This window comes from Camelus dromedarius, chromosome 36 (genome assembly GCF_036321535.1).
Source record: "Camelus dromedarius isolate mCamDro1 chromosome 36, mCamDro1.pat, whole genome shotgun sequence".
NCBI lineage: Eukaryota > Metazoa > Chordata > Mammalia > Artiodactyla > Camelidae > Camelus > Camelus dromedarius.
Genome location: NC_087471.1, coordinates 8,680,592 through 8,741,539, shown reverse-complemented (window position 1 = coordinate 8,741,539; position 60,948 = coordinate 8,680,592). Strand labels below are relative to the sequence as shown.

Genomic DNA, 60,948 nt, shown 5'->3' with positions numbered 1-60,948 from the left:
TTCCCAGATAGCTACTTGTTATATTATTGCAAAATCTAGTTATTAAAAGGACACACTACTATATATAAAATAAACAAGGACCTACTATCTTGTAATAACCTATAATGGAAAAGAATATGTATAACTGAATCACTTTGCTGTATACATAGTAAATCAATTATACTTCTATAAAATAAGTAAAATTGAAAAAATGCTTAAAAAAGTAATGAGAAGTGACAATGTGTACATTATTGTATTTTTTTTTCATATATCAGAGACCAGCTATACTTTTGTGTGGTGAAAATAAATAGAAATTATATTTTGGAGGCAGATCTCTAATCAAAATAAAATCATAAAAAAATTTTAAAAAATACATTTGGGAGACCAGCAGGGGAAGCTCTCATGCCCTGTGAAGACTGCAGAGCCCAACAGGAAGCAGACCTCTTCCCGCCTGGCAAGACTCAGCCAATGAGAGACTGCCACATGATAAGCATGGACTCTGTTTGTGACAGCCCTCCCAGTTTCCTTTCCCCTGTATGGAAGAGTTCTAGTTTTTGCTGAGGACTTGAAAGAGGTTACCATAGCTGCAGATCTTGAATTGTAATTCTTTGCTGATCTTGAATAAATTCTCATTTTTGCTCTGGCAGTCTGTTTGTTTTAGGTCAACAGCTGCTATAAATATACATGTGCAGGTTCTTGTCTGGGTATAGTTTTCAATGACTTTTTTTTTTTTATAAAGAGCAGGTACCATTTTTATAACCACAAAAAATTTTTAAAAGTGAAAATCAGTACATTCAATTATTCAGGAGAATAGAGGAAGAATATTGAAAAGAATTTTAATTGATGCATTATAAAAGCATTGAGCAAAATAATGTTAATAAAATTTTTAAAATAAAATATTTAAAACAATTTGTAAACACAGCAGTCCAGAAAATAGTATTAAAATGTTTGTATAATTATACACATTTGAACACTTCCAGTCTTTTTGGGAAGTAGGCTTTAAAATTTTGGAACCATTAACTTACAGGCAAATAAAAGAATGCAGAGGAACAAATTCTACATAGAGTTACAACCTGGACAACTATTTCCCTAGAGTCTTATTGCCAGACAGTAGTTAAATGATTTTGTCAAAATAAAAATAGTCTCAATCATTCTTTGTTTTTCAAAGTAAGTATTCAAGAATTATACTAGAAAAATGTGTGCATACTTAGCTGTATTTACATAATGTCATCATATTCTGTGGCCCATTAGCCTAGATGTATTTATTTACTAACCTTGGTCCTGTTATTATACATTTAAAATGTAACCATACGAATCATCTAATCCAACTGGGTATCCATTTTGTTAGGTATCAATCACCAGTAATAAGTTCACTAAAGTAGCGTTTTCAAACACCAAAAATTAATGAAACGAAAATAGTGGTTACAAAGTTTAATTTTAATTAAATCTGATCACAGGTGTGCTTTTAATGATTTTTAAAAAGACTGAAATATTGAGCTACAGAATTCTGTTCTATATAAAAGGTTATAGAAATCTTTATCATCTTTCCCTGTTACAAATTAGAAACTTGAAATACTTTAAATATACTCAGACTGAGCTGCTATAGCCAAGTACCTATAAAGTGAGAATTTTGTATACAAATTCGGGAATTACCTTCAAAAAAAATGGAAATAGAAATTATTTGCCTGGCTTTTAATTTTCCTGTTTGTTTCTGATCAGGCATGAGATAATTCTGGCCCACAAATGCTTTATAGATGATTAAGTGGCCACATTTCTGCAGAAAACCACCTCACTCTGTCCATGTTTTTATGTAGGATCCAAGGAATTTTCCAGTTATAGCTGCAAAGTTTCATAATTAAGGATTCAGAGTGCTAGTGAGTATACATCATCCAAAGATTTTTTCCTTTCTTTGAATTCCCTAATAATTATCAGCAAATTTGAAAAACCCATGACTTTTCAGTTCATAATGAACAAAACTGAGGCAGGTTTCTATATATGTGTGTGGGTTTTAGAATTTTTACTTTGATATTTGTTAAATAAGTTTGTGTTGTATGATCACAAGCTGTCTGAACTCATCCACACAGTAACTGTTCTATAGTTGAAATTGGCTTTAACTATTAAAATTGTATACAAGGAAATTAGGGGTGTTGCAGTACTTGGTTGCAAATAACTTGCCATCTGGTGTTGGGTCAGAAAATGCTATTTCATTAATGCCGAGAAAACAGCCAAACATGAACCAATTCCTAAAAAAGAGGAAAAGACAATTTAACAATGAAACCAAGTTAAAGTTTTGATTAAACATGAGCACAATTATATTTTAAAGCAATCCAAATAAAAAAATTTAATCCCCTTAAATATTCTTGATTAAAGTCAACATTTTATAAGGTGGTAAAATGACTCAATGCCTTACATGTTAGAGATGGAAATCTGATGTCATTTCATAGATGAGAGAACTAAGGCCCAGAAAAAGTTCCATACCAACCACCCAGCTGACTCGAGGTGATCCACAGTAATAAGCAACAAATATGAGATAATGTTGCTAAGTAAGAGCTGCAGATAATTAAAACAAAAATAACCACCAATTTTAGCCAGTAACTATATTCTTCTCAACTACATCACACACTCAGAGCTTTAACAAGGGAAAAACGAATCTGCATTTTGACTACCACTCTCCTTGATCCAGCTCAACTAGGATTAAAAGCAGTAAAATGAAATAGCTGAAAGAATTCAACAAAATTGAGCAATATTCTGTGAAATAACTGGCCTATACTTTTCAAGTTCTTTGATGTCATAGAAAAGAAAGGCTAAGAAACTGTTCCAGGTTAAGGAAGATGAAGACTAAAGAGATATGATGGCTAAATGCAGTATAATGACTAAATGTAATACGTAATCCTGAACAGGAAAAAAAATTTCTATGAAGGACATTTCAGACCAATGACAGAACTAAAATATGGATTTCATATTAGATAAAATCATTGTGTCAATATTAATATCCCAAATTTGGTAACCGAGCTGTCTTTGTGTAAGAGAATATCCTTGTTCTTAAGATACAACACTGAAGTTCTAAGGAGTAAAGGGGCATTTCATATGTAACTTATTTTTAAATAATTCAAGAAGAATGAAACATTAAAACAATGAATCTGGGCAAAAGTATATGGGGGGGGTTCTTTTTACTATTCTCGCTGTTCTTTTTATAGGGTTGAAATTACTTCAAAGTGAAAAGTTAAAGAATTGGATTCAATTAGGAGATAAAAGCTTCTGGTATTCTGACTGTATAACTGAATACAAGATTTAATGCTAAATTTACTAGACTCCAAAGGAAAATGTTGGTTTGATTAAATCACTCGTAGTGTCTTTTATGAGTGACATCCACTATAGAAAAACATTAGATCTGGGGTTTCAGTCCTAACTGTCCTTTTACTAGCTCATCAGTATAAACTTGTACTAACAATCCTATCTGAGCCTCAGCTGCTTCTAATGTAGAATGAGGGTAACAGTCTACACTTGTGAGGATTTAAACTTATTGCCTGTAGAGACAAAAAAAGCCAGCCTGAGGTTCCTCATATACAGGACGCTGCCAGTCATGTTACCTGGATCTTCAACCCAGATGTGTGAGAAAAGGTATGTTCTCAAATGAATGTGTTCTATATTTCTCCTCTTAGGACAACTTAATTTTTTTTTATCATTGCTTATAGGTAATCTATTGCCTCAGAACTCAAAGTATTATCTACAGACCGGCAACATTCAGCATCACCTGAGAGCTTAACACAAATGCAGAGCCTCAGGCCCCACCCCAACCTCCTGAGTCACACCCGCATTTCAGCAGGACCCCCAGGCTTGCACTTCCAGGTCTGAGAAGCACAGGTTAAGTACTAACTAGTATTCTTTATACCAAAGGTATGCATCTTTTCATGTAAAATACAGAAGACGTATTTCATAATTAACTATAAATAAAAATCTTTATAGACACCAACTTTTCTCACTGCTCCTCTTTGTAAGGTACGTGTGGGTAACTAGGATTAGGGCCCAAGACTGGAGCCTCACAGCGAGCCTCTTGGTCTTCTTACTTAAAAAGTGTATAGAACCCAAAAGGCTAGAACAGTGCTACTCGAAGTGTGGTCGTTAGTTTGTAATCTGTTATCTTAAATTCAGAAGTTGAGAGAGTTAAGTGTGAAACTCATCTATCCAACCTAGATCAGGTGATTAACAAGCAAGAAAGAAGCAAACTCATTTGTCACGTTAGAAACTTTTAAGTATCAATATACAGTGTTAGTTCAAAGTGTGCACACAGAAGTTTTATAATGGACAATTCATATCCCATAAGATTCACCCTTTAAAAGTGCACAATTCAGTGGTTTTTAGTACAGTCACAACTGTGCAACCACCTCCAATATCTAATTCAAGAACACTTGGTCATCCCCTCAAAGAAACCCTTTGCCTATTAGTAGTCGCTCTCCATTCCCCCTCCCCTCAGTCCCTGGAAACCACTGGTCTGCTTTCTACAGATTTGCCCCTTCTGAGTGCTCTCTACAAATGGAAGCACGTAGCACGGGGATCTTTCGTGACTGGTTTGTGCTTTTCCTTACAGCTGATGACGCTGAACACAGTTTCCTGTGCTTATCAGCCACTTGTACTTCTGCTTTGGAAGAACATACAAGAAATACATTGAAATCCTTTGCCCATTTTTAAGTTGGGATGTCTTTTTATTGTTGTGTTGTTAAGAGTTCTTTTATATATGTTGGATATACTAGACTCCTATTAGATAAGTGATTTGCAAATATTTTCTCCCATTCTGTGGGTTAGGTTGCTAATTTACTTTTACATTTAGTTACACTTGTGAGTTATAGTCAGTCTTTATTAATCACCTAGTCACACACTGTCAGTAAACATGTATAGCTTCTATAATTTTTTTTAAACCTATATTTTGTTTGTATAGATAATATTTATTGAAATATAATTTTATATCTGTTGAATCTAATAAAAACTTGGGCTTGTATTTTCCATTTGTTTGCTTTTTCTGTTTCATTTTCCAGCAATTCATCTTTATTTTATTAATGTGTTGGTCTGGATCTAATTAGTATTTGACCACAGGTAGTTTGAAAAGCACTGGCTAGAATGTTTCAGACTTGGAATGCTGTGCCCCAAAGTGACTTTATCTAGGTTTGCTTTTTTTTCCCTTCAGTGCCAACGCTTGCCTTAGCCTGACTTTGGTAGTATTTATACAGAAGTGTCTTACCAACATCATTCCCTGGCTTATAAACCAGGAGAGGTTCTGGGAAAGCTGATCTGGGTCTAATCCATTTTATTTTATTTCTTACCTGAGAGTATCTACCAGTCGTCTTGCAATGCGCTTTCTTCTCTTCAGTCTGAAGACCCAGATTCTGCTTATCCCACAGACTGCGGGTTCTGGTACATTTGAACATTGCCAAGCCCTGTGACATTCTTTAGAGCTTGGGGATTCTGGACCAGTTGGTTCAGACAGGACACGGAAGGCCTGCAATGATATACACAGAAATCTAGAGCTAACAACACAGCTTTTTTTTTTTTTTTTAAACCATTCTTTAAATAAAATTTAAGTATCTAAAATTAATCTTTACCTTCACCAAAAATGTTAAAATTCTTTGATATTTCTTGAATTCTTGCCAATTTAGTCACAAAATGCTTAAAAAGTACTAGCAGTTTTGAGATACTCCTACATTCCAATGTATTATACCAATATCAAATTTTCTTCTTTTATCAAATAAAAAAATTATAAAAGTCAGACTTTTGATAAAGTATGCAAACTCCTCCCATGCTCACCATACTAAAATGTAATATGCTATCCTAAAAACTGATAACACTAAAGAAAGTTTTTGCATATAAACTATGAAATTTATTTGGTATTTAAGTTTTTATTTAACTTATTTTGAAATAATTATAGATTCAGAGGAAGTTAACAAACAGTACAGAGAAGTTTAAAAAAAGTCCCCCAATTTCCCCCAATGTTTACATCTTCCATACTACAGTTCAATACCAAAACCAAGAAATTAACATGGGTACCGTGTGTGTGTATAATTCCATGACAGTTCTTCATAGCTGAATACTCATTTAACTATCACCACAGTCAAAATACAAAGCTATTTCATCATCACCAAGCTCCTCCTCTTGCTTCTTCTTTATAATCACACCCATTTTACCCCCTGTACCATCCCTAAGTCCTGGCAACCACAACCTGTTCTCTGTCTCTATAATTCTGATTATTTTGAGGCTGTCATATAAATGGAATCATACAGCATGTGACCTTTTTTAAGAACAGCTCTCTTCCACTCAGCGCAATGCCCTTGACATCTGTCCAAGTTGTTGCACCATCAACAGTAATATTCCACTTTACAGATGTACTAGTTTGTTTAAGCACTCACCAACTGAAGGACACTTTGGTTGTTTCCAGGCTTTGGCTATTACAAACAAAGCTGCTTTAAACATTCTGGTATGGGTTTTTGTGTAGAAATTAAGTATTCATTTTGGGGATAAATACCCAGGAGTATGACTGCTGGGTCATATGGTCAAATGTATGATTAGTTTTTTAAGAAACTGCCACACTTTCCCCAGAGAGGCTGTAACCTTTTACATTCCCTCCAACAATGTATGAGAAGTCTAGTTTCCCTGCATCTTCCCCAGCAAACATTTGTCATTATTTTTTATTGCAGCTGTTCTGATAGGTGTATATTAAACTACCACTTGAAATGAGAATGAATAGTAGAGTAAACGTATAAGTTGGTTGGCTATACAGATCTTACTCAACTTACGATGGGGTTACGTCCTGATAAATGTAGGTTGTAAGCAGAAAATGCATTTAATACACCTAACCTACCAAACCTCACTGCTTAGCCTAGCCTACCTTAAATGTGCTCAGAACACTTACATTAGACGACAGTTGGCAAAATCATCTAAAACAAAGTCTGATTTATGATCAACTGTTAACTATCTCATGTCATTTATTGAATACGGTACTGAAAGTGAAAAGCAAAATGATCGAATGGGTACAGGATGGTTGTAAGTGTACCAGTTGTTTCCTCTTGTGATCACTTGGTTGATGGAGAGCTGCCACTCTGCCACTGCCCTGCATCACAAGAGGGTGCATATGGCTAGCCCCGGGGGGAAAAAAATCAAAATTTAAGTATGGTTTCTACTGAAAGCCTATGGCTTCCACAGCATCATAAAGTCAAAAAACTGTAACTCAAAACATCATAAGTCAGGGACAACCTGTATTTGCCTACTGTCACTACACAAACAGCCTACTAAGATCAGAGAAAGAAAAGGCCAAATTGATCACTGTTAAAACCCAAAATACAAACCAACTGCTTTTCTCTCCAATGTCTGATACACACAAGAAACTATGTATGTGTATGTATGTGAGATGAAAAGCAGAAAAAAAAAAAAAAAGGAAAATAAGAGAGAAATAAAGATGGTAGGTATGAGGGGGAAAAAAGGAATGCATTTATAAAAAGGTGTAAGATAAATTAATGCTAGCATCATTTCAAGATGTATTGAGACATGTAGGTATTTTTAAAAGAAAGGAGACATAAGTGTGGCATATTATAAAGTCAGATAAAAAGAACATATGTGAACTACAATTCTCTCTAGCTAAAGATTACCCTATAAGCTCCTTGAAAGGAAAAACTATACATCTCTATTCTAGAACAAGGGTTGGCAACCTTTTCCTGTATGGGGCCAAACTAAATATTTTAGGCTTTTTGGGCCATGTACTCTCTGTTGCACCTACTCAACCCTGCCACTGGAACACAAGAGCAACCACAGATAACATGGAAATGAATGAGCATGGCAGTGTTCCGATAAAGCCTTATTTACAAAAACAGGTGGTGAGCCACACTTGGCCCATGGTCTAGTTTGCTAACTCCTCTGCTAGAACACTGCTAATTAGTACCTAAAGTAGATTCTAATTAAGGGACCAAGTAAGGAATTTTTTGCCAAATATATTAACCTGCACTAAGCCACAAGCTCAATAACAGAGCTCAATAACTACACTATACTTTGTAGTCCAAGTATAGAACTGACTACGTGAGCATAAGACTGACTGACTTACCCTGCTTATATAAAGCAAAATACCACATATAATAGAAATAAATGATTTCAATTATCTCTATGGTCAAGCATATTTTAGAGGGAAAAAAGTCATTAATGGTAGCACTCTTAAGTGCCTGAGACTTCTCCCTACTGCTTTATTTTGCTTACAAATTATGCCAATAATTTAAAAGATATATACCATACCTGTTTGATGGGCTCTGCAATTAAACACCCGACTACTTTCTTTTCATCAGATATAAAGAGAAAAGTTTTGGTTTTGTTTGGGTATCTGGGAACAACTTGATGGAAGCCCAATTCATTATCAACAAGTTCTTGAACCTCTTCAACCTAATGATGTTAAAAACCAAAAGAGGTGAATTTGTTTTAAAAAGTACAATAGGAAATGCATTTATATACACAAAATTTATGATAACTATCATTTTAGTCTCTTTTATCTCTACTGCCTAAATTTACACACTCCCAAAATTATTTCACTATTGTGTCTGCCACTTTGGAAACAGGGTTTTAAGAAACTATTTTAAAGATCACTTTCAGCAGAAAGAAATTCAGACTCTTGGGAGGGATGAGGAGTAGGAAGATTTTGTTCCAGCTTTATTCACTGTTCACTGCGGCTTAACATCCAGCCCAAGAAACAAAGGCAATACCAGCATAAGATTCAGACTCTGGAGCCATTAATTTCTCAACATTAAAGAGTTTGGTTTATCTTCCACAAATGGAAGATGCAATAAAGATAAGCGAAAGTGCCTTATCTATTTAATTTCCACTTGACACTCCTTTATTTGTCCTGTAATTTTAAGTTTAATTTTGTATGAACAATAAATTTGTATGAACAAATGAAAGTTACCCTTACACCTGTGCCCAAGTGGATCATCTATAAGCAAGTGTTTTACAGTCCAACATAGGTTGATACCCTGGTGGAGAATGGGGGGAGTAGGAGGAAAACAAGGATTGAAAAGCTGATGTTCCACACCTTTCTGATAGCATAAGTCGGGTCACGTGGCAGGACCATCACAATTTTCCCATCCCAAAACTCTGCTACGACACGTTCTTTTTTCCAGCCCTGTCAAAGGGAAAAAGTTACAGTTTAATTTGAAGAAGGAAAAAAAAAATCAATAATGTGGTCTGGAAAGGACAAAAAGATGAACAATGAATGATATAAAAAAGATGAGATCTAAGAAGAGTAATGTGGTAAGGGAAATAAAAGATGCCTAAACAAAGTGCATGTCCTCAAGGGGCTGACACCGTATTGGGAGACTTGTAAATAATCTATTATAAAATAAGGCGAAGTTAAGTTAAGAGCCTTTCATAAAAATATACAGAAAAAAAAAAGAATTATTAGGAGTGTGAAGGTGGGGGAGGGGTAGGATAAGCAGAGTTTTAATAAATCAAGCTAAAAATAGAATGAAGGCATGAACTACTGCAATAAAAATAGGAGAAAAGTGGATGCATTGAGCAGCAGGTGCAATGATACAGATAAGGCCAACAATAGGATGTATCTGGAGTAGGGAGGTGCCTGAAGAGGTGGGACCTCTCCTCCCAGAAGCCTGGAGAAGGCACAGAAAAGCTGCCTTGTAATGCTCTCCACACAGAAGGACCCGAAGTGAGGAGAAGGGATACTCCTCGTGTCTTTGAGTTTTGTATCCTGACTGCTCGGCTCTGCTGAAAAAGCCAGAGGTAAGGATGCAGGGTGCTCACTCCCTAGAACAATACTTCTCTCATGTTAGGGTGAAGTTCGAAATGGTACTTTTATCAAAAGTTAACTTAAATACCATCAGTCTCAAATAGTAAGGACAATAAAATGGCAGATGATAAAATATTTTTTGATCTATCGCTCTTTCAATATTTAAGCAAAAGAAATGTATCTTTTAAAGAAGTTTTACTTTCAGAACAAACCATAATGAGTGTTTTGGCTGCTTACTGCGTATCGGATTCCCTCCAGAAACCTGTGGTGATGCTGAGCGTGCTGCAGCTCGTCTTCAGGGCTGCAGGCAGCGTAGACCATGCCGCAAGACTTACATGTGGTGGCTCCGAAATGCTTCTGACCTGCATCCTATAATTGGAGGAAAAAAAAAGTCCATCTAAACATGCCACAAATAACTCTATATTTAGTTCATGTAACCATTCATTCAAATTTGTCCTTGTTCTTCTTCTATGTTGGCACAAGTGAAATACTAAATGAAAGTCTGGTTACTGCATCCTCTTCTCTCTCACCACAAACAAAATGGAATGAGACATAAAGTTGCAGTAAATTGACGGAAGAAATGAAATTGCCTTTTTGAATGGACAACGGAGAAAAAAATCAAGATGCTTTAGCTAGACCCATAGTTTTAAGAAGGAATAAGATTAAATCATAAATATGATAGCTAAGATGAACAACGGAACTTCTTTAATAAGCTTTTATATGAGAGGCCTAAAAAAGCCTTATTTCAAAGAGGCAGGGCAAAAATTTCAGGTCTTATGTATTTGTTATAGGGTATTTCTTCCTTAAGTGGTTAGGAATATTAAAATTGTTTGCCCCAAGAGTTGATACAAAATAAAAATACATAATAAAAGTTTAGGAAAAGCAGATAAATTCATGGATATAGAGAATTCTGGGATATTTGATGTCAAGGCTTATTAATTCCCATTCTATCTCATAAGGCACTGCTTAATGTTACTGAAAATACCAAATTCTGAACTGTCTATATAGGCGTTGGCAAACTTTCTGCCAAGGGCCACATGGTAAACATTTTAGGCTTTGCAGGCCACACATGGTTTTTCACATTTTTTTTTTTTAAATCCCAACCCTTTAAAATGCAAAAGCCATTTTTAGCTCATAGGCTATGGTCCAAATTTGGCCCACAGCCACATTTTGCCAAACCCAGGTCTGATGCAATGTAGCTATTCTCAGTAAGTCTATTATTGCAAAAATAATTTTCCTTACCCAGGAACAAATCATTCATCAGCATTCTAGTAAATTACTAGCCTTGCCCAACACTATCAGTTCAAAAAAGTACCTGAGTAGCTTTAAATGCTGCCACCAGAGCAGAGCTAGCATTCACAAAATCAGAACATTTATAACCCCTGGTAATTATGCTAAGACAACACATCAGACTGCATGTTCTATGCGTGAGAACCACCTACAGGAGTAGCTTTGTTTTAACTTTACTCACAATGATGAGCTGGTCTTTTGTTTCTTTATTTGCATCTCTGGTGTTAGTATTTTTCTGTATATTGACTTGTTTCAAGAAGTTAGTAGATGTGACGGATCCCAAAGAAGACTCTTCTTCAACTAGAGATCTTGAAATAGAAGTTTGGAAAGTTATTATTTAATAATTTTAAAATGTTTGAGGAATTATAATGAAAATAAAACAGATACGTATATAACACTTGCAGAGCACTTGGCAATTTTTAGTGCTTTCTACTGATGGTAACCTGATAAAGCAATAGGGCTAGAAATAGTGAGAAACCCGAGGCCTACTCAGAAAGGATCTTACTCTAGTGAAGAATGGCGGCAAGATGAAACCCTTGTCTTCCAAGTCCAAGTCCAAGGGGTTTCATCTACAGTACCAGATGCACACAGGCAGGGTGTCTTTGTAAGCCGATGTTGCCCTTAAAAATCAATCTTTTCCTGCTTTATCAAATCTTAGGACAGTTATTTACCCATGAAGGCATAAAGAAACTCCTGGAACACCACAGCAAATAAGTAGACTCTAGTACTGAATCTCACAGACCCACAGAAGTCAGCCACCAGCATATTATGATCCAACAGCTTTTTACTGGGGCAGTGAGTGAGACTAGTACACTCACTTGTCCTCGTGCCTAAAGTAGCAGCCCACTATTCTCAAATTCTTAGGGAAAAAAATTTTTGGTTGGACAGATGTTGAGGCAACCTTTTCCCATTAGGAAAGGATGATGGCATTGAGATTGCAAACTGGAGCCCCTCAGGACAAATCCAGCTAGCAGGTATGTTTTGATGGATCCACACAGTGTTTAAAACTTTGGATTAGCTACCAATACTTTACAATCTAGAGATTTCACTTAAAAAAATGTGTATTTCCAATACTGCAAGAGACACTATAAGATCACTAGACCTGTATTTTGTCGAAGAATCTCCTAGTTGGAGCTACAGAGCACACGCTCTTTTATGGGACATGGTCTCCAGTTGGCTCCAGTCTCCACCCCGCCTGGCTGGCTCTGTAGGCACTGAGCCTGTAACCCTTGCCTTATAATGAAAAGACCTCTTCCCAAGGACCAAAGAAATAGAAATCTCTGCAAGGAAAAGAAACCAAGTGTCTAAATCAACAGGTTCAAACATAAACTGACACTGACAAATGAGAAAACACTGGGGAAAAAACTGTCTAATGCTTTATGCTAACCCAAGCTGTCTTGTTATCATCTCACCAGAAAATGGCTTTCAAACTGTCTTGACAAACCTATAGTAGAGAATATATTTCATATTATGACCAATATAGACATACACATATAACTGAAAAAAATAATCACTCAAAAATGCTGGATGTGATGCCCTTAAACTGATTTGACAACCTACTAATCCCTGTAATCTAAAAAACACCTGTCTAGGTCGGTGACCCTCCCCGGCTTATGCAACCCTTGCTAAGTAACTCAGCTCTTCCCATCCCTGCACACGTGACCAGTCTCTTCTATCCTAGCAATTTTAATACTTCGTTATACATATTTGTTTAAATGCCTGTCCTCCTCAAACCATAACTTCCTTGACAGCAGGCTCATGTGTTATTTATTTCCACATCTCTAAAACTCAGTGTTGTTCAATACCACATAGTACTCTATAAATGTTTGCCAAAGGAACGAATGAATGAAAATGAATGTGACACTATGAACCCAGAGAATCTGTAATCTACCTAAAATCAAAGTCATAGATTACACCATGAGAAATTGATGATATCTAACTTTTTGGGCCATACGTAACAAGCAAATTTCAAATGATTCAAACAATAATCTCCTAATATCTCCTTATGCTAGGTTAAATTAGTTTATACACTGTTACTAGCTAATTGTGGTAGGTTTCAATCCTCAATAAACAGTCATGAAAGAAGACAGACAAGAAAAGGGAAAGGTAAAAAACCTAGGAATATGGCCTTTGAAGGGGAAAAGCTGCCCACCCAACTCAGTCTCCAAGGCATTCAGGGTGAGGTGCCATATGAGTAGGAGAACTTAGCTAATAAGTTCCTTGCTCAATACCTTTAGTTATTTATCTTCAAACAGGAAGAGAGGAACCAAAGCTGCTTAGCAAGATGTTCAGACTGTAAGAAACTTCTTTTTCAGAGCTTTTCCATTTATGCTCACATGCACTCACCCCAACCTGAACTTTGACCAGGACAGCGGCAGCTTCACCGCTAGGATTTATAATAGCATTAAGCGGCTGCAAATTACTTATTTCTCTGGCCAGAGTTTCATCATCTAGAAAGTGGAGTAATTGTATCTACACCATGAGGTTGTAAATGCCCATTAGACATTAACTATTATCAATGTACCCATGGGAGGCAATAGAGCCTAACAGGCTTTGACTGAAAGGTGGGTTCTAGTCGTGGTTCTGCCACCTAACAGCAGTGCTACTGTGGCTGAGTGATAGTTTCCTCAGATGGAAATGGCAGTAATAGTATCAACCGTCTGGGTTGCTGTGAGGGTGAAATAATGGGTGTAAACTAATTATTATGGGCCAGGTACTGTATAAAAATGGAACAATTATTATTATTCAAGCCCATAAAGGCCTTTTCCTTCTCTCAACTCTTAAGTTCTAAGAAATTTCTGTGAGGGTCTGACTTCATCTCCTATTCTCAAATTCTCCTTCAAGGGGAGGAAAGAAATGCTCTCCAAACTAAATAGTATAAGAAAGAAAAAGGGACCCAGTAGACTCATGCTTAAATAAATCTTGAACATTAAAATAAGACCAACCCCTACCTTTTTGTATTGACTGAAGACACACTGAAGATGGGATAGACAACGGACTCAGGAGAAACTGGTAGGGAAAAAAATAATAATAATTTATATTGTAGAATAAACTTAAAGGTTTAAAGCATGAGATCTTAAAGATTAATAAGACCAAAATACTCACATTATTTGATTTCAATATATAACAGTAATCAAGACAGGATGGTGTTGGCAAAACGATAAACAAACAGATCAATGGAACAAAGTAGAGAGCCCAAAATATACCCATGCAAATATAGTCAACTAACTGACAAAGAGACATAAGTTAGTTCAGTGCAGAAAGGATAGTCATCAAATGGTGCTGGAACAATTGGACACCCATATGCAAAAAAAAGACATACAAAAATTAACTCAAAATGTATCACAGATCTAAATGTAAACTGAAAAACTAAAAACTCCTAGAAAAAAAATACACACGAACTTGGGTTTGGTAAGTTTTTACACACAACACCAAAGGCACAATGCATGGAAGAAAAGTTAATTAAGTTGGACTATTTTCAAATTTAAAAAGAAAGCAATCCAATTAAATATGGGCAAAAGAGCTGAATAGACCCTTCACCAAAGACATACGGATGGCAAATAAACACAAAGGACGCTCAGCATAATTTGTTATTAGGGAAACGCAGATTAAAAGCACAATGAGATATTACTACACACCTATTAGAATGGCCAAAATCAAAAACAATTGACAATAACAAATGCTGGAGAGAATGCGAAGTAACAGGGATTCCATTCATTGCAGGTGGGGATGCAAAATGGCACAGCAGCTATGGGGTATTTGGCAGTTTTGTATAAAGTTAAACATAGTTCGCCACACAACCCAGCAATCATGCTTCTAGGTATTCACCCAAGTGTTCTGAACTCTGATGTTCACATAAAAACATGTACACAAATGTTTATAGCAGCTTTTTTTCATAATTGCTAAAAACTAGAAGCAATCAAGATGTCCTTTAATGGGGAATGGATAAACAGACTATGTTTGGTACATCCATAATTCAGCAAAAAAAGGGAATGAGCTATTGATAAACGCAACAACACAAGTGAATCTTAAAATGTGTTTTACTAAGTGAAAGAAGTCAGACCCAAAAGGCTATATATTGCATGACGGCATTTGTGTGACATTTTCACTGGAAGAGGTAAGACCATGGGAGCAGAAAACAGATTAATGGTTGCAGGGGGATGAGGAAGGGTGGAATAGTTGACTACAAAGGGTACACATAAGAGAAATTTTAGGGTGAGAGAACTGTTCTGTAGGGTACTGGAGTGGTTGTTTCACGGCTCTATGCACTTGGCAAACCCCACAGAACTGTATAAAGAGTAAAATTTTGTGTATGCTAAAAAAAAAAATAACCCATGGTGTTGAGAGATCCCAAGACGGAATGCAGACTATGACAAATGAATCTAACTGTATTAAAACTGTATAAATAACTGCACTGAGGAGCTATGGGGAGAAAGATGACCTAAGTAACTTTACAAAATGGTGTTCTGACTAGAAATTAGAAGGCTAAAGACAAAAGGACTGTGCTTAATTATTACACTCTAATTGATAAATATGTTTATCACAAGAATATGAATTAACAATTCTGAAACTGTTTTGCAGGTATACTGGGACTGAACTTAAGTAGGCAGACAGTAATTGGCAGGAATCAAGTTTCTCCCTGAGAGAAGTTACAGATAAAAAAGGGAGTGAGGGATAAGCCCTGTGGTACTGGATTAGAGTCAGAGACATCATCCAGTTTGGGTTTATATTTAGCTGTGTACAGATAGAGAGACACAGAAACAATTACAGATATTTGCATATACATGGGTTGGGATATTTTCTAGCTCTGTCTGCTGAGAGGGCCTAGGAGCAGTGACATTCCAGGAGCAACAAGCACACAAGTCCAGATCTTGGTTTCTAAGTAATATTCCCTAATAGAAGGAACCAGGCGTTGCTTAGAGAAATGGCTGAGTCTAGGACTGGGTCAGGGAAAATGCAAGATGAGCCTAGAGCATCTTGTAGTTTCAGAAAGTAATGAGGAAGTTCTCAAAAATCAAAAAAACGGGATATGTCAAAGAGCACTGACCCGATAAGATCTCCCAATGGTCAAAGCTAAAACAATATGAACAACAGAATAAATCATGTAGTATTAGATTTTAACCCAAAATATAAAATAAATATTCATGAGTGCATATTGATGAGTATCCAGGAGTCCATTTATTTATTTAAAGATTGAATAAATAAATGAGAGAAGAGACAACTCTTCGTTAAGGAAGAATTCCAAATAATATACATAAATACTTGCCCTTCCAGGAGATGGAGCTTAATCCCCACCCCTCCCTGAAAGGGTGGGCGAGACTTAGTGACTTACTTCCAAAGAACAGAGTATGAAATAGGAAAAAGAGTAACTTATACAGTAAAGAAACTGGGCAAACCTGACTTTAATCCAGCCCTAGAGGTTAACATCATCTGTGAGTCATGTGGACATCAGCACCTGACATGATGTGCTCAGCTGTATTCTTCCCCCAACCCCATAACCCCAATCTAATGATGAGAAAAACATCCGAAGAACCCACGTTCAGGAACATTCTATAAGGTATCTATCTGGCCAGTACATCTCAAGAATGTCAAGGTCATGAAAAACATGGAAACAAGGAAAAGACTGAGAAAGCAGTCACAGACCAGAGGAGACTAAGGAAACATGGCAACTAAGTGCAGTGTGGTCCCCTGGACTGGATCCTAGAACAGAAAGAGGACAGTAATGGAAAAATTGGTCAACTCCAAATACAGTCTAGAGCTTAGTTAACAGCAATGCACCAATGATCAGTTTCTTAGTTTTGACAAAAGTACCACGGTAATAAGATGTGAACAGTGGGGGATACAGGGTAATACAAAAGCTCTCTGCAATATCTTTACAACTTTTCTGTAAATCTAAAATTACTGCAAAATAAAAAGCTTATTAATAAGAAAGACAAAAGTTCAATTGTCTTTCTTATTCAAGTTCAAAAAGTTGATTTTCTCAGAAAAACAGTACACTGAAAGTAGGCTATTTTATTTAGTAAATGAGATTATGCTTTTAGTTTTATCTTTTTCTGTATACTTCCTGTGAGCTACAGTTTCTCACTATAGTCTTTATGTCTACTCCTAAATAAATTTTAATTCATTTCCAAATGTACAGATACAGCCAACAAAGTAAAGTTACCAAGAATCGGGCTGGTAAGTAGAATCTTAATTAACTTCTTTCTATATTCATAGTTTAGTAAATACTGTTTAAATGAACAATGACACTGTAAGTTAATAATAGGATTTCAGAACTAAGAAGAATTGAAAAATTAAGACTAAGCCCTCACTTTAGAGATCTCTTCTCTAAATCACACAGTTAATGAGCAGCAAACTTAAGACAATACCCCAAGGTTGCTGCTGCCCAATTCAATGCCCTTTTACAGCTTAGTATATTCTGCTTACAAATGGCCTTTGATCACAAATATATAACATAAATTGTTTTCACTCCATTCTATTATTTGGGGTAAAAGGTAGGTAAAATGTGTATGATGAAAACACCCAGCTCTAGGGAGCCTAGACATCTCACAGACCAATTAGGCACCAGTATTTTGCCTTAAGTTCCAGCCTACCGACTCCTTGTCTCCTCCTCCTCAAAATGTCCTGCACTGCTTATCACAGAAAACAGTGTTACCAAGATAAACACAGACACAAAGTTACAGATACTGAATATTTTTTTAAAAATCCAAAATATTATTGAATATAATTTCATATTGACACACGTAATGAGGCATTATTACAAGCAAATAAACTCACTCTAAGAAGAAGTTTTTTCTTACCTGCCTTGTTCTCACTGAAAGAATCCTCTGAAGGAAAACTCTTACTTTCATCAGTTTTACATTCCTTTGAAGAAACAACTCTACCTGATGAATCCTGAAAATAATGAATAAGTAAAATTAGGAAACCTATACAATTCTTACTCGCTTTCTATTTAGTGAATGAATCCCAATAGATCTGCTTCTAAAACAAAACATGTAGTTTGTTATAAATTACATTTTATAACATAATTTTAAATTCTCAATTTACAATCTATTTTAAGGAAAATTTCTTCTATAGTTACTAAACGTACCTAATCTTCTAAAAGACAGGGTGTTCATATTTGTCTGTAATTTGTCAACCTGTCAAAAATCTATTATTTCCTGATAAGATGACAGATTGAAGATTATAGAACATTCCTTCTATAAAAATGAATTGAACAAAAAAAATTAGTAAAAACAGGAAAAATTTCCCCAGGAGCGACCAAACTGCAAAGGGACAACTTTTTGTCATAAGCTTTAAAAACAGCCAGCTAAGGGAAAAAAAAGAACATTCTAGAGTAGCTGAAGAGGCTTCTAACTCCCACTTTTTGGGCAGTTTAACAGGGAGGTAGGAAAAACAAAGTAGAACAAATCCTGACAAATTTCACTAACACTACTAATTTGGTGAGACTTAGAGAATATATAGCTTGAGGAAAAAGGAAAAAAAACTGATTAAGGTGGAATTCCTATTCAAGATCATAACATTTCAGAAGAGGTGGGACAACCAACCAGTTTGCCATTTTTCAGGGCCCCATAATGAGCTGCGGAAAGGTTATGCACCCTTGAATGAAAACAGATTTCACCCTTGGCTAGCAGAGATGAATAATAAGTAGTGGGTACTTAAAATCTTAAGAAGAGAACAGAACCAAGTTCCACAAATTTAAGATGCAAGAAAGCCCAGCTTCTCAGGCTGAAAACTAAACAGAACCCAATACCTAGTCCCTTAAATGAAACTCAGAAAAGAAAGTCAGAGAAGCGTTGCAGAGAAATCATCATGTCACTATAACACGACTGAATCCTCATCACCAAATAGATATGGAAAATACTAATCAGGAGGTGGATGGGTGGAAAGGCAGGGTCCCAGCCCGCACTTTGTTTTGTTGGATTGAGAATTTTAGCTCGAGTTGTGCCCCCAAGTTTTAAACATTGAGGTACATTTATAAACAGTGAAGTGCACAGATTTATAAAGTATAGTTTGATAGATTTTGATAAACTTCTATACCATGTAACCAAGACCCCTATCAAGATATAGGGGTGTGGGCTTTTTTTGTTTTTTTTTGTTTTTGTCAGAAACAATATGAAGAATTAGTAGAATTAGACTGTTACGACTTAGGCAGCAAAACATGTTCCATTTAACAATATACTTGGCAATATTTGATACACAGGAAGAAACATTTACAGTGGGAACTGCAAACCTCAGTAGCAAGTAAGTAAAATTAGCAGCAAAACTAGACTGATCTAGATATGTATTCAAACATTGACTTAGTGGAAGAAAATGAAGAGCCCATTCCTGTCAAATGGTAGTCTGACACCACGTTTCAGGATTACTGCTGTGCAGGAATATGGGCTTAGCTTTGCCAGAACTCAATTTTTCATGAAACGCCAGAGATCTTATATCTTTTAAAAATGCTGGCTCTAAATATTCTGTAGACCAAGCAAAGCATCCATGGGCTGGACCTGGTCCACTGGTCCCCAATTACAATCTCTGCCTTTGAGATCTGAACTTTACGTGACTCCTAGAGGTATGCACTGGGGTTGAATTTGAGAGGAAGCAATGAGAACAATCAGAGGAGGTAGGTGAGGAGGGAAATGACTACAGTGAGAGTTTGAATTGCTCAATATGTATGCCTGTGTAGTGGGCACTGCGTGAAAACCTGTCAGTTCGCCAGCTACGAGGGTTGTGATGAGCATACTTAAGTCACCACAGACATGGAAGACGCCAAACTGGGGAAAGCTTTTCTTAAAGCATGTTGCCCTCATTGTTTTCTGCACCTAGCTACCTCAGAAACAAAACGAAACAAAACAACAACCTTTTCCTCCTTACTGATAGGTCAACAATAGAAGGTATAGACCTGTATTGTTGATTATGGTAGCCACCAGCCACAAGCAGCTAATGAGAACTTGCAGCATGGCCAGTCCAAACTGATATATGCTGCAAGTGAAAATATAAACATGGATTTCAAGGACTTAGTATCAAAAATAGAACGTAAAATATCTCATTAATAACTTTTTATATTGATTACATTGAAATGGTAACATTTAAAGTATATTGGGTTAAACTTTTAAAATTGTTTTTAACTTTTTTTTCATGTGGCCAATAGAAAATTTTAAATTACACCTGGTTGGTATTGTTTCTACCAGACAGTACTAGTCTAGGCTAGCTGTGTTAAATATGAGCAAGATCAAGAAAGCACAGAGCATCCATGAAAACATACTACGTAAAACAGACCAAAACCCAACTGTGCATTCACAGTGGTCATCTCCAAATAGTGGGATTACAGAAGCTGAATATTTTTCATATTCTTTGTAGTCTCTTAATTTTCTAGAATAAGCTAGTACTTTAAATAATGAGCTGAAACAAAAACAACATGCTCATTCTCTGGAAATCTACTATCTGAATTTTGTTATTTCCAGTTTCTAAAAACGTTGACTACCAAATCAAAGTTAAGCTTCTCTGGACTTCAGTCATGCAGGAACTTAATAAAATGTAAACCTTAATGCCAAAAAAGGGAGGCAAGTCCCGTGTTTCTGCCCTGCCTCTAAATTCTTTATAGTGATATTATTTGGCTTCATAAAAGCAGTCCTCCAGAATTTAAACAAAATTTTGTTCAAAGTTTTATACATATATATCATGTACACTAAAGTTTTGTTATATAGCCAACTTAGTTTTAAAAGTGCTATATTTAGTTTTCTTTACCTTTATTAATTTCTGTTCATTTTTACTTCTTTCACTCAGCAGCTCAACATTCAGTTCCTTTTCTAGTAACAAGCACTTTGGCACTTGCCTTGTCTCAGAACTTCCTTCACTGACAGTCTCTACATCAGACTCTTCAATAACTTCTGATTTATTCTTCTGGGTGAGTCTCAATAATGGCTTATCTTCCAGGGACAATTTTCTCAGAGGCGTTTTTTTCCGACTAACAAAAAAAGCTGCTCCACCCTGAAGGGTAACTTGTGGTTTGACTTTTTGGCTTAGAACCCGAGGAGGATTTAGATTATTTTCAGCTGAGTAACAATTATTCTCTTTCTCCACATTTGGCTTATAGGCCACTCGATTTTGCTTGGAATTTTTAGAATTCTTTGATACAGGCTTGATGCATTTGTAACTTGGTTGATACTTAGCAGTTAAACTCTTCTGTGATTTTTTGTTCACTTTCTTGGAGCAGACTGGTTTTCTCTGCCTTTTTTCTGTCATACTAGGATAAGATTTATCTTCATTATTAGTTTTTGGACAAGTGGATCTACTCTCTTTTATCAGCTTTCTCTCCAATGGATTGAGGTACCACTTATCTTTGTTGTAAAAGGATACAGTAGACATAGCAGATTTAAATGGTGAACCTTGACCGGCAGGTGGCAATCTAATTTTAGTTGTTTTGAGTGAACTTGAAATGAAATGGCCTTGTTGAGAGTGATGAAACTTCTCTTCATTTTTATCGCTGCTTTGACAAGTGTGCTTTTGATTAGGTGATGGAAATACATTTTCAGTAAAGTCCAGAATTAATTTCTTTGATGGAATATCTGATGATAGGCTGTGAAAAGAAATACAGTCCATTGGTAAGTATTGTTATTTTGCTTTAATATTTGTGTCAAATTACTGCTAAGCAATAAACAACTCTCCATCTAAGGCATATTAAAAATACATCCTCTCCATCAAACATCCATCCATATACATTATTAGCTTAACAACAGGATTCTCAAATTCTGTCTTTACCTAACAAAGCATTTGAATATTTTTCAAAACTAAGAGCCCAATAATGTTTGTGAAAACAAACACTGTTTACAAAGAAGCTTTGAGGGGGGAGTGTATAGCTCAGTGGTAGAGCACGTGCTTAGCATGCAAGAGGTCCTAGGTTCAATCCCCAGTACCTCCATTAAAACAAACAAGCCTAATTATCTCCCCTGCTGAAAAAAAAAAAGAGGATGTGTCCTCCTGAAAACAATCCTCAGTAACAAAGAAGCTTTGAGATACACATATGTGTGTGTGTGTGTGCATGCGCGCCCACACGTTTTGAAACCTATTTCTAAGTCTTGGCCATATACTTTGCTACACGTTCTCTACAACGATTAATTTTACATAATAAACTACTGACTGTTCTGTGGGGAGTAATTTACAGGATTCCTTACAGATGAGCACCTACTGTACGTAAAACACTATGTTAAATGTTACATAACAGAGCAGAAAGAATCAAGGTAATGAAAGATTTGACACACATTTCCAAGCCATAGAAAACAGCTCTCTCTGATCCCCTCCGAAGCCAATAAAGAATTAATTATGAAAGCTTACAGTATTTCCAGACTAGAGTTAGAATATAAAACATTACTGTAGCCACAAGGAGTAGGTGAATGGAAGAATGGAAATATTTCGAAATAGGAGAAGATAAAAAATGCAAGACTGGATTTTTCACTTTTAAGAGGTTCTACCCATAGGATGAGACTTACTTGTCACAGTTCAGAGAATGCTGCTTCCTCTTCCTTGGAGTTAAAGCTGACATCTTCTTAACTGAACTCCTATAAGCAAAAAGACAATTATAATAACCAAATTCATCTAACGTATACAAAAATCACAATATCAAAAGTACACTTTAAAAGCCTGAAAAAGTTTTCAGATGGGTGATGGTCTATAAAGATGCAAGAAAAATGTTTTTTGAAAAAGCAAATCACTTTAAAAAAGACTGAAACCATGAAGGTTAAAAAAAGGAAAAGCACCACATCACAGTACAATTTAATTAGTTAATTAAGCAGGATAGTACGTTTCAAGCTGGAAAATCATCCTACTTGGAGGAAGAATTTTACTCAGAGCACACCTCCCCCCTTCAATTAGCCTGATTAATTCATACGAAGTTTAATCGCTATATTCTGGGCAGCTGTCCTGCCATGGCTTTCACCCCTCCCGTTAGATGCTCTTGCCCCAGGCTTCCATTGCACCCTACACTTCCTTAGTAATCCATTCAGCACATTTTCTTGTTGTTGGTTTGATTGTCTTTCTCAACAGCCTGCGTGTTCAATGAAGGCAGAAACCGTCTCTAACTTTTTTATTAGAAGCCAACAGGAAGACGGGTGGAGCATAATCCTCCCTCATTTTACTAGCCCAGGAGCAGCTTGTTTTCCTTGTTTACAAAATTCTCTGCCCTCCTAAGGCTGCGGATAGTAAACACAATTATCCACGTTAACTCTCAAGCAGATGCTATGTTGCTCTATTGTTACTCAGTAAGAGTTTTCCCTTCCCCTTCCTTCGGATAGGGTATATTTTTTAAAAATTAAAGAAGCGTGATTTCAAAGTTAAACAGAAAGACCAGGGTCTCTGGTAATTCATGTCGAGCTACAGCTTAAGGGGAGACCGTTCTGGGGCTGACAGGAAAGGCAGGAGAGAAAAGCACCCCTGTCACCGAAGGCTGGCAGGGCAAAAAGACCAGAAAATTCGGGCGTCAGAAAGAAGGAAACCCAGTGACCTGGAAGCGCGGAGACCCGCTCGCTGGCTTGGGTCTCCCGCCGCGAACGCGCCAAGCCCCGAGCAAAAGCTCTTTTCTCCTTGACATTCACCCCCACGTCCCACAGAACCTCCCGGTCTCCCGGCTCTTCCACCTCCCCGCCTCGGCCCTCCACGGCAGTCACCTGCGCCTCGGAGCCAGCGACCTCTCCTCAGCCAAGCCAGGGGTCCTCCACTGTGTTCAAATTCTCGCGCGCCAGTCCGGGCAGAAGCCGCTGCGTTCCAATTCGCCGCTTCCCAGCGCTCCCTGGGGCTGGCTCGGTGATTGGCCGGGCGCTGGCGCTTGCCCCGCCCACCCGGGAGGCGGTCTCCAAGCTTCTCCCGCCCTTGGAAAGCGAAACACTCTCTTCTCACCGAAACTATGACTTCCACAATCCTTTGCGGCAGCGCCGGGCTCCATTCCCAAAGCCTCAATTTAAGTGTATTCTGGGAACCGTAGTTTTCGGCAGAATAAAGGCGCGCTCTTGAACTCGAGGCACATTCTAGGGTCACGTGGTGTAAGATGTTTTTCTAAAAGCCGACTCTTCAAGATTCTCGAGGCAGTTATTTTTCACATTTGAAGCTTTATTGTTAGTTTAACTTTTTAAAAAACTAGTAATGTTAGGTTTCTAGCTCATTTTAAGTTAAATTTTAAAATTAAATCATGACAGTAATATCTACATGCCAGGCATTCTCACATGTTTTATGTGTTCTGTTTCATTTACTCCCACTACAGTCTATGAAATATACATTTACACCATTTTACAGAGAACAAAACTGAGAGCCTGAAACAATTACTATTTATAGGACAGCTGGGTTCTTGCTTTGAAAAGCCGGGAGGTTCCTAAAGCACTCATTGGTCATCAGCTACTGTGCTGAGCTTTGTGTACCAGCTTCTGGTAGTCTCTGGCACACTTTTTACTTCTAAATAAATTCGGTTAAATGATGTGCTTAACTTCATAGAATGAAGTAAGTCAGAGTGAAGTTGCAAAAATAATCAGGTCAAAGCTAAGTGCTGTGGGACTTTTCCTTGAAGATTATTTCCACTTTACTGAGGTTCAGAGGTTTGGAATTTGCCCAATTTCATAGATGGCAGAACTCAGATTTAAAGGCAGAGCAGTCTGAGTCCAAATCCAAAGAAGCATACCGCCAACAACTCACTGTAATTGACTGCTCACTATGTTCTAAATCCTTTGTGCCTATGAATTTATTAGACCCTTTAAAATAACCTGTTAATTAGCTGCTTTATTCATCTTCGTTTTGCAGTTAAGGTAAGTGTGGCACGGAATGTGCCCAACAAGCGGTGGAGCAAGAATGAGAATCCTGGAGGAATCTGGGTTTATTGAAAACTTAATGAGCTTCTACTAACGGTCAAGTACCGTGATTGGCTCAGTGACCACCCAGCTGGGCAAAAGTTTTCTGCTCTTCCGGAGTCCATACGCGGGTGAGACGGAACAGATAAAACCAACAAAGAAGCCTCAAGACTTGACCGCCAACTGGGTGGAGGGTCTGAAAATACAGTCAGCCAGGGGCATTTTTCTCTTAAGAAGACGGAGTTTCCCTGCATTGCTTTCCAACCACCAATGGTCCTGGCTCCAACCTTTTCCTCAACTCCCAAGTAAGCTAAAGCCCGGAGCGCGCCCACACTTCCTCCTCACTAGGATTGAAGGCGGTGCCGGCCGCAGGCATTATGACGTCACCCGACGTCCGCCGGAAGTTCTCGGAGGAGTTCCGGGGCACAGACGGCCTCCGCGCTTCCGGTATCCAGAGCTTCCAGAGTTAAGTGCTGATTCTCGGCCCTGGAGTGGCCGCGCCGCTGCCGAGATCATGGTGTTCTACTTCACCAGCAGCAGCGGTGAGTGGGCGCCGCCACTTCTCGGGTTTCTGCTCGACCACGGGGCTCCGAAGTTGGGACCCCTAGACCGCCACGGAGCCTGGTCCTTAAGTGCCTCCTCGGCATTGGGTGACTCTTCCTCCGCCCTCACGGTCCCCTCGCCGTGTCCGGCCCCATCCTCCCCGTGTGCCTCCTAGTCAGGGCCTGGGGGGCGTAGAGGGAGCATCTCCTCCTACTGTCTTTGCTTCGGGGAGTTATTCTTGTCCTTCAATCGGAAAGACCTCCTGTCGCTATCTGGAACTGGGCAGAGTTTGTGGACTTTTCCACACCCCCATCCCAACTCTTCCCTCTCCCATCCACCCCCATAACCTTTAGTCTGGCTGTGCCCTGGTAATTGCCCACTTTGAGAAAGAGACCCCTGCCAACAACTCTGCCTTACAGGAATAGCGCATTACCCTTCTAGAAAAGGGTTGTAGGGCCTGGATGCTACAAAAAGCAGTAAGAAGACCCCGGAATGGCAATACAGCCACTCATTGGACAAAGTTGATGTCCCGGATCTTGAAAAGTGGCATAATGTTTCTGATTTGTCTTTGACAGGCAAGGAAAGGATGTGTTTAGTTCCCAGGAAATGCTTTGTCTTCATTTCTCTGCTTATGTTGTTCCCTTTGCCTAGAATCAACACACAGTTAGCTACTTTGTCTTAGGACAGCTCTCGCCTATCTTTTCCAAATACTTTTCCTGCCTTGTTCCTACCCTGAGATTGCTTAGATATACCTCTTTTGGGACCCCCTTAACACCCGTGTATACCTTTGACATTGCAGTTATCATGGTATTAAATGCTTTATGCTTGAGCTAGAGTGTAAGCCCCTTATCTTGTTTCTCTAGCATAGTGCCTGGCTCATAATAGTTACTCAATAAATACTTGTTGAATAAATATTTTTTTTTTTTTTTACTTCTAGTACACTGTTCTGTTGCTACTCTCTTCCTACTTGTTAAAGGCCAGATTTAAGTGAAACTAGCTCTATGATGTTTGTGTGAGTTTGAATAGGGTGGTACTTTCTCTTTAGACATGAGAACATCGAAACCTAGGGAAGTTGTAACTCATAGACTCCCATCCTTCCTAGTCCATCATTGTCACATCCTCTTATTTTTCTTAATAGTTTAGGCTTCCACAGTGTGTCATAAGCTATTCTTCTGCCTCTGTAGGTTTAGTTTGTCTTACCCATATTATTAAAATTACTAGAAACAAAGTTCAGACTAGCCTGAAAAATCATTATAGGCCCCTAATAGCATTTTCATCCCCTCTCTTCCCTGCTCCCTCTGTCATAAGATAGCTTGAGCATCTCTTTGTAGTGTCTCCACTCATGAGAGTCCCCAAGAGCGTAGTTATCTATACAAGTCCAACAATGGAATAAAAAATACAGGCAGGGCATATAGGTACTAAATGTTTTTTATGCTGGCTGCTTTATTCTCCTTAAAGCAATTCTAAATTCTTTGAGCACCAGTCATACACAGACAGGTGCCCTTAATAGAACAGAGTGCTTCAGCAGATTTGTGGATCATATTTTTCTCATTGGCTTCCATTATATAATATCAGAATTGCTTCCTGTCGAAAAAATATTTGGCCTCTAAATCTAATTAAATCTGCACTTGTGCAGCTTTTAAAACTGAAAAGTTAATGGAAAAAATTACAACTTTTCCACTAAGATGGTGGTAAAACTTTACATGTTCCAATATAGCAAACAACTTGAACATAAAGACTCTTCAGGAAATGACCTCATATAGATAGCCAAGCTTTTCAACCAGCTAATGGTTTACTGCCTAAAATCTTTTTTTTTTTTTTTAATGGAAAGAAAATCTCAATAGAAATCTCAGTTGCCTTTCCTTTTCAAATTAGGATCTCTGGCTAAAATCTATTCAATTCTTGTTTCATGCTCTCACAATGGAATAATGAGACATTAGCCTTGCTGTATTTCTAGTGTGAAATTCAAGACCATCTGATTTACAGGCCCACAATATATCAGCACATGGCTCATTAAGTTCACTTGTACTTTTAGGACCTTTTAATAGTATCTGTCTTGAGATAGATTGTTATGTAAATTATGAAATCATCACAGCGCCTCTGAAGGTGGGTTGGTGGTTACACCTGCATCGAGATGACGAATTCCCATGCTAATCAACCTTTTATTATTTGGGTGAGAATAACAAAAGTACCAGAATAATTCAATTTACTTTTCCTTTATCCTTTTAACGTGGATAGGAGCTTAATTCAAACTTCTTAGCAATCATGCTCCTTTTTATTTTTAATTTTCCATTTTGACATAATTTCAGCCTTTCAGAAAAGTTATAAGAATAGAAAATGATTGCCTTTATAACCTCCTCTCAGACTCCCCAGATTCTAACATTTTACCATACAAACCCATCTCCTTTCACCCCTTTGTCTTTCTCTACCTCCCTCTCTCTCTGCACACTCACACAAAGATTTTTTTTTCCCCTGAAACATTGTTAGTAAGTTGAATTTTACCTTTAAATACTTCAGGGTGTTTTTCCTAAAATCAAGGATATTCTCTTGCAAAAAGATACTCTTCATTATCAAAGTTAAGAAATTGTCATTGCAGCGATACTGTTATCTAATCAGCAGCTTTTATTCCATTTTCATCGGTGTCCTAATAATGAATTTAGAACAAAGGAAAATTACAAATCACTGTTGCATTCTGTTGTCATTCATTACCCTTTGGCGTCTTCTTATCTGGAGCAGTTGCTCAGTCTTTGTCTCTCCTGACATTGTCAGTTGAATTATTTTATAGAACGCCCCTCAGCTTGGGCTTGTAGCAGTTTTGTTCTTAATCACCTCATTTTATAGATCAGCCATCCACACCATCATCTGTCATCCTCTTGGTGGTAATTTAGATAGCTCGGCCTGCAGAAACAGCTTTATTTTAATCATTTAAAAAATTACCTTTGTTCTGATTACAAACATCATCTATACATTTTGTAAGCAAGTAGACAAGATAACTATTGTTAACAGTTAAATGTATATCCATCCACACTTTAAAGAAAACAGGTGCAAATATTTAAATTACATATATAAATGTGTTTATACACAATTACTTATTTTTTACAAATTGAACCTTACTGTATATAGGTACACAAAAATACTGTTCTGCTGCTTAATTTCTTCACCTACCCTTTTTAATGGGTTCATGGTATTTTGTTTATTGATGTTCTATAGTGTGTTTAGCCAGTCTTAATTCATGAGTGTTTAGGTTCTAAAAAAAAACCATTGCCTGATGGTGTATTAATTAATAGGATATATACTTGTAGTGGTGACATTATAGGATCAAAAGGGCATACAAATATAATAATGGCCTAAGTATGCAGAGAGAGTTTGAAACTTTTTTGGTTGTATTCCTGCACTCCTGGCATTTGTTATATGCTATGCAAAGGGCTTATCAAGCTAATAAGATGCTCAGTTATAGGCAAGTATTTCTGTCAACTTGTCAACGCAAACATCCTCTGCTTTCAAGTCCTCTCTCTCGGCCACTTCCAAGTAATTATGGACTGTGTCATCATAACTGCTAGCTGAAGGTATTGAGACTTTTCCGTCCCCAAGAGAGACAAGTGTGGCTGATCATTTAAGGAGCGTCTCATTACTGAAAGTACAGGCAGTCCCGAATTTAAGGGTCTGTACATGAAACAGTGCTGCTTCCTGGCCTTCGGAGCTCCACTCACACAGTAAGTCCATGCTCTGGAGCGACAGCCGCAGACTGCCCAGCCCAGCCTTGCACCCGTCTGCTGGGCTTTGTAGACAGAGGCCCAGGAACTGTTAATTCAGGAGTCGAGATCCAAGTGGGGTCTGACAGGTTTTGGTAGATCAGCTTGGAAACCCAGTACCCAATTAGAGTTTCAATTAGGAAACCTATCTGTTTGGCTCCAGATGGAGGAGGCCCACGTTGAAACACACTAGCTCAGTAAAGCAAATGTCTTCCCTAAGGTGAGTCATACCCAGAATATTTGGTTTGATTTAGGGTGGTGGTTCCTAACTAATGTGGCTGACTTCACATTAAAATCACTAAAAGAGATCTTTTAAAAAAAACGCCAGTCCTCAGAGATTTGGATTTGGTTAGTCTTAGGAGGAGCTGGGGCATAATTAGGTGATACTAATGTGTAATAGGGCTCAGAATTACTGATTAGAAGTTTGAGAGCTGTGTTTACCCTGAATGTGGCAGGGAGCTTATTATAATATGCAGCACACCTGGAGCATAACGAATATTGGCTAAATAAAATTATGAAAAATAAAACTTGCCTAAGTATAGGAACCTATTTTTAAATGGTTGAGGTGAAGGTTTTGGCTTGTTTTTTTTTAAAGCTATTTATACATATATACATATATATTATTGAAGTATAGTCTTTTTTAAGCTATTTTGTAGAAGGCAGAAGTATAGGACTGAACTGGAATTGCACTGAACTGTATCCTTGAGAAAGTAGGAAAGTAGCCATTTTTAATAAGAATTGGGAAACTTTTTCTGTTTGGACCAGATAATAAACATTTTAAACTTTGTAAGCCACATACAGTCTCTCTAGCTTCTTCTTTTTGCTTCTTTCAATCTTTTGAATGTATAAAAATCATTCTTAGCTCCAGGGCTGTCCAAAAAACAGTGCTGGATTTGACCTGTGGGCCATGTTTTGCCAACCCCTAATCTAAGCATTTGTCATTTGTTTTTCCCGTGAAACAGTTTCATTGGTGATGAAGTTACCTAACTATGTCTCATTTTTGTTTTGTCCTAGTTAACTCAGCTGCCTACACTATTTACATGGGAAAAGATAAATATGAAAGTAAGTTTTCAAAAGCATTTGATTTTGAAATTTCCAGCGGGTAAGTGTTAATTGCCTTTTCTCCCCATGGTTTGTTGGACATGAATTTTCAATTAACTCCTACTAACTAACCAGTTATAAGGAATTCTAGTTGATTAACTTTCCTAGAATTTAGTTCTGTTAAGTATTTGAACTAATTGGACCACCTGTTGCTGATTAGAAACTTACAAAGAGTTTTGTGGTATCATTTGATTTAGGGTGATGTGAGTCAGAGGTTAACCTGTGCTAGTTTTCATCAAATAAAAATAATCTGTGCCTTGGACTTTGGAAAGATCATTTTCTGTACATTTTATTATCTTATTATATTATAATATTTGTATTTATATCTATCTCTGGAGGTCCCCAAAGCTGCCTCCTTCCTGCCCTGGGAACACTCCATGGCTGGGTGGCTCTGCCTTCAGTAGTCTGAGAGCTGCCTCATTCACTGCAGTCACCTTTCTTTAACCCCCAGGTGTTACTTTGTTTTTTCCTATTCTAGAACCGTCAGTGTTTGTTCTAGGTGCAGTTTGTAACTGACAGTTTAAACTTGATTCTCTAAAAGAGGCAAGTGGAGCATTCTTCAGTGTGAGACATTTGCTATTAACAAAATAAATAAGGCCCCAAGTTAAAAGATGTCAAAAACAGTGGTAAGTTATGTATAACTTATATGTACCTATGTATACAGTCATATAAAAACATGTCATATGTATATAGTTACATATACTAAGTATATATATAGTTAGCATATATGTACATATAATATATAATACATAAAATGTATAAAACATGATAAGTATGATGTGATCTATATAATAGTTGTATAATTATGCAGTTATAAATCAGATCCATATAACAGTTTAGAACCTTGCTGTGAAACTGGTAGCCATAAAGCAGAATCAGTATAAGCAAGATTGTTACATCCTAGCCGAGAGAAAAAAACAGAAACAACATAAAATAACTCATTTTTAAACAGTTTTTCCATATAATGATTTATGACATTGACTCTGGGTGTGACTAGATGGAGACGCAGTCTGAAGCATATTAATACTTGAGTTTGGTATTTCTTCTAGTCACCCATAAGTTGTCATGGGTGATTTTTCTCATAGCATCCTCCTGATGAACTAGCTGAGGAGGGGATGCTTTCTCTGTGTTACACTGAACAATTAAGGCACAGTTACAGGAGCCATCGGTATCTACAGTAGGTATGGATCCAAACCCGACCAAATCTGCTTTCCCCTCTACCACACGAAGGCTGTAAGTCCAAGATGTAGGTCCCTGAGAATCATCGAAGGCAGAGACGGTGTGAGTTTGGCCCTGTGCAGCTCTGGGGAGGGGGCTCTGTGTATTTTTACAGTGAAGGGCTGCCTTGGTGCTGGTTCACACGGTTGGGCTGCCAGTGGTCCTGACTAAGACGGCTGTGCCAGTGACATTCCCACTGTGTCTCCTTTTCCTTCCGGTTTAGTTTGCTATTTGCTGGGGCTTGTCTGTGTGAGCCCGCGTGCCAGCCTCTGTGAGTGTCTGAAGAGGAAGACTGATTCTGTGCTTTCACAGTATTCATTCGGGTGGAGGAACACGAAAACAAATAGGGGCCAATTTTGCTGTGAACCAAAACTGCTCTAAAAAATAAAGTATAAAAAAATTATGGGCAAAAAAAGTAATATTAATAACAGATGCTGTAGATGTAGTGGTGAGAGAGAGTACATGTGGTTAGGAGAGTGGAGAAGGCTTTGTGGAAAACTGGGTGAGGATGGGCTAGATCATGGAATCCCTTAAACGACTGTTGTAGGAATTTATATCTGCAGGTACAGATCTAGTTTATGTCTACAGATTTAAATTTCGATTCTGTCTGGAGCCCACTGGAGTGGTGTTTTGCTGTCATTAAAATATGTGTAGAAAAAAATCTGTGTATAGAACACTTTTCCCCAGGAACTCTTGGACTCTTCAACTCTCCTAGTCTGCTTTGTAAGAACAGTATTACATTTTTAAGGTACCCTGTTCTCTAGTGCTCCTGGCACATCACATTCATTTCTAACAGCCTTGATGACTTCAGACTAAAAGCTGGATGGAACATAAGTGAATTTTAAGTTGGATGATTTACTTTCACAAAAAAGCTTTCAGGTGTGTTCCTTTTATTAGCCAGCAGGTGTCATCAGGGAGCCAAACATTGCCTGAATGAGGAAAAGAGGTTTTTATATTTCCCTTTTTCTGATGACCTGTTGGCTGTTTACTCAGCTTCTCACTGAAGCTAGTAGGAAACCCTTTGGAAAACTCGGGGTGTCTGCAGTTGCTTTGAGCACCCTCACCCAAGAGGACACTCTGGTACCCTTTTCCTTGTCTGGAAAATAAATACCTCATTCAGGTTAGGTAGATTATATTTTCTTGAGCCCATTTTAAATCGTCATATATGAATCATTGTGTTTACCTTACACATTTTAACTTTGTGTTTAATCCTTTAAAAATGCTTCTGTATTAAACACAATTAGTTACTAATTTAATATGGCTATTAGAGGTATACATTGAGATAGCCTTTCTATAGTGATATGTGTTATTAGCCTTTAAATATGTGTACATTTTGAATGAATACTTCACCTTTTTGAAATATACCTTAAATAATTAGGAATGTGGACATATTTGTCTAAAAAATATTTACTGAAGCATTAATTAAAGCAATCCAAATGTGAACAATAGAAAAGTTTATCCATGTGGTAGAATCAAGTAGTCATTGTTTCCAAAGAACTTTTTAAATTTTTACTTTATTTTCATCTAACAAATATATAGCCTAAAAATTCAAATAATAACAAAAAGCTTGTAGTGAAAAACAGTTCCCTACCTCATCCTTTCCAATACCCATGTTCCACCCCTAGGGACAGTTACTTTAACGTTTGCCTGTTTTTTTTCTATTTTATTCTTGTTTTCATATGTAACAATTTTAGGTGGATTTCACTTTCTTTTGTATACTTCTGGTGTTTGTATAACCTAATTTTCTACAATTTTATAATTGAGAAGTTTTTTTTTTAAAGAAGTAAAATACAATCCACTGGCTTTAAAGTTCTAGCAAAACCATTTTAATGCATAGTATTATTACAGTGAATCAATTTTCTAATGCATCTTCTTAGCTGCTCTGATTTGTGAGTGTTAGTTTTATCTTCAAATAGAAATATCTTTGAATTTTAGACTACGAGTATTATTAAAATTATAATTATCCAATTGTAAAACTATTTTTTTACATTTTTTCCCCTGTGTTTTCAAGCATCAAAACCTTTTTCTCCATTAAGGGAAAGAAAAAGTTTTGTGGAAAGGATTAGTATTTTTCCCCTTTCCAATGTATGATAAACTCTGGCATATTTCATTTAACCTTTTTAAAAATTTTTTTAAAAATTTTATCAAAGTATAGTTGATTTAAAGTATTATTAGCTTCGGGTGTTCAACATAGTAATTCAGTACTTTTTAGACTGTGCTCCATTTAAAGTTATTACAAAATAATGGCTGTGTTTCTCTGTGCTGTACAATATATCCTTGTGGCTTATTTATTTTAAACGTAGTGATTTGTATCTCTTAAGACCTTCATTTTTCTTTTTTCCTTTGTTTTCTCTCTCTCTGCAGATGAAGATCTGATAAAGTATGGCTGGCCTGAGGATATTTGGTAAGTAACAATTTTGGTTCTGCTTTCTCTGGATCATTATTTACTTTCCTAGACTTGGCCAACCACCTTACTCCTATGATTAAAACTAGAACTCATGCTTTGTGTTTTGTTTATGAATGTTCAGTGGTAAATAGCTGACTGTCAGCCCCCTTCATTTATAATTACCGCGGAAACTGAGCATGAGGTCTTAGGGTTAAATCTGGGGCCTGACCGCAAAGGCCTCGGGAGCATAGGCTGCCTTTTACCTCCTGTGTGTCTCCTCACAGTAAGTTCCTGAAACCCCGGCACTTACACACTCAGACCGCCCCTCTCGAGCGGGTGCATGAGGGCTTCACCAGAAGCAGTGGAGAAAATAGACCCAAGCTTCCACGTAGATGGAACAGATGGAGCGTCCAACCAGGTCCAGCTTTAAAAAAAATACAGACTGAATTCCCTTTGTCTTCCCGACAAAGACTTTAACCCTTACTTGGTCTAGCCCCTACTCCCTCTTTCTAAAATAACTCATGGAAATTTTAAAAATAACAATACATGCTTTCTTAGCGTCCTTCCAAAATAATTTTATTTTGCTGCTCACCAAACTCAGTCGAAGCTCAGAGATCTCCAGATGTGCCACAGGAGCTAAGAATGATTGTTCCTGTAGTCACCTGCTGTCAGGGGCAGAAACACCTGCACAGAAGAGGTTACCTGTTCAGATGCACCATGAAAGTCAATTTACCACAGCCTTTTATCTGACGTTTGAAAAAAAGAAAATTAAGTAAGTGGAAGAGAAAGTTCCAATTTCCAACCTACACTTCATGTGTTATGCCTTGGGTTTTCCATTGCATTAAGGTTTACCGTGTCTCAGAATGCTGTTTACCAACTTGGTGTGTGCAGGTGCCTGGACGCCGACTTTGACACTTTAATGGTCTTGAGATTTAATACCTGTTATCAGAAGTGACTGACCTTTACTTTCAGAAGCTATTCTAGGTTTGATGTGAGCTGGAATAGCCCGCAATTTCAAGACCTGTTCCGGTTCATAAACTGTCAATCCTGGAAACGTTCCTGGTCGGACGTGTGGATCACTTGATCCACATTCCAGGGCAGATTTTCAGCCTGAGCCACTCTGACGTCGACTCTGGAACTTAACCTCTGTGAATGTCAGCATCTGAGTTTACACCAGAAAGCCTCCTGAGGTGCTTTTAAGCAAAGGATTTTTCTAGGGTTAAATGAGAACAGAACTAAATTCATCTTAAAAAAAAAAAAAAGGGAAATAGCAAGAGTGTGCATTTACTGCCTCCAAACTCCCTGATAAGTAGTATTTCCAGAGACCCTACCTGAAGCAGTTAAACCATCAGCTTTGGGTTCCCTGCACCTCCGCACACTTAGGTCATGTATGCTCATTTATTGACGTTTCTGGTCTCTGCCTTCAGTAAAGGGTGATAGTGATTAAGCAGGGAGAGGAAGGTAACAAGAGAAGGAACTAGGGAACTAATTGGCCGAATTTAACCTCTGAGGCAGCATTTGCGGAGGTTCTAAAAGGTTTTTAAGAAAACTTGCTCAAGATAGTTTATTTACAGAGCTGGCTTTTTTGTTTGTTTGTTTGTTTTACATTTCAGTCAAAGCCCCATAAGTCCATGTGTTCCCCCTGCCCTCTCTAGCGGTTCCTGTGAGAAGATCAGCAGTGATATTCCTGTGTGTGTTTTAGTACTTTGACTACCTGTGTATGAACCCAGTAGATAGATATTGAGCTATTTGTGTATTTCTTTTCACAAAATTCCACATCAGAGACTTTTAAGAAAAATCAGAATACAGTTGAGCTATTATGGATACACAGGAAAGAGTTGTTGTAAATAGAGAACTGTCTTAAAACAAATTGGAATGGGAGAAATTTTCTAGTTGGGCTTGCTTACTAATGGGGTATATTTTCCTAAGATGCTGAAAGAGGGTGATGAGATACAATTTCTAGATTTCAAAAAAAAAAGGTGGAAAATGGCAAGCGAAGATGATCATCAGTAAGAAACACTTACAGGAGAATGCAAATGACTAAATTAACCAATAGGAAAAAATTAATCAAATTAAGATGCTATATTCATTTCTGGCTATCAGTAATGGTTAAGAATAAAACTGAGAGTCATCATAGATGCCAAAACTAACATTTTTCTACATCCAAAGTGACTAGCAAGATGCTTAACCTTAAAGAGGACATTGGAAACAGAATAATCTTAATCTTTATATAGAATCACACTGCCTACCTCTTGGACGAGGTGTGAGGATGTAGCCATTTTCAGTTGTAAAAAATCCAGTAATGCTAAGAAAATGTCTAGAGAAATATATAATAGGATGTCATGATGCCTCCTTAGGGTTTTACTGAACACTCCTCAGTCTGGAAAGGTAAGGACTAAGGAAGAGATGACTAAAGTTAACAGAGTCACAAGGTGCTGGTGGTGTGTGACCATTGTCTGTTAGCATTCTGGAGGCATCTCTGGGTGTTGGAAAGAGAAGTCAGCTTCATTTGGTGAATTGTAAATATGAAAAACTTAATATCCCAAAATGTTGGACTTGGTGAAATCATTAATTTTAATTGGTGACTGATAGAGCCTTAATGTAAGATAAATAAGGGACATTGGGGTGGGAGGGCATTCTGAATTTAGGACAGTGTTGTAACCGGCAATCACCCTGCTCTCCCAGGAGAAGTATATTAGTGCCACTGTTGGACGTAAGTCTGGATAAATTGTTGATTTGTGCTGTGGTCTGCTTACTGTCTTCAGTCTTCACTTGACTCTCCCAACTCTGATTGACATTCTCTTTGGATTGTTTTGCCTTCGCTGGAAATTCGTGTTGTCCCGAACCAAACCTGCCATCATTTTTCTAAGCTGGCACCCTCTGCAGCTGTAAGGGGTTTCTGTCAGTGATCCAGCGAGTCTCCCAGGCTTACGACACTGGAGTCTCGATGACTTCTCTCATTCCCTTCTCTTCTCACCTAAAGTTCCTTTCCTAGTATTTGCTCTAGGTCCTGTGCTTCAGCCTGGGACCCACCAAATCTCAGCTCATCAGTGAAGCCTTTGGTCACCGATGGCTCTTTCTCATTTGAGAACTCACCCTTCCCAGGGCACTTAACACGTACTGTCTCTCGTGTTCATCTTGGCACTGAGTCTCACACAGCCGCGGCACTTCCCACGTTTCTCTCACCGCTCCCGTTTGATAGCGAGCCCTGTGGCTGCGGTGACTGTGTCTTATGCTCCGCGTTGGGCTTAGTGCGTGGTAGGCACCGAGTCCACATTTCGGATTGGAATGCTTTAATGCACGTGGCCTGAGGAGCTGGTTATCGTGTACGTCTTGCTAAAAGTGGTTTTCATTCTTCGTAGGTTTCATGTGGACAAACTCTCTTCGGCTCATGTATACCTTCGATTACATAAGGTAACTGGATTTAAACATGGATTCATGACTTTTTCTTCATCATATCTTGTCCTCTATCCTTTTTTTGTAAGTAAGCTGCTTTAAAGTATTAAGTATGTACAAAAGTCTAAAAATTAGCAAATGAAGAGGTGTCTTCCCCCAACCCAGAAAATCAGCCAGAAATTTTGGTGATTTTTGAGGCTTGGAAGGGGACACAGTACATACTTCCTGCCAGAAGCACTGTCTTATCCTGCCAGCTGAAGTGTGCTATGTGTCGCCTCTGCTTTCTCTCCCTCTCATTTCAGTTGACATTTCAGTCTTCTCCTGGGGAGATCATGTTGTGGTTCCTTTTTCTCAGACTCATGTGACTCTCCTGTCTCACCAAGGGCAGATGCTCCTAGTTGTCAGGGGCTTCTCTGGGAAATTTAAAACAGCATTATCTTAGTAAAGGAAGAATTTAATGTTCCCTAGTAACATAAAACCACTATTTTTCCAACCTGTCTCTACATTCATATATTTTATATAGTTGAATCATAAGGTATAGATAATTATAACGTGTATTGCTTTTTTAAAATGTTTATTTTGGAATGATTTAAGATTTACAGAAAAGCTACAGAGATAGTGTGAGTTCCTGTATCCCCCCCGTCCAGTTTGCACTGTTGTTAACGTCTCACATTGCCATGGTAGATTTGTCAGAACTAAGAAACCAACATTGGTGCATCACTGTTAACTAACCTCTGGACTCTATTTTGATTTCTCTGATTTTTCCATTAATGTCCTTTTTCTGTTCCAGGATCTGGTCCAAGGTCGCACATTGCATTTTAGTTGTCATGTCTGCCTAGTCTCTGGTCTGTGACAGTTTCTCACTGTTTCCCTGTTTGTCATGACCTTGACAGTATGAGAAGTACTGGTCAGGTTTTTATAGGATGTCACTCAATGGGGGTTTATCTGATGTTTTTCTCATGACTAGATGGGTTACGGGTTTGGGGGAGAAACAGCACAGAGGTGAGGTGCTCTTATCCCATCATGTCAGGGGTACGTGCATTAACAGGACTTACCACGATGGCGTTAACCTTGATCTCCTGGCCAGGGTAGTGTTTGCCAGGTTTTTCCACTAGAGAGTTGCTTTTTTCCCCACTTCCACACTGTATTATTTGGAAGCAGGTCACTAAGTCCAGTTCATACTCAAGGGGGAGAGGATGGAATTAAGCTACACATCCTGGAATGGGGGGTGTCTGCATATATTGTTTGAAATTCTTCTGTAGGGAAGAGTTATCTCTTCTCCCCCATGTATTTAATTCAGTCATTTGCTTATATCAGTACAGACTCCTTTTTTTTTTTTTTTTAATACTTTGGGTTAGAATCCAGTACTATGTTATTTTGTTACTAAACTTGTCCCTGCTTTGACTCTCTCACCTCGGCTCCTGTGTTCCTCTGACATACTCCTGTCATTTTGGTTTTGAGCATGTGTCACTTTCTGGCACTGCAAGACGCTGCAGGCTCATCTTGTGTTTTCCCTGCCCCATCTCTCCAAGGAACCTTGGTTCTTTTTATTGGGAAATGGTATTTAGAAATCAAGATCTGGACTCTGAATGTGCTCATCGCTACTGGAGTGTCATTGCTTCTAGGCCCTCTCACCTGACAGAGCTGGAAAATATGCGTATGTACATAAGGTGTGTTAGCAATTCATGTGAATAAGGGTTTCTGTGTCTACATGAAGCTACCTACTGATGTCTCTGAAGACTCCGTTACCACAGGGGCCTTTCTCACCTTCCTTCCTTGCTTATCTATTACTTCCTCCTCAGACAGTGGGAAGCCTGGCTTCCCACCATCCACCATTGTTTACTTATTTGAATCCAGTGTATGTGGAAGTAGTTTCAGATTTGTTAATCTGTATCCCCATAGGAAACAACTTTATCAGCTAAAGTACAGTGTTTATGTGCAATTATTTTAGGGTTTTGCCTTACAGTTTCCATTTGAAACACTGTTTTTCAAAGTTACTTGTAAGTGCCTTTTCCCCCCAGGCCCTTTCAGTGATATTATGTCATGCACTTAGATTATTTTGTCTTGGTCTGCATTCCACCTTGGCATTCCCTTGGTTGATTGTGTTACTTTTAAAGCTACAGTTTATAAAGTTTTTCATCTTACTGTATCATTTGCACATTGATTGTTTTGACTGGCTGCTTTGAGCTGATAATATGCCACAGTTAATTTGAGAGCCCCCTTGTCGGATTATAAATTGCTTACAGTTTCACCATTATTAATCCCCAACAAGAAATATTTTTATGAACTACTTTATGTTTTTCTTTTGAATTTTTTTAGAATAATTCTCAGAAATGAAATTACTGGGTCAAAAGATAAAAACATTTTGGGAAATAAAAAGGTAACTCCTTTTATGCCAGATTGCCCTTTGAAAATATTGTGCTGGCTTAAAATTCTATCTGATAGATATACATAGATTTTCCAAAACTTTTTTGGGATTTTATAACTTAAGAAGAATAGCACCCTTTTGACCATTTTAATAAACACAAGGTGCTACTTCATTATACTTAGAATATTTACTTTCTTTTTAATTTTTAATTATTTTTTATTTACTTTTAAATTTACTTAATTGTTACTTACTTTTAAATTTACTAGCAAGGTTAAACATTGTGCCCCATGTTACTTATTCTATTTAAGTTTTTGAGAACTGTATTGTAAAGGAAAAGAGGAAGATTGTGAACTCAGTGCTGGAAAAAAATTCTGAGTTTTCCCAGGCAATTCTTTGCCATTTTGGAACGACTTTAAGTTTAAAGAAGATTAAGTATGGTGTTAGTTACCAACTTTCCTTTTGGTTCAGAATAAATTTTTTCCTTTGAGTTCTGCTGTGTCAGAAATGGAAATACTGGTGGTAGTCTCAAGTTATCACCAGTTATTGCTTGTTTGAACAGAAGTTTGATTTCATTTTCTTTTGGAAGCACATAATGTGCTTGATGAAAATGTGTGCTCCTTCAGGAACTTTTACCTAGTTGATCTCCAGCAGTAAACGGCATAGCTCTTTGTGCTTAGCAGGTACCAAGTAAGCATTAGAGATGCAGTAAGACTAAGTGATTCAGAACCCAGATTCTGGAGCCAGACTGCTGGCTTTGAATCCTGCCTCTGCTCCTTACTAGCTGTGTGGCTTTGAGTGAAATATTTAACTGTGCCCGTTTCATCATCTGGAAAAGGGAGCTAGTCGTCCATATCTTACTGGGTTGTTGTGAAGATTAAATGAGCTACCATAACTGAAGCATTTAGAATAACGCCTGGCATATACTAAGTGCTATGTGTGTTCATTCTTTTTTTGTTGAATTGAATTCACCCCAAACCTTGAAGACCATGGATATTCAGCAAGTGTTTTTTCCTAGGCTCCTTTGATTTTTGAAAACCTATAGGAAAGCCTCACTTATTGAGAGGTTTCTTATCTCATTCACATAGATGACACAAAGCCCACAGTCAAAATTCTGGCCTTTACATGTTGAGGGTACCTTGGATTCTCCCTGCAGAGTTTGTTTACTCGGACTTTGCATGCTGCTGAGCTGGATGGTTTTGTTTGTTCTGGTCTGCTCATATCACATTAGAAGTAGGAAAACGAAGAGGAGGGGCTTCAGGAGTAGCAGTAGCTACAGAGGGTGGGAAGGGGTACTGGGCAGAGCCTGATATCAAGGACTAAGAAACAAGATCTCCGTAAGCACCGTTCTCTGCGGCCAGTTGTGCTGTAGTCCGAGGTTCGTGTCTCAGCTCTGACACTTACTAGATCTGGGAGACCTTGGCCCAGTTCGCTGAGCTTTGTCATCTTCATTGGTAACACGAGCATAATACTGTCCATTCCCTATGGCTCTTCACTCTGTGTACCTAACATTCAAAAGTGTGTATTCAAAAAGTGGTAGCTGTTGTTTTGTTTTTTAATTACTCATTGATTTGCTTATTATAGGATCAGTCAGCTTCTGTGTGTTCAGAAGCCCCTGAAGGCATCCACTGTCACTTTATCATAGCCTAGTGTAATGGCTGATACTCATAATGATGACATTGTGTTATCAAGATGGTATATTCGGAATCCTCTATTTAAGCGGTCAGGGAATTGCCCAGGATAAGGTTTGTCATTAAAGTAGTGACAAACTTACATCACTAATTTTTTGGGTCAAAATTTAGGTATTTGAGAGACTCCTGTTTTAAAACATTTTAAGAAAAAAATTAGAAACAGAGTGAATAAACTTAATTTACCTCGAATATTTAGGTAGATAAAGTGTTTCATTCCACGTAGAAGTGCTTCTGTAATCTCATACCTAACAGGAGCCAGAGCTGTGTTGGTATCCACCAGCTCTTGCCTCTGATATATTTTTGTTCTTTTGGAATGACTGCTTACTCAGCTTTGATTTTGATATGTTATCTGTAAAGAGAGTGAATCAATGTTTTTTTCTCCATTATGGTGGAAGGTTGTATCTAACACATCAGGAGCTTGGTTCCTGATTAATGCTGAGGACTTAACCAGATGATGGAGACCCAAAACTATAAAATGTCTCTTGAGAGGGAGTTTATGGGGACCTCAGCTAAGAAGACTTCCTATTGTGAAAAATAAGCACCATTTCCCTACAAGGTTTCTAAAAGTTAGAATGAGAAGAAAGAAAGAAAAATTATTCAGACATAAATACAGTTAATATTTTGGCGGTTTTCTTTCATACCCTGTTTTTTTCCCCCCACTTATTAAGTATCAGTATTGCTGCCTTCTCTTAGTTTAAATAAACATTTCCATAATGGACTTCGTTTTTCAATATTCTGAAATGCAGCTGAAGAACCCCTGCTTCTAATAAAATTGTGCCTAGTCAGATAGCAGAGCCCTATTAACAGTGCTCCAGTATTGATCAGTAGCAAGGTTGTCAGCTATTGGGTTTATTTTTGTGTTTCAGGGGGAGAAAATAGAAGACATTCCCAAGGAAGTACTGATGGACTGTGCCCATCTTGTGAAGGCCAATAGCATTCAAGGTCAGTTTTGCTGGAGGAGTTTTCAGAAGTAGCACCACTTTCTCTGTGTCTGAAATTATATCTTAGAGAAGAGATGGCTGACTTTGGCTGGAGTCAAAGGCATAACGTGTCATATGCCTTTCCCCTGGTTTGTTCTTTCAGATGGCAGTTGTGCTACCTGTCAAAGAACTAAAAACCAATCTCCCTCCCCACTAATGTTCATGGCCTTGTCTCAACTCTTTCTACCCTGTTTTCCTTACCTTGAATAGAAAGTTGTCTAGACTGCCTACACTTAAGGTAATTTACAGAAACACTTTTGGAAGTTAGATTATGCTAATAGCTAAGCAAGAGATGTGTCTCATGGCTTTCTTTGTAATGTTTGATGTCTTTATTTCCATTATTTGTTACTAGAGCCTAGAACCCAAGTCTCCAAATCACTCTTTCCTACTTTTTCCTTCTTTCCTTCTCTCCTTACGTACTTTTTTCTCTCTGTAAACTGAAGGTATCAAGTCCATTGATCTTTTTATCTCCCAGAGAATCTTACCGAGTTGGTCTGGGGTGATGTGTGAGAGTCAGTATTTTTACAGTGCTCTCTAGGCGACTCTAACGTGCAAAGGGCTTTGAGACAGTCGGCCTACATGTTTTAGGTAGGACCTGTAGTACTGCGCTTGGTGCTTGTTTGTTTCCACTGTACAGGGTTTAATCCATCAATAGTCAGTACAGGTCAAGAAGGACGATTGATGGAGTAGAGGTGGGAGTTAAAAAGGGGAGCCGGGAGGTGGTGTTCTGCTAAGGATGATTGAGCTAGTAGATTGGATTTTAGTTGTAGGACATACTCCTGGATAGAGTGGAGGTAAGTTCGGTATGATATGAAGTTGAGGGATGATCCAGAGGATTGGGAAAAAATACGGTCTGCATAGAAGATAAGCATGGGGCAGACACATAGCCGACAGCAGGTACCAGGGGTCGGTAATCACAGGATAAGAGCTGGGCAGTGTATACCCCTTCCCCATCACTTAGACTGCATTTCCTGAATCTCACCTGGGCAGCTTTACTGAGTCAGGTACCTAGCCTGAGAAAGTGGAAATCGTGTCTCGTAGAGCCACTCACTTTCAACTCCATAAATCATTAAATTGCAGTTGTTTTTAGGACATTCCATTTTTATGAGTAGAAAGAGTTTCTAAGGTTTCCAGTTAAGATCTCTGGTTATTGAAATGAAAGTAATAAAAATTGAAACCATCATTATTCTCTTTCTTTGTGTGTTGAAACCGCTTTCACGTGTTTTTGTCCCCTTCCTATGCCCCTGGCTTGCAGATGTGACTTTATTAAGAGAGCTTTGGACTCGTTATTCTTGGCCCAGCCTCCCTCTTCTTAATCTCTTTCTAGTGTACTAGTTCTCGAGAAAACAAAAGAGGACGAAAGAGTCATGACACTGAATCACTCTCTCCTCTTAGCCCCACAGGGGTAGCTCACTTAGCAGAATGAGGAGCGAAGCCCAAGGCTCTCACTCCCAGGGGTCAGTAGCAGGGGATGCTGAGGAGCAGAAGATTGTCTTTGCTATGAGGTTTGCCGAGTGCCCTCCGTTTGCGTCCAGTGTCATTAAAATATTTTCCTCCCTGGTTGAGCACCTTCAGTGCTATTTGTCATCATAGAATCGAGTCTGTCTCTTCTGTATTCATTTTATAATCTCTTGCCAGATTAAACTTTCTAAAAGCTTAGACACTTTCTGTGACACCCCTCAGCTTGTCTATACAGTTTGGTCCAAACTTCCTAAGCGGGCGTGTAAGCTTCTCTGATCTGACTAGGCTTTGTTTCCCTTCATTTTTTTCAGAGTCCAGTCACAGCAAACTTTGCTGTCTTCCTACCTTATGCCTTTGCTTATGTTGTTCCCTGTGCCCTCAGTTTTGTCTGCTGCTCAGGCATCACATGTCTAGATCCATGCTGAGGTTCAAGGTCCACACAGTAATTGTAGTACTAGTAATAATGGCTAACACTGAATGTTCGTTACATGCCTGGCACTGCCAAAAACATGACAGGTGATTCATTTATCAACCCTATTGTGTTAGGTATTATTTTCATTTTATAGATGAAGAAGCTGAGCTTAAAGAATTAAGAATTAAGGAACTTAATCTCTCCCGTGGCTCCTTTCTCTTCCCTCAGCTCTGCATGACCGCTGCCCTCTCTGACTACCTTAGCTCTCTACCTGTATCTCTTCCAGAATCATTTGATGACTTCTGCTTTTAGTTGAAGTTATTAATGTACTTATCTGCTCTCCTTAGTCTTGGAAGGCAGGATCCATTATCCGATCCATCTTTGTATCTCCCACAATGGAGATTTTTTTTTAAACTTAATTCTGAAAAAAAATTTTAAACCTACAGAAAAGTTGCTAGAAAAACACAGCTCTTGTATGCCTTTCATTTAGATTCAACATTTTTTTCTAGATTTGTTTATTTTCTCTCTGTAATATACTCAGTGGTTTTTTTAGCTGAACCGTTTGAAAGAAAATTGTAGACATCATGACTGTTCAGCATGTCCTAAGAAGGACATTGTCTTAAGTAACTGCATTACAAGGATCAAATTCAGGAAATGGATAGAATACTGTTATCTGATATAGAGTCCATGTGTAAGTTTTGTCAGTTGCCCCACTGCTGTCCCTTTATAGCGTTCTTTTCTGATCCAGGATCATGTGTTATATTTACTCGTCATGTCTCTCTAGTCTCCTTTAATCTGGACACCTCTCTGTCTTTCAAGATATTGGTGCTTTCAGAGTGGAGACCACTTTGGGTTGGTCTGATGCTTCCTGTTCAGTAGGGTCACGCTGCCCATTTTCTGGCAGGAATACTACGTAAGTGAAGTCTTGTACATGACAGTTAGGAGGCACATGGTGCCAGTTTGCCTCCTTTTTGGTGATGTTAGCTTTGATCGCTTAGGTAAGGTGATGTTCACTAGATTTCCTCAATGTATCAGGTGATTTAACAAACATTGAAATATATTGCCATCTAATTTGGAAGGGCCTTAGAGGACCAGTGATTAAACTGTAATTCTTGGAGCTACCTGGGAAGCTGTCAGACAGAGGGGAAATGTGAAGTAGGGTTGGTCAGGGGAGAGGAGGAGGAGTGAACAGGGGTACCTGCCCCTCTTTCTTCTGGAGCATCCCTGCTTTGATTGATACGAGAGATTCTTCTGCTAAAAGAAATAAAAAACAAAAAATCTACTAAACTAGTCCAATTTCCTCGTGTTTCAGATGAGATTCCAAGAGCCATGGGGACTCTTCCAAAGCGACACAGCTGTTTGGCGGTGGCGCCAGGATAGAATGCAGGTCTCTTGAATTTCAGACCAATGCTTTTTGCTTTATCTTGCTGCTTAAGCTTTATTAGATCAAGGACTCCTTTGAGAATTTGAGGAAACCTGTTTGGTCCTTTTCTCTTTAAAAACACGTGTAGTGAATTTTTCGTTCAACTTTAGTCTCAAAAGTCCCTGAAGCTAATCTGTAGAGCCCTGCTTCCATCATAACACTTGGGCTTGACTTGTTTGTCAGCTTTACCATTTGCCTCGCTGGGTAGTTTTTTAAGACTATCTTGCGGTTTGAAACACCCGGTGGCTGGCCTTTTCCTTTGTCAGATATGGTAGCTTACTTAATCACGGTTGAGGGGACACGTTGCTCAGTGTCACTCTTCCTGCATGCTGAAGCCGGTCTTTCTCGGCAGGCTGCAAGATGAACAACGTTAATGTGGTGTACACACCGTGGTCTAACCTGAAGAAAACGGCTGACATGGATGTGGGACAGATAGGCTTCCACAGGCAGAAGGATGTAAGTGTCGTGCGTCCCCGGCGGTGGCAGCGCCCTGAGTGGGACATCTGTCTTTCCTGACACCTGTGCTGTGGAGGGCTCAGCATGATGCGTGTTTCCTAAAGGGAGTCGAGCTGGGTTCCTAAGCCCCTGGAAAGCATCTGCCCTGTCCTGGGGGGAAGTACATAAAATAAAGATGCAGTATTTTCCCCCTCTGTCTCCCTCAAAGGTGAAAATTGTGACAGTGGAGAAGAAAGTGAATGAGATCCTGAACCGCTTAGAAAAGACCAAAATGGAGCGCTTCCCAGACCTGGAGGCAGAGAAGGAGTGCAGAGACCGCGAAGAGAGGAACGAGAAGAAAGCCCAGATTCAGGAAATGAAAAGGAGGGAAAAGGAAGAGATGAAAAAGAAGAGGGAGATGGACGAACTTAGGTATGTGGGAGCTGCGGCCTCGATGCTGCCCTGGGAGTCCTCGCTGCTGGTTTTCATCAGGGATTAACCCTTAAGAATGAAACAGTTGGCCCTCCGTATCCACGGGTTCTGCATCCACAGATTCAGTCAAACACGGATTGAAAATGTTCAGGGGTGAGAAAAAATTCCAGAAACTTCCAAAAAGCAACACTTGAACTTGCCTTGTGCTGGCAATTATTTACGTAGCATTTATGTTTACGACTATTTACGTAGCATTTACGGTGTACTAGGTGTTATGAGTAATCTACAGATGATTTAAAGTACATGGGAGGATGGATGTAGGTTTTGTGCAAATACTGCACCAGTTTATATAAGGGGCTTGAGCATCTGTGGATTTTGGTATCTAAGGGGTGTCCTGGAGCCCCCTCACCCCCACCCCCTGGATCCTGAGGGGCAGCTGTGTCCTAGTGGAGGGAGGACATATGATAAGCTCAGAGCCTTAAATGAGTTAGAAAAAGGCATTTATGCTCCTGTGTTGGTCAGATGAATTGCCCTTTGGTAGGAGCAGGTTATGTGAGTCTACGAAATAAAATAGCTAATTTTATTCTTAGACAAACCATTACAGGTTATCTTTAGAGTTTGGTTTGTAACCATCTTCAGGAAAAGAAAAGATATGAATGTTTAACGTTAACCATCTGTGCTCTTTGAAGGAAATAGTCTTAGCTCTAAAGGCCAGTGCTAGTAACTCTTAAAAGCTGTTTTTAAAACCTTTTTTCTAGATTTTGAAAGTTTAAAGTAATGTAGGGAGACCTGCTCTCCAAAACACTGCATTTTAAAAGAATAAATAGTAGTTAAAACAACATGGATCCTGAAAGTCTAGTGTATAAGACTGTGGAAATATTGATTATATTAGTTTTCTATTGCTACTGTAACAAATTACCACAAATATAGTGGCTTAAAATAACACAGCTTTATTATCTAACAGTTCTGTATGTTAGAAGTTCAAAATGATTTTCATTGGGCTAAAATCAAGGTGGGGCTGTGTTCCTTTCTGGAGCTCTGGGGAGAGTCTGTTTACTTTCCAGCTCCTAGAGGCCACCCCCATTTCTGGACGTCTGACTCCCTCCTCCATCTTCAGAGCCAGCAACAGTGCATCTCTCTGACCCTTCCGTAGTCACAGCCCCTCTCTGACCACAGCCTTCTCTGCTTCTGAGGACCAGTGGGATGGCGCAGAGCCCACCCAGATAATGCGTGCTAGTCTTTCCCATCTAAGACCCTTAACTTAATGACAGCTGAAGAGCCGTCCCTTTTGCCATGTGAGGCAGCATATTCGCAGGTTCTGGAGACGAGGCTGCAGACACATCTGGGTCAGATGATTAGTCTGTCTGCCATACTGGATCTGTACTAATACGTAGTGCTGTACCTGAAGGGGCCGGTCATTTTTCTTTGAGAAAGAAGGAAATTAATCCTGCCACTTCTAGTCACAGAATTCCTAGATTTTTTCCCCCCACTATTTTCATAGATATCATTTGTGATAAGTACACCAAAAAGAAAAAAAAAAAGTTACTGATTCCTTTGGGAAGAGCATAGGCTCAAAATGAGCTGTCTTACCCGGTCCTGACCTAGTTTAATTGGAATACCCTGGGTTATTTAGAAAGACTGTTGGGCCAGAATGGAGGTAGACAATCAAGCATGGGTGTTTATTCATTATCCACATGCCCGTGTTCCTGTTGGGGGTTCTGCTAAACACGGTGTGAGTGGCTTCATATGTGTTACGTTATTGAAATGGAGAACTCCAGGACTGCCATCCCAGGTTATCACCTGCCAGCATGAGGCAGACTAATGCATAGATTTTAGTGTTCAACCTGACCTAGAATTGTGAGTCTGCCTTGTGTTGTGAGTGAAAGAAAAATTACCAACACTATCAATTTTGAAAATATGGAATTTTGAGTGATGCAGGATTTAGAGTTGTTTTTTCTTTTTGCTTTTTGTGTGGAGTTGGGGAAAAATTGAAAACATGACTTTGTGTCTTCTGCAAATCTAATATAATTTTGTTTAGAAACAGTATTATCTATTAGGGATTTAATAGCACTTAATTTACTTACAAAATTTGATAAGAAAGTTTAGGTAACATTTTTGGACACTCGTCATCTGCCCAACACTGTTTTGTGCTTTGCTGCATCATCTCATTTAATCCTAACAATAGCCATATGAGGCAAATATTTTTATCATCTGCTTTTTGTAGCAGAGGAAACTGGGACTGGGGAGCAGTTAAGTACCTCGCCCCCAGGCATGTAGCCAGTCTCGGTCTGATTCTCAAGCTCACACACACTGTTACTACTCTCTTCTGCCCTCTGTCCAGTCTATTCAGTGTTAAAGTAGTATTTATTCCTTTCAATCAATCAAGAAATACACAGATGTCAAAATTTATCGTAAGATACATTATACTTTGTTTCAAATTAAGCTCTGTGCTAGTAAAATTTAGGGGGAGTTGTATATTTGACTTTACTAGTTTAAAAAGCTACAAGCATTTAAACAAATGAACCCATCCACCAAAACACAGTTTTCATATCTTCTGGACTGTCTTTCATGATGTCAGCAATATACAAAATACTCATCTAAGCTGAGGGGGAAAAATTACTATTACTGAATATAATTTTTGCTTAAAAGTTTATCCGATCAATCCCATTTTCTAAGCTGTCATTAGCCACTTGTGTTTTTTCCATCTGTCTCTTCAGACATAAATTTTGATCGTGTATCGCTGGTACATCTCTGTTAAAAGGAAAATGTAAGTGAAATGAGAAAAATCACTTTTCTAGTCCATGTTTTTCTACACAACTTTATCCCTACTGCTTTATTTTTAGCTAATTATCATGGGTCTGAGAAAACCAAAAACAATGTGTTGATTTCTGTGAAATGTATGGCACAAAAGCAGCTTTCTTTCACGTGCTGCAAAAGGAAGCGGCACGTGGAGCAGGGCCGTCGCGCGAGGGGCCGATGCACCGACACACCCAGGACTCGCTTTGGTGTATCCGGAGCTGCTGTTTGTCTGCTGTATCCTGCAGCTTTTGTGAAATTCCAGCCACAAGTGCTAAGCTTCTGACTTGCTTCATGATCTATCTTTATACATTTGTAGTGCTAGCATCACTTTACATGCTGTCTTTGACTCTTCCAAGAGATCAGACACCATGCCTACAGAATCTCCTCATTCTACGGTCTTTCACTTGACTTTCTGACAAGGAAAATACCATTGAGTCTCACCAACAGTTGATTCTTTTATTTGGACCGTCTCGTAAGGAATGTTCCCTTTAGTTGCTGTGATTGCTAAAGAAACTGACTTTGGAATGTCCTGGGGATTCTACAGACACACTGAGAAGATGTTTTTATCCTGGACAGGATCCCCAGTGCTTCCAGAGGATTTCAGTGAAGAAATCCTTAGCAGCCTCATGTCCACAAGGTGGCCGACTTCTTTCCAGCTCTCCAGCCTTTATTTAGACTGTAGGCTCCTTTCTTTTCTCAACTTTTTGAACAAGAATGGCAGTAAGCGATTTCATTTCTAGTTTGTTCCAGGAGAAGAAATAGATGGGACTGCCGTTGTACAGCCCAGGTTCTTTGCGCTTTAGTCAGGATCATGCCCGTCAGCCTTCAGCCCAGAACAGAGCAGAGCCCACAACACCGCCCTCCTTCTCAGGCGGGAAGAGCGGCAGCCCCAGGAGGCAGCCTGCCTTGTTCTTGCCAGCGAGCGCTTTTCTCCTTGTCCTCGGTGTGCAGAAACCCTGACGATCTGACAGGGTAAATGGGCCTATATGAAGGTCATCCATTTAGGTAGATTTTAAGAAATACTTTGCTTGTTGGGAGGAGGTTAAAGTGTGAAGGCTAAATGGTAGCAGTATATTAACATCTTCTATTAGCCGTTTTATTCATTAAAACTATTATGAAAAGTTCCCCTTCCTTAGACTTCACACATCAACTCTCACTTACCCATCTTGTTCGTTAGCTCTTTTGGACAGTTTTTTAGCTCACACTTGCCCTGGGAGCCTAGGATCTAGTGGGGTTAGGTGTAGGGAGGGGGCTTCACACGGCATTTTCTTTCCCTGCCTGCTACGCTGTAGCCATACATAGAGTGAGAGAAAATGGTGGGAGAGACTCAACGTAGGTTTTTGAAAGTAGTTAGAGTCTTAGGCGTGACCTTTCTGGAAAGCAGAGAAGCAGAACAGCTTCTGCTCAGTCTCCCTTTGGTTTTTGGAGAGTCTTTTGGGCAGCTCCCTGTGAGTGTCCCAGTGGACACCATCGTTTATTGACGCAGGCTGGGGAAGAGCGTCCGTGGCTCCTCAGTGTGTCCTAGTCAGTTTCATCTCTTATATCATCTGCTTACCTGCTGTTTTAGCCTTGTATTCACTTACTTGGCTTTTGTGATGTTATAACAATCATCTGTTAACATCAAAATCAAGCTCACCATGTGAACACTGAAACCAGAAGAAATAAGCAATAGTCAGGGGAAAGTAGTGAATAAAGGATGAGTAACAGATCAGAAAAGACAAAGGGTAGGACCTGTGGTTACCTGATAGGGAAATTTAGAAGTTGGGAGTCTCAGAGATCAGAATTGGAACCCAGGTTCAGGTGACTGAAGTCAGAAAAGTACAAGACCCAGGTAAAATGGCAGGTCACAGGGAAACGTGTCGTCAGTCTGAACATTGACATGAACTTGATTTGGGGCGGAGATTACTTCAACAAAGGAGATTAATGTGTGAAAGCTTATAGCTGATAAGCGGCAAAGCAGGACCTCAAACTCAAGTCCACTTCTGAAGTCCATGCTTCTGCTGTCCCTTGCAAAGAATGAACAGGTTGGCAAAGCCAGAGTCATAAAGGTTATTCAGAGGCAAATGAAAGAATGAAAAGTTAGGTATACTGAGAGTGACTTAAAAGGTTTTGTTTAGTCCAAAATTTCATGTTGTAAGTGACAAGGAGCCATTGTAGGTTTCCTGGGATGTTAGGAAGAAGAAAAGTTGTAGGAAGAGTTTAGCAGCAACACGTAGAGGAGGTAATGGTGAGACCACTGCTTACAAGGACCATGTGGTCACTGCTTTAACCATCTTTCCTTTTGTTTCTCTCGCGCACGCTGCTACTGCCTTCCATAAATAATGCTCTGTGTGCTGTAGCTCTCTGTTTAACGATCAGCTCCTTCAAAGAGGCACGTACACGTTCCTGTATCTCCTTGTCTGGGACCCAGTGCTTCGCTTCTGCAGTGAGTGATCAGTCAGTACATTAGGGATGAACAAGGCACTAAGATTAGCTTTCCTGATGCAGTGATTCTTGAGCTAAGATCAAAACTATTTTGCTAGTTGAAGAGGGTGGGATGGAAAAACTGCCCTCGGCAGGGGGAACTGTGTGCAGAGACTGCCCTGTGTGGGAGGCAGCACTGGACTAGAACCGACCCAGATGCTGGAGCAGCGGGGCCAGGGGAGCACAGGGATTGGGGTGCCAGGCCAGCAGGGCCTCATTGGTCGTGTTTGTCTTCTTGCTAAGAGTTGTGAGGTCGTCGAGAACTCTGGGGTAGTGTTAGAAGGTGTGTGTGCTGGAAGGGTCACTCTGCTCACATGATTGGAAAGGGTGCCAGGTGGGTGTGGCTAGACCTAGAGTGTCCACAGGACAGATGGCAGTAGCCTGGGCTGCGGTGGTGTTATGGAGGCGGAGAGAAATGGGCCAATGAGAAGTAATTTCGTGGATGAAATTGTAGGATTTAAAAACAGACTGGATTGAGAGGAGGGGCAAGGCAAAGAATGGCTGCTAGGGTTTCTGTGGGTGAAATGGAATGGTGTTTAGTGATGCGATTCTTTGAGCTTTGGAATTCTGGGAAAGAAGCAAACCATTTTTGGTTGGGGGAACTGCATGAGTTGGGTCCGGACATGAATCTGAAAATTCCTTTGACGCATCCCCCAAAACAGGCAGGCAGTTGAATAAATGAGTTCCTGAACCTGGCCTGTAGTTGCCCACAGCTGGGCATCTGAATACATTTTAATCTTCACAGGTGATTTTAAAATGCAGTCAGAAGTGAGATTCTCTGCTCTAACCACTTTTTTATCAACATGTCTTTCTCTTTCTGCTCCTGCAGCTCATTGATCTTAACTGTTTATTTCTTCTCAATACCACTGACTCATACATGCTTCATTAATACTTCTCTCTGGGTGTCTCCCAGTTCCTTGTCTTTGTAACAAGTCTCCTACCCTCTAGCTGTCAGTATTCAGTTTCTACAATTCATATTGACTTGGGCATCTCTACGTCACTTCAAATACAGCATGTCCTAAACCAAGTACATCTTCTTTGCAACATCTTCCCATTTCTCTCAGTTGTAACATTATTTCCTGCAGGTCACCCAGGCTAGAAGCCTTGGTGTCATTGTTGATTCCTTTCAGACTTAATCCCTTCTTAACCAGCTCAGCCGTTAACACCCTGGGTGGGATATTGGGGTGGACCGGAGCAGATGGCTCGAGGTGAGCTTGGGAGTCAGACCTGTTGGAAACCTCTCTTTCCACTTGTTAGGTGTGAGACCCTGGCCAGCGTCCTTAAGTCTGGTGTGCACAGTGGGCGTGATACCACCCCTGCCTTGTGAGGTGGCTGTGGGGATGAGCAGTAACTTAGGAAGCACCTGATACAGCTCCTGCCGGGTAAAGCATGCTTGGTAAATGTAAGTGCTGTTGTCAGTAACTCTCCTCCTTGCCATAATCGCTGTTCTCCCTCTCTTCTGTCTGCTGCGGATTACTCTTTTTTAAATGCTGGTATTATATGGTCTCACTTTCCTGTGTGTCTGTGTATTTTTAATAGAACCTTCTGTGTAGCCACTGCTGAGTAGGTTTTCTTTCCTTCCCTGTGAGCTCTCTGGGAGTCAGGCTTTGTCTTGTTCCCCTTTTCTGATTCCTTCCCATCCCGTCCTCTCCCCAGGCTTGGCACAGGGTCTTATACAAGATGGATGTTTAATAAGTACCTGTTGAGTCTCTGTGTCTCTGCTCCATCGGGTATTGTGGCTTCTTGGTGACCGCATTGCCCCAACTCACACAATTAGGACGACATAACTGAGCCCCACACATCTGGCCCAGTTTCCCACCACTTTGCTTTCAGACTTGAGTTGAGTTGGTGGGAAGTGTCATTTCAGAGACCATGTCTTTGCCTTTGCTCATACCGTTCTCGGAGCCCTCCTTGCTCATCCTCCCTCCTTGCTCATCCTCCCCACTTGCCCGGCTTGGTTTCAGTTCCACCTCGTCTGAGAGGACTGTCCCAGCAGCCCTTCCCACACTGATGCGTTCGTTCCCTCTGTTGAGTTCCTGTAGCATCTGCAGTCTGGGCCGTGTAATTCAGCTCTGAATCATGACTGCCCTTGGCTTTGGATAATTCCTCATCTGAATAATGCCTCCTACCTCAGAGTTACTGTGGAGGTGACATGAAATGAGTATGAGCCAGCACATTTGTAAACTGTTGAGTGTGGTGCACATCTCATTTACCGCCACATTGCAGTCTCCTTGAGTGCAGCTGGGATTATAGTTTCTCTGGAAGACCCTCAGCAGTGCTGGATACCTGGTAAATGTTCGTGGGTGACTCACCAGCTTGATAACCTCCCTTTACATGTGCCTTTTCTTCTAGGAGCTATTCGTCACTAATGAAAGTTGAGAACATGTCTTCAAATCAGGTACGTTCAAGTTCCTCACTCTCATGCTGTGCCTTCAGTGGAAATAATCCACTGAAGAGTTTTTAATCATTGCGTTTCTGGCCAGCATTGGGTCATGTGTTGCAGGTGGCTCAGCGTGGTGTGGTGGCTCACGTGGGTTCTTTTAGACATTGTCCCCTAGACCACCACCACTTCCCTGTGGACTTTCTCATATTTTTGTGTCTAAGTATGTCACCTTGTGGAAAGAGATTGTCACACCTTGTCTGCTGTGCGGCGCGGGCTGTTAGTGTTTATAGGACTTCCCATCCCTCCTTCCCTCCTTTCCAGGTGCAGGCATGCAAAGTGCCTTGGTTTATTGATGTTCTGTATTCATGTGACTGCAGATTCTATATTGCAGTTGAATGAGGACAAATTTATCAGCTTCAGTTAAATAAAACGAAAGGTTTCATCTGTGGTCTAAGCAACACATTGGTCGCCTTCTTGTTCCTCAGGACCTAAGATAAAGGGAGATGGGGACCCACATCACAGTGCAGAGGGGTCTCCGCTTCAGCACCTCACTGTTTCACTGGAACTATGGCAGGGACTGATTGTGCACGAGTGCTGTCTTTCTCAGAATTTATTTTGAAGTGTCTGGAGACAGCACAATTTAGCTATTATTAAGCAGTCTTTGCAGAAAATTGAAACTGTGTGGATATATTTGTTATATTGAATGTTCATGGTATAGTTTATCATGCTTTAGATCTGTGTTGTCCAGTGCACTGGGCACTAATTGCATGTGGCTATTTAAATTACATTTAATTGTATTTAATTTCAAGATTCAGTTTCTCAGTCACACTCACCACATGTGGCTAGTGGGTCAGATACTGGGCAGTGCAGAAATAGAACATTTCCATCATGGCAAAAAATACTATTAAATAGCGCTGCTTTAGATGGCTTGGAAATAACAGAATTTAAGGTCCCTTAAAGGTCACCTAGTCAAACCCCATATTCAGTGCATGAACTGGAATCGTTAATAGCATTTTACACCCTGTTCGCATAAAACAAGGGACACATATGTTCCTCTAAAAATGAATGAGAACAATGTCCTTATTGCTGTCTCTTTGAAAAACTAAATTTATGAGGCTCCTTTATGAGTCAGAGATGTATCTTTATAATTTGTTCCTGAAAAATTCCAGAGGAACATTATGTAATTAAATAGAGCCTTGAATTTGAAGTTTAGAGACTTAAACTGTCACGTTCTAATTGGATAAGCCTAATAACGTTGTTTAAGCTCTCCATGGGAGTATTCATCAGCGGTAAAAGGCAGACACACTACCTCTTGGGGCTGCCGTAGAATTTAAACAAAGTCATGTGTGTGAAAATTCTTCCCTGACTTAGGCATTTTATGAATATAAACGGTCATTATTATTTCTCATCCATATTGTCCTTAGTTGCTATTTATCCACAAAGTATTAGTATTAAAAATGAGCTGTATTTAATCCCTTCTGGAAACTGTATTCTTAGAAAACAGTTTAACGGTTAAGCAGAAATCTTTAATGTAACCAGATCTAATGTCTTTGCTGCGTTTGTTGTTGCTGTTGAAGTTTTCTATTATTCAGAGGCTACTTTCCAGCAGAAATCTGGCTCCAATACCATGTTATGACCATAGGCATTTTCATTATGGGTTTTCAGAGTGTGGATGTTGTCCTGGAATTAATAAATAAACACACATACGTGCATATATATATGAATGTACGTATGTATACAAACACCACCTGATGAGTGACAGATGTTAGAAGTTCCAGGATTAGGAAATCAGATTTGTAGACCAAAGGATTATTAACCCTCTGCCTTTCCTCTCCCTCGTTGCTGCTCCCCCTGTTCCTGAGCCCCGGGTTACAATCAGGTTCAAGTTTCTGAGGAAGCTTTGTACTGGGTGTTGCATTCTCTCTCTCTCTCAGTGGAAGGACTCATACAGCTTTCCCCCATACTTCAGATGAGATCAGGTGCCATCAGGGTCGGATGGCTGTAGAGTTTTCCCCATACTTCAAAAGAGTGGGCTCACCCTCCTTGTAACCATCTTCTGTAAAGGGGACGCAGACCTTTTTGGATCCAGTTTGGCAGCGTAATCAGTTGGTTTTCAAAGGCTGGTGTTTATGTAAGATACGATTTGCTTTTTAATTTCTCTTAGACAAGTTCATCAGGAAAAATATTAATCTTCCACTCTGAGGTTGGCTTTAATTTTGAGTTTTTGCTTGCTCTCCTATTTGGAATAATTCTCTTCAGTCTACCATTTCTTTCTAATCTTTCTCAAGTTGGTATCAGGAACCATAACAATTACTTTTGACATTTGACTTGCTTATCATTTTATAAGTGAATGACAAGAAACCCCTTTTGCTGCACTGAAAAATGTATTGACTCTTAAAGGGAATCTAAAATACAAAAATTATCCAAATCAAGTCTTAGATCTCAGTTATATACTTAAAAGTTCCTGTAATCCCAAATCACAGGTCCCTGGACACGTGGGAACTCTGCAGGCCTAACTCAGAGCCTTTATAGGGAATAACACACTTTGATTGTCACCAACTCACGTAATCTTACTGAGTTTTGGGGACACAGACATCCTCAGTGTTTGGCATCTAAAGCCGACCTTCAGAGATACAGGATGACTCTTTCCACGTCTCTCATGCTATTATTTCAGTTCAGAATTCTAGGGCAGTCAGAGCTCTGGTGCTTGGGTAGAATACAGACATGAGTCTGCTTTTTGTACAGTCATCGAAGGCATCTTTACTGTGGCCTCAGTTCGTTGTGCTAACTGGGGAGAAGTGCAGCAGAGCCTGCAGAATGAAACTGGGGAGAAAACCAGAGCTCACAGAAGCCATGGTTTTCTACCTGTGTCTCCTATTTGCCAACCCATCTTTAATACGCGCTGTTAAGGAGAAGAGCATGTACGATACCTGTGAGCCTCAGTCCTCGCCCTTTCCCTAGCAAGGCAGGTGCAGAGCGATGGGAGAGAGAAGCTGAAACAGTGTCACGTTCAAGGTACGACATTTTCAAGTGAATGTACCAGAACTTACACTGTTAGTGACTGGGTGTCCAGAGCAGTTTCTTCAGAAAGGAATTTGGGGCTCTACTTTTGTACTTGGTCCTCAGGGCTTGTTTATAAGCCGCACAATAAAATCAGTCCCTTTACACTATGTACCACCATCATGTAAGGTTTTTAATCAAAAACTTGGCAAGCCGGCTAACTCGGCAACTAGCCTGTGGCTTCCTGATGCCTTTTTTTATTAAAAAAAAAGAGAGAGAGAGAGAAACCATCTTGTGAATTGACAGATACGTGACAACCGTGAGGCTGAAAATAATGGAATTTAGGTCAAAAATATTTTTGCATATTTGCAGCTTTGTTGGCATTAAAATGCTGAGGCAGTGTTTGTTTGGTTTCATATTATGATGTATCTGTTGAAGGAGCGATCACATTTCCTTTTAGTCGCACTTGTTATATCCACTGCTAGGCCACTGGGCCTTACTTCATAATTTGGGAATCACTGGTCACATACTGCTGCGTAATCCAGGCCGTGTAACGACACTCTAGACAATAGCGCTAGCTGCGAATCTAGCTATTCTAAACAACTAACAATTTAAGATAGACAAGAAATGAGTGACTTTAATTAATTTACTTCTTACTCTGAGTTCTGCACTTAGGCATAAGGAGACTCTTGTTACTTAAGACTAACTGTGAATTTTTTGAATTGAGTTATTTAATTTTGAAGGCTCTTACGGTTTCACTTTTTTGTTTCCTGCAGGATGGCAATGATTCAGATGAATTCATGTGAATGGAGAAAAGGACCTTTTAAAGATTTAGGGACAGTTGCAGAAGTTGTGATTTCATCTATGTTCTGAATTATAAAAAAAAATCCAACCAAAATTGTACCTTCACAATATTCTACAAATGTTATCAACTTTGGAATTTTAAAAAAATTGTTCCCTTTTTCGCCATCAGAAAAGGATCAGGTAAATATATGTATATACACACACATATAATATAGTTGGACTTGAAGACAGCATATAATTTTGGGAAGGTGAAAATCTTTTTGCCAGAACATATCTTGGTACCTTGTGAAAGTTGGCTGCCCTTATTCTTGGAATAGACTTTAGAACAAACCGACTCTGAAAAGTATTTCTGTTCCTGTGATCTGTCCCTGAAAACATATGTCTTGAAAAGCTTTTCATATTCTTAAAATAGCTTCTTTTCTGTTAAGATGAATGTATTGGTGAACATTATAAGCGAATGTTCCCCTCACCTCCAGTTTCCTGATTAGAAGAATAAAAACGTGTGGGTTTTGAAGGTAATAGTGATATTTTCAAGGCTGCTGGCTTCAATAGTCATGTTCCATTGGGCCATCTGAGTCTGTTTGTGTAGTTGCCCTCAGCTTGTCCTCGCTTCCACAGTCTACATCTTTCCTTTTCCATTGAGGGCCTCCACCTAGGTACAATCATACTGAAAAGAACAGCAGTGTTAGTCAAGGTTGGGCCTCATGGCATTTTTTACCTGAGCACCGAGTAACCCATATCGTGTGTATAACAACTTCCGGGCTCTGGAGTCATCTCTCAGCACTGAGGGGAGAAACAAAGGGACACTCTGAATCATTTTGAAGACAGAGGTTACCAGATTTTTGTCTTGGGATATATCATAAAGCACAAGTCTCCTTTGCAATTAAGATTTTAGAAAGAATTAAGCATTTCACTAGCCAGCCCAGTAATTGGTTTATTTACCTTGAAATAATATTTATTTTGAGTTGTAACCCCAGAGTTCAGATTTCTCCACTGTAGCCTCAGTAACTTAATATGTAACAGTCCTACTCATCTGAACCACCTGCTCTCCAGTGTGATTCTGAATAGAAGATATATTTTTATTATAGCCTGTAAGCCAAACCCTGTGGAAAGAGACAAAACAAAACAATGGCAGGGAAAGAACAAAGCCTGCAGGTCGGGAGGAGGCTCACGGGTTCACATTTTAACCACACCCAGAGCTCTGCACGGAGCGTTCTTAACTGTATTCTAACCCAGCAGAAGTGACCTCCTCCAGTAGATACTCTTCCTGTAGCACTTTGGAACGGTGGGTACAACCACAAGACTTCAGTGTCTCTGCTTATCCCAAGTTGGTGTATGGGGTTGAACTGGAAAATTTCCTGAGACATAACTCGGCCAAATTTTGAGAGGGGTTATGGGAGACCACTCCAGAAATTAGTGATTTCCTGTGTATATGTCTAATGATATTCAGCCTGGAGTTTTGTGGTTTGAGAATGGAATAATAAAGAATGATTTTTTATCTGGGAGGACAATGATTTATGAATTCTTAGAATTTGTTTGTTTTCTCCATCCCCGAGCTGGTTTTGAGGGTGCTCAGGCTGGGAAACCTCATTGTCCTAGGCTGGTTCCAGAGGGTAAGCTTCCTCCCTGACTGATAAATGTGTCCCCCCACCTCCAGATGCACACGGGGTCAGAGTGGATGACCTTTCTCAGACACACTCTTCTGTAAATTAGCAGCTGTGCTCCTTCAGTAAGATGGTCCTCCTGCCTGGTGACTGTAGGCCCTTCTCCACTGCTCTGCTGCAAACATCTCAGATGGGGAGATTTTGCCTCTAGCATCGTTTGTGTCACCTCAGCTTCTGGAGGTTACATCATATACAGGTAGAGCCTTTGAAGAATACATCTATTTTTACTGAAGTGTGCGATCCTGGGGGCCACATTGTAAAGATTTCATAACTCTCAGCTTACACTGGTCTGAGATGTCAGGGCCTCTCTTCGGAATTCCTGGCTCTCGAACCTTTCCATCTGCTCTGTGTTGATCTCCCCCTACCTCTGCCTGCATTGGGGAGGTTTTCCCCCAGCTCCCGTGGTCCCAGAGGAAGCAGTCTCCTTTTCTTTTGAGGACACTGGTTCAATACCGACAGGTCAAACTGTTGGCACTGAAGTCATCTCATTTCCTGCTGTTGGAGTGTTTCCTAAACTTTCTATAGGAAAATTCCAAATTGCTGGCATTTTTATGAGCTGTGCCCTTGATCAGATCTTCATGCATCCTGAGGGTTTCTCTTCCCCACTCTGCCTCCAATTTCCCCACCCAGATCTGCAGGCAGGTGAGGTTCACATTATCATTTCATTTTCTTCCCAAATTGTGCTCTGTAGTACCCCTGCAGCATTAGAATTCATTTCTTATTCACCTCTATTGATCTAGGGTCATGATCTGTGGGCACGGGAAGTTTGTCACAGTGCTTGTGCTGGAACAGACTTTGGGAAGTTTACCAAAATATGGAAGGCTTTGACCTTAGCAAAGTAGGCAATACGCTGTAGCTGAGCCCTTTCAGTATCTTTTGTTCATTGTGCTGTTTTTAACATTTTCTGAAGCACAGATTTTGGTGAACCTTTTAACCTGTTCAGTGCCAGTGGTTTCCCCCACTTGGGAAGGAAGGTGTGAGCCATACATACGGCAAGATTAGAGAGGGAGCGTTCAGGTCTCGCCTCCACTTTAAGACCAGAGCTCTTCCTCCCACATTTGCATCTGTCTTCCTCCCACAAATCCTTCAAGAGGGGAAGCTCTTGTCTTCCGGGCTGGAACAGGCTATGGGAAAAACTGAGCAGGATGGAGAAATGGAACACTTTCCCAGTCTTTCCTGGGCTGTGGTATTGAAGCCTGCTTTTCTTTGTTTGATTTGAAATACAGCGTTGTGAATAATAAATCCCATACTCAAAATGGTCATAGCACAGTGAGTGGGCAACCTTTGGATTTTAAAGCAGACTGAGACAATCCAGCTGTACTCAGAAGTGTAAAATTAGAAACTTTAATCCCAAGCTAAATGTCAATCTCGACCCATCTAACTCCCAC

The 60,948-nt window shown here is 39.3% G+C and overlaps 2 protein-coding genes across 4 annotated transcripts; one reads left to right on the top strand and one right to left on the bottom strand.

Moving 5' to 3' along the window:
- Positions 1 to 911: 911 nt before the first annotated feature.
- Positions 912 to 23,752, bottom strand: ESCO2 (establishment of sister chromatid cohesion N-acetyltransferase 2). Its single transcript, XM_031442164.2, has 11 exons — positions 23,686 to 23,752; positions 22,513 to 22,581; positions 20,771 to 21,602; positions 17,836 to 17,929; positions 13,987 to 14,044; positions 11,217 to 11,343; positions 9,983 to 10,114; positions 9,035 to 9,124; positions 8,248 to 8,391; positions 5,298 to 5,473; positions 912 to 2,222 (listed from the first exon to the last, which is right to left on the bottom strand). The coding sequence occupies exons 2-11, from the start codon at positions 22,563 to 22,565 to the stop codon at positions 2,090 to 2,092; spliced, it is 1,839 nt and encodes a 612-aa protein (XP_031298024.1). The 5' UTR covers positions 22,566 to 22,581; positions 23,686 to 23,752; the 3' UTR covers positions 912 to 2,089.
- Positions 23,753 to 25,255: 1,503 nt separating this feature from the next.
- Positions 25,256 to 59,410, top strand: CCDC25 (coiled-coil domain containing 25). Of its 3 annotated transcripts, XR_010379204.1 has the most exons (10): positions 25,256 to 25,394; positions 30,162 to 30,209; positions 33,831 to 33,870; positions 37,215 to 37,266; positions 42,171 to 42,246; positions 45,933 to 46,036; positions 46,245 to 46,447; positions 49,165 to 49,214; positions 54,062 to 54,107; positions 57,869 to 59,410. XR_010379204.1 is itself a non-coding variant. In XM_010995473.3 (9 exons), exons 1-9 carry the CDS (start codon positions 25,367 to 25,369, stop codon positions 57,896 to 57,898), a joined length of 627 nt encoding a protein of 208 aa, XP_010993775.2. In that variant the 5' UTR covers positions 25,258 to 25,366; the 3' UTR covers positions 57,899 to 59,410. The 3 variants fall into 3 exon arrangements, 2 of the variants coding, with proteins under 2 accessions (XP_064338563.1, XP_010993775.2); XM_010995473.3 differs by lacking the exon at positions 49,165 to 49,214 and having other exon boundaries at positions 25,258 to 25,394; XM_064482493.1 differs by lacking the exons at positions 49,165 to 49,214; positions 54,062 to 54,107; positions 57,869 to 59,410 and adding an exon at positions 52,967 to 54,038.
- The last annotated feature ends 1,538 nt before the right edge of the window (positions 59,411 to 60,948 follow it).

Coding starts and splice junctions, on each gene's coding strand:
- CCDC25 (XM_010995473.3), top strand. CDS start 25,367: ATGGTGTTCTACTTCACCAGCAGCAGCG. Junction 33,871..37,214: donor GGCTGGCCTGAGGATATTTG/GTAAGTAACAAT, acceptor CATTCTTCGTAG/GTTTCATGTGGACAAACTCT. Junction 46,037..46,244: donor GCTTCCACAGGCAGAAGGAT/GTAAGTGTCGTG, acceptor TCTCCCTCAAAG/GTGAAAATTGTGACAGTGGA.
- ESCO2 (XM_031442164.2), bottom strand. CDS start 22,565: ATGTCAGCTTTAACTCCAAGGAAGAGGAAGCAGCATTCTCTGAACTGT. Junction 11,344..13,986: donor TCTTCAGTCAATACAAAAAG/GTAGGGGTTGGT, acceptor TTCTATTTCAAG/ATCTCTAGTTGAAGAAGAGT. Junction 5,474..8,247: donor TTGCAGAGCCCATCAAACAG/GTATGGTATATA, acceptor ATATCATTGCAG/GCCTTCCGTGTCCTGTCTGA.